This window comes from Mobula hypostoma, chromosome 28 (assembly GCF_963921235.1).
Source record: "Mobula hypostoma chromosome 28, sMobHyp1.1, whole genome shotgun sequence".
Taxonomy (NCBI): Eukaryota; Metazoa; Chordata; class Chondrichthyes; order Myliobatiformes; family Myliobatidae; genus Mobula; species Mobula hypostoma.
Window position 1 is genome coordinate 35312271 of NC_086124.1, and position 72089 is coordinate 35384359.

Here is a 72089-nt window from a genome sequence, read left to right on the forward strand (position 1 = left end):
ACAGACACACATCATCACCCAATCCCGGACAGACACACGTCATCCCCCAATCCCGGAAGGACACACGTCATCACCCAATCCGGCACAGACAGACGTCATCCCCCAATCCCGGAAGGACACACGTCATCACCCAATCCAAGACAGGCTCATGTCATTACCCAATCCCAAATCCACATCATCTCCCAATCCCGGACAGACACACGTCATCCACCAATCCTGTACAGACAGACGTCATCCCCCAATCCTGGAAGGACACACATCATCACCCAATCCCGGACAGAACACACTCTATCCCTTTTCCTGGACAGGCACACGTCATCACCCAATTTTATGCAAACACACGTCATTTCCCAATCCTGTTCAGACACACGTCATCTCCCAATCCCGGTCAGACACATGTCATCCCCCAATCTGGGACATACACCACGTAATCCCCCAATCCGGAACAGGCTGACGTCATCACCCAATCCCGGTCAGGCACACGTCATCACCCAATCCGAAATCCACGTCATCCCCCAATCCGAGACAGGCTCATGTCATCACCCAATCCCAAATCCACGTCATCCCCCAATCCGAGACAGGCTCATGTCATCACCCAATCCCAAATCCACGTCATCCCCCAATCTGAGACAGGCTCATGTCATTACCCAATCCCAAATCCACGTCATCCCTCAATCCGGGACATACACACATAATCCCCCAATCCGGGACAGACAGACGTCATCACCCAATCCTGGAGAGGCACACGCCATAACCCGATCCGGGACAGACACACGTTATTAACCAATCCCGGACAGACACATATCATCACCAAATCCGGGACGGACACACGTCATCCCCCAATCTTAGAGAGACACACGTCATCACCCAATCCGGGACAGGGACACGTCATCACCCAATCCCAGTCGGACACACGTCATCAACCAATTCCGGACAGGTACATGTCATCACACGTCGACACCCAATCCCGGACAGACAGACGTCATCACCCAATCCCGGACAGACACACGTCATCACCCAATCCCGGACAGACAGACGTCATCACCCAATCCCGGACAGACACATGTCAACACCCAATCCCGGACAGACAGACGTCATCACCCAATCCCGGACAGACAGACGTCATCACCCAATCCCGGACAGACACACGTCATCCCCCAGTCCCAAATCCACTTCATCACCCAATCCCAGACAAACACACGTCATCTCCCAATCCAGAACAGACACACATCATCCCCCAGTCCGGAACAGACACACGTCATCACCCAATCCCGGACAGGCACACGTCATCTCCCAATCCCGGACAGGCACACATCATCTCCCAATCCCGGACAGGCACACATCATCTCCCAATCCCAGACAGACACACGTCATCACCCAATCCGGGACAGGGACACGTCATCACCCAATCCCAGTCGGACACACGTCATCAACCAATTCCGGACAGGTACATGTCATCACACGTCAACACCCAATCCCGGACAGACAGACGTCATCACCCAATCCCGGACAGACACACGTCATCACCCAATCCCGGACAGACAGACGTCATCACCCAATCCCGGACACACACATGTCAACACCCAATCCCAGACAGACAGACGTCATCACCCAATCCCGGACAGACAGACGTCATCACCCAATCCCGGACAGACACACGTCATCCCCCAGTCCCAAATCCACTTCATCACCCAATCCCAGACAAACACATGTCATCTCCCAATCCCACTCAGACACACGTCATCCCCCAATCTGGGACATACACATGTCATCCCCTAATCCGGGACATACACACGTCATCCCCCAATCCCGGACATACACACGTCATCCCCCAATCCGGGACAGAGACACGTCATCCCCCAGTCCGGAACAGACACACGTTATCACCCAATCCCGGACAGGCACACGTCATCTCCCAATCCCGAACCGGGACACGTCATCGCCCAATCCCAGTCAGACACACGTCATCACCCAATCCCGGACAGGCACATGTCAGTCATCCCCCAATCCCGGACAGACACGTCATCACCCAATCCCGGACAGGCACACATCATCACCCAATCCCGGACAGACACACGTCGTCACCCAATCCGGGACACACACACGTCATCACCCAATCTGGGACAGACACACGTCATCACCCGATCCCGGACAGACTCACATCATCGCCCAATCTAGGACAGACACACATCAAAACCCAGTCCCAGACAGGCACACGTCAACTCCTAATCCCGGACAGACGCACGTCATCACCCGATCCCGGGCAGACACACGTCATCACCCAATCCCGGACAGACTCACATCAAAACCCAGTCCCAGACAGGCACACGTCATTACCAATCCTGGACAGACAGACGTCATTCCCAATCCTGGACAGACAGACGTCATCACCCAATCCTGGAGAGGCACACGCCATAACCCGATCCGGGACAGACACACGTCATCTCCCAATCCCGGTCAGACACACATTATCCCCCAATCTGGGACATACACCACATAATCCCCCAATCCGGAACAGGCTGACGTCATCACCCAATCCTGGTCAGGCACACGTCATCACCCAATCCCAAATCCACGTCATCCCCCAATCCGAGACAGGCTCATGTCATCACCCAATCCCAAATCCACGTCATCCCCCAATCCGAGACAGGCTCATGTCATCACCCAATCCCAAATCCACGTCATCCCCCAATCTGAGACAGGCTCATGTCATTACCCAATCCCAAATCCACGTCATCCCTCAATCCGGGACATACACACATAATCCCCCAATCCGGGACAGGCTCACGTCATCACCCAATCCCAAATACACATCATCACCCAATCCCAGACACACGTGATCACCCAATCCCAAACCGGGACATGTCATCAACCAATCCGGAACAGACACACGTCATCAACCTGTCCTCAATAGACATACGTCATCACCCAATCCCGAACAGACACGTGTGATCACCCAATCGCAGACAGGCACAGGTCATCAGCCAATCCCGGACAGAGACACGACATCCACCAATCCTGTACAAACACAAGTCATCCCCCAATCCCGGACAGACACACGTCATCCCCCAATCCCGGACAGACACACGTCATCACCCAGTCCCGGACAGACACACGTCATCCCCCAGTCCCGGACAGACACACGTCATCACACAATCCCGGACAGACAGACGTCATCCCCCAATTCCGGACTGGCAGAAGACGTCATCCCCCAATCCCGGACAGACACACGTCATTCCCAATCCTGGACAGACAGACGTCATCACCCAATCCTGGAGAGGCACACGCCATAACCCGATCCGGGACAGACACACGTTATTAACCAATCCCAGACAGACACATATCATCACCAAATCCGGGACGGACACACGTCATCCCCCAATCTTGGAGAGACACACGTCATCACCCAATCCGGGACAGGGACACGTCATCACCCAATCCCAGTCGGACACACGTCATCAACCAATTCCGGACAAACACACGTCATCTCCCAATCCAGAACAGACACACATCATCCCCCAGTACGGAACAAACACACGTCATCACCCAATCCCGGACAGGCACACGTCATCTCCCAATCCCGGACAGGCACACATCATCTCCCAATCCCGGACAGACAGACGTCATCACCCAATCCCGGACAGACACATGTCAACACCCAATCCCGGACAGACACACGTCATCAACCAATTCCGGACAGGTACATGTCATCACACGTCAACACCCAATCCCGGACAGACAAACGTCATCACCCAATCCCGGACAGACACATGTCAACACCCAATCCCGGACAGACAGACGTCATCACCTAATCCCAGACAGACAGACGTCATCACCCAATCCCGGACAGACACACGTCATCCCCCAGTCCCAAATCCACTTCATCACCCAATCCCAGACAAACACACGTCATCTCCCAATCCAGAACAGACACACATCATCCCCCAGTCCGGAACAGACACACGTCATCACCCAATCCTGGACAGGCACACGTCATCTCCCAATCCCGGACAGGCACACATCATCTCCCAATCCCGGAAAGGCACACATCATCTCCCAATCCCAGACAGACACACGTCATCATCCAATCCCGGACAGACACACGTCATCCCCCAATCTTGGAGAGACACACGTCATCACCAAATCCGGGACAGCGACTCGTCATCACCCAATCCCAGTCGGACACACGTCATCCCCCAATTACGGACTGGCAGAAGACGTCATCCCCCAATCTGGGACATACACACATCATCTCCCAATCCCGGACAGGCACACATCATCTCCCAATCCCAGACAGACACACGTCATCACCCAATCCGGGACAGGGACACGTCATCACCCAATCCCAGTCGGACACACGTCATCAACCAATTCCGGACAGGTACATGTCATCACACGTCAACACCCAATCCCGGACAGACAGACGTCATCACCCAATTCCGGACAGACACACGTCATCACCCAATCCCGGACAGACAGACGTCATCACCCAATCCCGGACACACACATGTCAACACCCAATCCCGGACAGACAGACGTCATCACCCAATCCCGGACAGACACACGTCATCCCCCAGTCCCAAATCCACTTCATCACCCAATCCCAGACAAACACATGTCATCTCCCAATCCCACTCAGACACACGTCATCCCCCAATCTGGGACATACACATGTCATCCCCTAATCCGGGACATACACACGTCATCCCCCAATCCCGGACATACACACGTCATCCCCCAATCCGGGACAGAGACACGTCATCCCCCAGTCCGGAACAGACACACGTTATCACCCAATCCCGGACAGGCACACGTCATCTCCCAATCCCGGACAGGCACACGTCATCTCCCAATCCCGGACAGGCACACATCATCTCCCAATCCCGGACAGACACACGTCATCACCCAATCCCGGACAGACACACGTCATCACCCAATCCCGGACAGACACATGTCAACACCCAATCCCGGACAGACAGACGTCATCACCCAATCCCGGACAGACAAACGTCATCACCCAATCCCGGACAGACACACATCATCCCCCAGTCCCAAATCCACTTCATCACCCAATCCCAGACAAACACACGTCATCTCCCAATCCAGAACAGACACACATCATCCCCCAGTCCGGAACAGACACACGTCATCACCCAATCCCGGACAGGCACACGTCATCTCCCAATAACGGACAGACACACGTCATCCCCCAGTCCCAAATCCACTTCATCACCCAATCCCAGACAAACACACGTCATCAACCAATCCAGAACAGACACACATAATCACCCAATCCCAAATCCATGTCATTACGCAATCCCGAACAGACACACATCATCACCCAATCCCGGACAGACACACGTCATCCCCCAATCCCAGAAGGACACACGTCATCACCCAATCCGGCACAGACAGACGTCATCCCCCAATCCCGGAAGGACACACGTCATCACCCAATCCAAGACAGGCTCATGTCATTACCCAATCCCAAATCCACATCATCTCCCAATCTCGGACAGACACACGTCATCCACCAATCCTGTACAGACAGACGTCATCCCCCAATCCTGGAAGGACACACATCATCACCCAATCCCGGACAGAACACACTCTATCCCTTTTCCTGGACAGGCACACGTCATCACCCAATTTTATGCAAACACACGTCATTTCCCAATCCTGTTCAGACACACGTCATCTCCCAATCCCGGTCAGACACATGTCATCCCCCAATCTGGGACATACACCACATAATCCCCCAATCCGGAACAGGCTGACGTCATCACCCAATCCCGGTCAGGCACACGTCATCACCCAATCCGAAATCCACGTCATCCCCCAATCCGAGACAGGCTCATGTCATCACCCAATCCCAAATCCACGTCATCCCCCAATCCGAGACAGGCTCATGTCATCACCCAATCCCAAATCCACGTCATCCCCCAATCTGAGACAGGCTCATGTCATTACCCAATACCAAATCCACGTCATCCCTCAATCCGGGACATACACACATAATCCCCCAATCCGGGACAGACAGACGTCATCACCCAATCCCAAATCCACATCATCACAATCCAGACACATGTGATCACCCAATCCCAAACCGGGACATGTCATCAACCAATCCGGAACAGACACACGTCATCAACCTGTCCTGAATAGACATACGTCATCACCCAATCCCGAACAGACACGTGTGATCACCCAATTGCAGACAGGCACAGGTCATCAGCCAATCCCGGACAGAGACACGACATCCACCAATCCTGTACAAACACAAGTCATCCCCCAATCCCGGACAGAACACACTCTATCCCTTTTTCTGGACAGTCACACGTCATCACCCAATCCCAGTCGGACACACGTCATCAACCAATTCCGGACAAACACACGTCATCTCCCAATCCAGAACAGACACACATCATCCCCCAGTCCGGAACAGACACACGTCATCACCCAATCCCGGACAGGCACACGTCATCTCCCAATCCCGGACAGGCACACATCATCTCCCAATCCCGGACAGGCACACATCATCTCCCAATCCCGGACAGGCACACGTCATCACCCAATCCGGGACAGGGACACGTCATCACCCAATCCCAGTCGGACACACGTCATCAACCAATTCCGGACAGGTACATGTCATCACACGTCAACACCCAATCCCGGACAGACAGACGTCATCACCCAATCCCGGACAGACACACGTCATCACCCAATCCCGGACAGACACACGTCATCACCCAATCCCAGACAAACACATGTCATCTCCCAATCCCGCTCAGACACACGTCATCCCCCAATCTGGGACATACACATGTCATCCCCTAATCCGGGACATACACACGTCATCCCCCAATCCCGGACATACACACGTCATCCCCCAATCCGGGACAGACACACGTCATCCCCCAGTCCGGAACAGACACACGTTATCACCCAATCCCGGACAGGCACACGTCATCTCCCAATCCCGGACAGGCACACGTCATCTCCCAATCCCGGACAGGCACACATCATCTCCCAATCCCGGACAGACACACGTCATCACCCAATCCCGGACAGACACATGATCATCACCCAATCCCAAATCCACGTAATTCCCCAATTCCGGACAAACACACGTCATTTCCCAATCCCAGTCAGACACACGTCATCCCCCAATCCGGGACAGACACATGTCATCACCCAATCCCAAATCCACGTCATCACGCAATCCCGGACAGACACACGTCATCACCCAATCCCGAACCGGGACACGTCATCAACCAATCCAGAACAGACACACATCATCACCCAATCCCAAATCCATGTCATTACGCAATCCCGAACAGACACACATCATCACCCAATCCCGGACAGACACACGTCATCCCCCAATCCCGGAAGGACACACGTCATCACCCAATCCAAGACAGGCTCATGTCATTACCCAATCCCAAATCCACATCATCTCCCAATCCCGGACAGACACACGTCATCCACCAATCCTGTACAGACAGACGTCATCCCCCAATCCTGGAAGGACACACATCATCACCCAATCCCGGACAGAACACACTCTATCCCTTTTCCTGGACAGGCACACGTCATCACCCAATTTTATGCAAACACACGTCATTTCCCAATCCTGGTCAGACACACGTCATCTCCCAATCCCGGTCAGACACATGTCATCCCCCAATCTGGGACATACACCACGTAATCCCCCAATCCGGAACAGGCTGACGTCATCACCCAATCCCGGTCAGGCACACGTCATCACCCAATCCCAAATCCACGTCATCCCCCAATCCGAGACAGGCTCATGTCATCACCCAATCCCAAATCCACGTCATCCCCCAATCCGAGACAGGCTCATGTTATCACCCAATCCCAAATCCACGTCATCCCCCAATCTGAGACAGGCTCATGTCATTACCCAATCTCAAATCCACGTCATCCCTCAATCCGGGACATACACACATAATCCCCCAATCCGGGACAGGCTCACGTCATCACCCAATCCCAAATCCACATCATCACCCAATCCCAGACACACGTGAGCACCCAATCCCAAACTGGGACATGTCATCAATCAATCCGGAACAGACACACGTCATCAACCTGTCCTGAATAGACATACGTCATCACCCAATCCCGAACAGACACGGGTGATCACCCAATCGCAGACAGGCACAGGACATCAGCCAATCCCGGAGAGAGACACGACATCCACCAATCCTGTACAAACACAAGTCATCCCCCAATCCCGGACAGAACACAAACTATCCCTTTTTCTGGACAGGCACACGTCATCACCCAATCCCAAATCCACGTAATTCCCCAATCCCGGACAAACACACGTCATCCCCCAATCCCGGACAGACACACGTCATCACCCAATCCGGGACAGTGACACGTCATCACCCAATCGCAGTCAGACACACGTCATCACCCAATCCCGGACAGGCACATGTCAGTCATCCCCCAATCCCGGACAGACACGTCATCACCCAATCCCGGACAAGCACACATCATCACCCAATCCCGGACAGACACACGTCGTCACCTAATCCGGGACACACACACGTCATCACCCAATCTGGGACAGACACACGTCATCACCCGATCCCGGACAGACTCACATCATCGCCCAATCTAGGACAGACACACATCAAAACCCAGTCCCAGACAGGCACACGTCAACTCCTAATCCCGGACAGACGCACGTCATCACCCGATCCCGGGCAGACACACGTCATCACCCAATCCCGGACAGACTCACATCAAAACCCAGTCCCAGACAGGCACACGTCATTCCCAATCCTGGACAGACAGACGTCATTCCCAATCCTGGACAGACAGACGTCATCACCCAATCCTGGAGAGGCACACGCCATAACCCGATCCGGGACAGACACACCTCATCTCCCAATCCCGGTCAGACACATGTCATCCCCCAATCTGGGACATACACCACGTAATCACCCAATCCGGAACAGGCTGACGTCATCACCCAATCCCGGTCAGGCACACGTCATCACCCAATCCCAAATCCACGTTATCCCCCAATCCGAGACAGGCTCATGTCATCACCCAATCCCAAATCCACGTCATCCCCCAATCTGAGACAGGTTCATGTCATTACCCAATCCCAAATCCACGTCATCCCCCAATCTGAGACAGGCTCATGTCATTACCCAATCCCAAATCCACGTCATCCCTCAATCCGGGACATACACACATAATCCCCCAATCCGGGACAGGCTCATGTCATCACCCAATCCCAAATCCACATCATCACCCAATCCCAGACACATGTGATCACCCAATCCCAAACCGGGACATGTCATCAACCAATCCGGAACAGACACACGTCATCAACCTGTCCTGAATAGACATACGTCATCACCCAATCCCGAACAGACACGTGTGATCACCCAATTGCAGACAGGCACAGGTCATCAGCCAATCCCGGACAGAGACACGACATCCACCAATCCTGTACAAACACAAGTCATCCCCCAATCCCGGACAGAACACACTCTATCCCTTTTTCTGGACAGTCACACGTCATCACCCAATCCCAGTCGGACACACGTCATCAACCAATTCCGGACAAACACACGTCATCTCCCAATCCAGAACAGACACACATCATCCCCCAGTCCGGAACAGACACACGTCATCACCCAATCCCGGACAGGCACACGTCATCTCCCAATCCCGGACAGGCACACATCATCTCCCAATCCCGGACAGGCACACATCATCTCCCAATCCCAGACAGACACACGTCATCACCCAATCCGGGACAGGGACACGTCATCACCCAATCCCAGTCGGACACACGTCATCAACCAATTCCGGACAGGTACATGTCATCACACGTCAACACCCAATCCCGGACAGACAGACGTCATCACCCAATCCCGGACAGACACACGTCATCACCCAATTCCGGACAGACACACGTCATCACCCAATCCCGGACAGACACATGTCAACACCCAATCCCGGACAGACAGACGTCATCACCCAATCCCGGACAGACAAACGTCATCACCCAATCCCGGACAGACACACATCATCCCCCAGTCCCAAATCCACTTCATCACCCAATCCCAGACAAACACACGTCATCTCCCAATCCAGAACAGACACACATCATCCCCCAGTCCGGAACAGACACACGTCATCACCCAATCCCGGACAGGCACACGTCATCCCCCAATCCCGGACAGACACACGTCATCACCCAATCCCGGACAGACAGACGTCATCACCCAATCCCGGACAGACACATGTCAACACCCAATCCCGGACAGACAGACGTCATCACCCAATCCCGGACAGACACACGTCATCCCCCAGTCCCAAATCCACTTCATCACCCAATCCCAGACAAACACATGTCATCTCCCAATCCCGCTCAGACACACGTCATCTCCCAATCTGGGACATACACATGTCATCCCCTAATCCGGGACATACACACGTCATCCCCCAATCCCGGACATACACACGTCATCCCCCAATCCGGGACAGACACACGTCATCCCCCAGTCCGGAACAGACACACGTTATCACCCAATCCCGGACAGGCACACGTCATCTCCCAATCCCGGACAGGCACACGTCATCTCCCAATCCCGGACAGGCACACATCATCTCCCAATCCCGGACAGACACACATCATCACCCAATCCCAAATCCATGTCATTACGCAATCCCGAACAGACACACATCATCACCCAATCCCGGACAGACACACGTCATCCCCCAATCCCGGAAGGACACACGTCATCACCCAATCCGGCACAGACAGACGTCATCCCCCAATCACCCAATCCAAGACAGGCTCATGTCATTACCCAATCCCAAATCCACATCATCTCCCAATCCCGGACAGACACACGTCATCCACCAATCCTGTACAGACAGACGTCATCCCCCAATCCTGGAAGGACACACATCATCACCCAATCCCGGACAGAACACACTCTATCCCTTTTCCTGGACAGGCACACGTCATCACCCAATTTTATGCAAACACACGTCATTTCCCAATCCTGGTCAGACACACGTCATCTCCCAATCCCGGTCAGACACATGTCATCCCCCAATCTGGGACATACACCACGTAATCCCCCAATCCGGAACAGGCTGACGTCATCACCCAATCCCGGTCAGGCACACGTCATCACCCAATCCCAAATCCACGTCATCCCCCAATCCGAGACAGGCTCATGTCATCACCCAATCCCAAATCCACGTCATCCCCCAATCTGAGACAGGCTCATGTCATTACCCAATCTCAAATCCACGTCATCCCTCAATCCGGGACATACACACATAATCCCCCAATCCGGGACAGGCTCACGTCATCACCCAATTCCAAATCCACATCATCACCCAATCCCAGACACACATGATCACCCAATCCCAAACTGGGACATGTCATCAATCAATCCGGAACAGACACACGTCATCAACCTGTCCTGAATAGACATACGTCATCACCCAATCCCGAACAGACACGGGTGATCACCCAATCGCAGACAGGCACAGGTCATCAGCCAATCCCGGACAGAGACACAACATCCACCAATCCTGTACAAACACAAGTCATCCCCCAATCCCGGACAGACACACGTCATCCCCCAATCCCGGACAGACACACGTCATCACCCAGTCCCGGACAGATACACGTCATCCCCCAGTCCCGGACAGACACACGTCATCACACAATCCCGGACAGACAGACGTCATCCCCCAATTCCGGACTGGCAGAAGACGTCATCCCCCAATCCCGGACAGACACACGTCATTCCCAATCCTGGACAGACAGACGTCATTCCCAATCCTGGACAGACAGACGTCATCACCCAATCCTGGAGAGGCACACGCCATAACCCGATCCGGGACAGACACACGTTATCACCCAATCCCGGACAGACACATATCATCACCAAATCCGGGACGGACACACGTCATCCCCCAATCTTGGAGAGACACACGTCATCACCCAATCCGGGACAGGGACACGTCATCACCCAATCCCAGTCGGACACACGTCATCAACCAATTCCGGACAAACACACGTCATCTCCCAATCCAGAACAGACACACATCATCCCCCAGTCCGGAACAGACACACGTCATCACCCAATCCCGGACAGGCACACGTCATCTCCCAATCCCGGACAGGCACACATCATCTCCCAATCCCGGACAGGCACACATCATCTCCCAATCCCAGACAGACACACGTCATCACCCAATCCGGGACAGGGACACGTCATGACCAATCCCAGTCGGACACACGTCATCAACCAATTCCGGACAGGTACATGTCATCACACGTCAACACCCAATCCCGGACAGACAGACGTCATCACCCAATCCCGGACAGACACACGTCATCACCCAATCCCGGACAGACAGACGTCATCACCCAATCCCGGACATACACATGTCAACACCCAATCCCGGACAGACAGACGTCATCACCCAATCCCGGACAGACAGACGTCATCACCCAATCCCGGACAGACACACGTCATCCCCCAGTCCCAAATCCACTTCATCACCCAATCCCAGACAAACACACGTCATCTCCCAATCCCGCTCAGACACACGTCATCACACAATCCCGGACAGACAGACGTCATCCCCCAATTCTGGACTGGCAGAAGACGTCATCCCCCAATCCCGGACAGACACACGTCAGTCCCAATCCTGGACAGACAGACGTCATTCCAAATCCTGGACAGACAGACGTCATCACCCAATCCCGGACAGACACACGTCGTCACCCAATTCCGGACAGACACACGTCATCACCCAATCCCGGACAGACAGACGTCATCACCCAATCCCGGACAGACAAACGTCATCACCCAATCCCGGACAGACACACATCATCCCCCAGTCCCAAATCCACTTCATCACCCAATCCCAGACAAACACACGTCATCTCCCAATCCAGAACAGACACACATCATCCCCCAGTCCGGAACAGACACACGTCATCACCCAATCCCGGACAGGCACACGTCATCTCCCAATAACGGACAGACACACGTCATCACCCAATCCCGGACAGACAGACGTCATCACCCAATCCCAGACAGACACATGTCAACACCCAATCCCGGACAGACAGACGTCATCACCCAATCCCGGACAGACACACGTCATCCCCCAGTCCCAAATCCACTTCATCACCCAATCCCAGACAAACACACGTCATCACCCAATCCCGAACCGGGACACGTCATCAACCAATCCAGAACAGACACACATAATCACCCAATCCCAAATCCATGTCATTACGCAATCCCGAACAGACACACATCATCACCCAATCCCGGACAGACACACGTCATCCCCCAATCCCGGAAGGACACACGTCATCACCCAATCCGGCACAGACAGACGTCATCCCCCAATCCCGGAAGGACACACGTCATCACCCAATCCAAGACAGGCTCATGTCATTACCCAATCCCAAATCCACATCATCTCCCAATCTCGGACAGACACACGTCATCCACCAATCCTGTACAGACAGACGTCATCCCCCAATCCTGGAAGGACACACATCATCACCCAATCCCGGACAGAACACACTCTATCCCTTTTCCTGGACAGGCACACGTCATCACCCAATTTTATGCAAACACACGTCATTTCCCAATCCTGGTCAGACACACCTCATCTCCCAATCCCGGTCAGACACATGTCATCCCCCAATCTGGGACATACACCACGTAATCACCCAATCCGGAACAGGCTGACGTCATCACCCAATCCCGGTCAGGCACACGTCATCACCCAATCCCAAATCCACGTTATCCCCCAATCCGAGACAGGCTCATGTCATCACCCAATCCCAAATCCACGTCATCCCCCAATCTGAGACAGGCTCATGTCATTACCCAATCCCAAATCCACGTCATCCCCCAATCTGAGACAGGCTCATGTCATTACCCAATCCCAAATCCACGTCATCCCTCAATCCGGGACATACACACATAATCCCCCAATCCGGGACAGGCTCATGTCATCACCCAATCCCAAATCCACATCATCACCCAATCCCAGACACATGTGATCACCCAATCCCAAACCGGGACATGTCATCAACCAATCCGGAACAGACACACGTCATCAACCTGTCCTGAATAGACATACGTCATCACCCAATCCCGAACAGACACGTGTGATCACCCAATTGCAGACAGGCACAGGTCATCAGCCAATCCCGGACAGAGACACGACATCCACTAATCCTGTACAAACACAAGTCATCCCCCAATCCCGGACAGAACACACTCTATCCCTTTTTCTGGACAGTCACACGTCATCACCCAATCCCAGTCGGACACACGTCATCAACCAATTCCGGACAAACACACGTCATCTCCCAATCCAGAACAGACACACATCATCCCCCAGTCCGGAACAGACACACGTCATCACCCAATCCCGGACAGGCACACGTCATCTCCCAATCCCGGACAGGCACACATCATCTCCCAATCCCGGACAGGCACACATCATCTCCCAATCCCGGACAGGCACACGTCATCACCCAATCCGGGACAGGGACACGTCATCACCCAATCCCAGTCGGACACACGTCATCAACCAATTCCGGACAGGTACATGTCATCACACGTCAACACCCAATCCCGGACAGACAGACGTCATCACCCAATCCCGGACAGACACACGTCATCACCCAATTCCGGACAGACACACGTCATCACCCAATCCCGGAGAGACACATGTCAACACCCAATCCCGGACAGACAGACGTCATCACCCAATCCCGGACAGACAAACGTCATCACCCAATCCCGGACAGACACACATCATCCCCCAGTCCCAAATCCACTTCATCACCCAATCCCAGACAAACACACGTCATCTCCCAATCCAGAACAGACACACATCATCCCCCAGTCCGGAACAGACACACGTCATCACCCAATCCCGGACAGACAGACGTCATCACCCAATCCCAGACAGACACATGTCAACACCCAATCCCGGACAGACAGACGTCATCACCCAATCCCGGACAGACACACGTCATCCCCCAGTCCCAAATCCACTTCATCACCCAATCCCAGACAAACACACGTCATCACCCAATCCCGAACCGGGACACGTCATCAACCAATCCAGAACAGACACACATAATCACCCAATCCCAAATCCATGTCATTACGCAATCCCGAACAGACACACATCATCACCCAATCCCGGACAGACACACGTCATCCCCCAATCCCGGAAGGACACACGTCATCACCCAATCCGGCACAGACAGACGTCATCCCCCAATCCCGGAAGGACACACGTCATCACCCAATCCAAGACAGGCTCATGTCATTACCCAATCCCAAATCCACATCATCTCCCAATCTCGGACAGACACACGTCATCCACCAATCCTGTACAGACAGACGTCATCCCCCAATCCTGGAAGGACACACATCATCACCCAATCCCGGACAGAACACACTCTATCCCTTTTCCTGGACAGGCACACGTCATCACCCAATTTTATGCAAACACACGTCATTTCCCAATCCTGGTCAGACACACCTCATCTCCCAATCCCGGTCAGACACATGTCATCCCCCAATCTGGGACATACACCACGTAATCACCCAATCCGGAACAGGCTGACGTCATCACCCAATCCCGGTCAGGCACACGTCATCACCCAATCCCAAATCCACGTTATCCCCCAATCCGAGACAGGCTCATGTCATCACCCAATCCCAAATCCACGTCATCCCCCAATCTGAGACAGGCTCATGTCATTACCCAATCCCAAATCCACGTCATCCCCCAATCTGAGACAGGCTCATGTCATTACCCAATCCCAAATCCACGTCATCCCTCAATCCGGGACATACACACATAATCCCCCAATCCGGGACAGGCTCATGTCATCACCCAATCCCAAATCCACATCATCACCCAATCCCAGACACATGTGATCACCCAATCCCAAACCGGGACATGTCATCAACCAATCCGGAACAGACACACGTCATCAACCTGTCCTGAATAGACATACGTCATCACCCAATCCCGAACAGACACGTGTGATCACCCAATTGCAGACAGGCACAGGTCATCAGCCAATCCCGGACAGAGACACGACATCCACTAATCCTGTACAAACACAAGTCATCCCCCAATCCCGGACAGAACACACTCTATCCCTTTTTCTGGACAGTCACACGTCATCACCCAATCCCAGTCGGACACACGTCATCAACCAATTCCGGACAAACACACGTCATCTCCCAATCCAGAACAGACACACATCATCCCCCAGTCCGGAACAGACACACGTCATCACCCAATCCCGGACAGGCACACGTCATCTCCCAATCCCGGACAGGCACACATCATCTCCCAATCCCGGACAGGCACACATCATCAGCACACATCATCTCCCAATCCCGGACAGGCACACGTCATCACCCAATCCGGGACAGGGACACGTCATCACCCAATCCCAGTCGGACACACGTCATCAACCAATTCCGGACAGGTACATGTCATCACACGTCAACACCCAATCCCGGACAGACAGACGTCATCACCCAATCCCGGACAGACACACGTCATCACCCAATTCCGGACAGACACACGTCATCACCCAATCCCGGACAGACACATGTCAACACCCAATCCCGGACAGACAGACGTCATCACCCAATCCCGGACAGACAAACGTCATCACCCAATCCCGGACAGACACACATCATCCCCCAGTCCCAAATCCACTTCATCACCCAATCCCAGACAAACACACGTCATCTCCCAATCCAGAACAGACACACATCATCCCCCAGTCCGGAACAGACACACGTCATCACCCAATCCCGGACAGGCACACGTCATCTCCCAATAACGGACAGACACACGTCATCACCCAATCCCGGACAGACAGACGTCATCACCCAATCCCAGACAGACACATGTCAACACCCAATCCCGGACAGACAGACGTCATCACCCAATCCCGGACAGACACACGTCATCCCCCAGTCCCAAATCCACTTCATCACCCAATCCCAGACAAACACATGTCATCTCCCAATCCCGCTCAGACACACGTCATCTCCCAATCTGGGACATACACATGTCATCCCCTAATCCGGGACATACACACGTCATCCCCCAATCCCGGACATACACACGTCATCCCCAAATCCGGGACAGACACACGTCATCCCCCAGTCCGGAACAGACACACGTTATCACCCAATCCCGGACAGGCACACGTCATCTCCCAATCCCGGACAGGCACACGTCATCTCCCAATCCCGGACAGGCACACATCATCTCCCAATCCCGGACAGACACACGTCATCACCCAATCCCAAATCCACGTAATTCCCCAATACCGGACAAACACACGTCATTTCCCAATCCCAGTCAGACACACGTCATCCCCCAATCCGGGACAGACACATGTCATCACCCAATCCCAAATCCACGTCATCACGCAATCCCGGACAGACACACGTCATCACCCAATCCCGAACCGGGACACGTCATCAACCAATCCAGAACAGACACACATCATCACCCAATCCCAAATCCATGTCATTACGCAATCCCGAACAGACACACATCATCACCCAATCCCGGACAGACAGACGTCATCCCCCAATCCCGGAAGGACACACGTCATCACCCAATCCAAGACAGGCTCATGTCATTACCCAATCCCAAATCCACATCATCTCCCAATCCCGGACAGACACACGTCATCCACCAATCCTGTACAGACAGACGTCATCCCCCAATCCTGGAAGGACACACATCATCACCCAATCCCGGACAGAACACACTCTATCCCTTTTCCTGGACAGGCACACGTCATCACCCAATTTTATGCAAACACACGTCATTTCCCAATCCTGGTCAGACACACGTCATCTCCCAATCCCGGTCAGACACATGTCATCCCCCAATCTGGGACATACACCATGTAATCCCCCAATCCGGAACAGGCTGACGTCATCACCCAATCCCGGTCAGGCACACGTCATCACCCAATCCCAAATCCACGTCATCCCCCAATCCGAGACAGGCTCATGTCATCACCCAATCCCAAATCCACATCATCCCCCAATCCGAGACAGGCTCATGTCATCCCCCAATCCCAAATCCACGTCATCCCTCAATCCGGGACATACACACATAATCCCCCAATCCGGGACAGGCTCACGTCATCACCCAATCCCAAATCCACATCATCACCCAATCCCAGACACACGTGATCACCCAATCCCAAACCGGGACATGTCATCAACCAATCCGGAACAGACACACGTCATCAACCTGTCCTGAATAGACATACGTCATCACCCAATCCCGAACAGACATGTGTGATCACCCAATCGCAGACAGGCACAGGACATCAGCCAATCCCGGAGAGAGACACGACATCCACCAATCCTGTACAAACACAAGTCATCCCCCAATCCCGGACAGAACACAAACTATCCCTTTTTCTGGACAGGCACACGTCATCACCCAATCCCAAATCCACGTAATTCCCCAATCCCGGACAAACACACGTCATCCCCCAATCCGGGATAGACACACGTCATCACCCAATCCCGAACCGGGACACGTCATCACCCAATCGCAGTCAGACACACGTCATCACCCAATCCCGGACAGGCACATGTCAGTCATCCCCCAATCCCGGACAGACACGTCATCACCCAATCCCGGACAAGCACACATCATCACCCAATCCCGGACAGACACACGTCGTCACCTAATCCGGGACACACACACGTCATCACCCAATCTGGGACAGACACACGTCATCACCCGATCCCGGACAGACTCACATCATCGCCCAATCTAGGACAGACACACATCAAAACCCAGTCCCAGACAGGCACACGTCAACTCCTAATCCCGGACAGACGCACGTCATCACCCGATCCCGGGCAGACGCACGTCATCACCCGATCCCGGACAGACTCACATCAAAACCCAGTCCCAGACAGGCACACGTGATTCCCAATCCTGGACAGACAGACGTCATTCCCAATCCTGGACAGACAGACGTCATCACCCAATCCTGGAGAGGCACACGCCATAACCCGATCCGGGACAGACACACGTCATCTCCCAATCCCAGTCAGACACACGTCATCCCCCAATCTGGGACATACACCACGTAATCCCCCAATCCGGAACAGGCTGACGTCATCACCCAATCCCGGTCAGGCACACGTCATCACCCAATCCCAAATCCACGTCATCCCCCAATCCGAGACAGGCTCATGTCATCACCCAATCCCAAATCCACGTCATCCCCCAATCCGAGACAGGCTCATGTCATCACCCAATCCCAAATCCACGTCATCCCCCAATCTGAGACAGGCTCATGTCATTACCCAATCCCAAATCCACGTCATCCCTCAATCCGGGACATACACACATAATCCTCCAATCCGGGACAGGCTCACGTCATCACCCAATCCCAGACACATGTGATCACCCAATCCCAAACCGGGACATGTCATCAACCAATCCGGAACAGACACACGTCATCAACCTGTCCTGAATAGACATACGTCATCACCCAATCCCGAACAGACACGTGTGATCACCCAATCGCAGACAGGCACAGGTCATCAGCCAATCCCGGACAGAGACACGACATCCACCAATCCTGTACAAACACAAATCATCCCCCAATCCCGGACAGACAGACGTCATCACCCAATCCCGGACAGACACACGTCATCACCCAATCCCGGACAGACAGACGTCATCACCCAATCCCGGACTGATAGACGTCATCACCCAATCCCGGACAGACACACGTCATCCCCCAATCCCGGACAGACACACGTCATCACCCAGTCCCGGACAGACACACGTCATCCCCCAATCCCGGACAGACACACGTCATCACCCAGTCCCGGACAGACACACGTCATCACACAATCCCGGACAGACACACGTCATCTCCCAATTCCGGACTGGCAGAAGACGTCATCCCCCAATCCCGGACAGACACACGTCATTCCCAATCCTGGACAGACAGCCGTCATTCCCAATCCTGGACAGACAGACGTCATCACCCAATCCTGGAGAGGCACACGCCATAACCCGATCCGGGACAGACACACGTTATCACCCAATCCCGGACAGACACATATCATTACCAAATCCGGGACGGACACACGTCATCCCCCAATCTTGGAGAGACACACGTCATCACCCAATCCGGGACAGGGACACGTCATCACCCAATCCCAGTCGGACACACGTCATCAACCAATTCTGGACAGGTACATGTCATCACACGTCATCACCCAATCCCGGACAGACACACGTCATCACCCAATCCCGGACAGACACACGTCATCACCCAATCCCGGACAGACAGACGTCATCACCCAATCCCGGACAGACACACGTCATCCCCCAGTCCCAAATCCACTTCATCACCCAATCCCAGACAAACACACGTCATCTCCCAATCCCGCTCAGACACACGTCATCCCCCAATCTGGGACATACACACGTCATCCCCCAATCCGGGACATACACACGTCATCCCCCAATCCCGGACATACACACGTCATCCCCCAATCCGGGACAGGCTCAAGTCATCACCCAATCCCAAATCCACTTCATCACCCAATCCCAGACAAACACACGTCATCTCCCAATCCAGAACAGACACACATCATCTCCCAATCCCAGACAGACACACGTCATCATCCAATCCCGGACAGACACACGTCATCCCCCAATCTGGGACATACACACGTCATCCCCCAATCCGGGACAGGCTCACGTCATCACCCAATCCCAAATCCACATCATCACCCAATCCCAAATCCACATCATCACCCAATCCCAGACACATGTGATCACCCAATCCCAAACCGGGACATGTCATCAACCAATCCGGAACAGACACACGTCATCAACCTGTCCTGAATAGACATACGTCATCACCCAATCCCGAACAGACACGTGTGATCACCCAATCGCAGACAGGCACAGGTCATCAGCCAATCCCGGACAGAGACACGACATCCACCAATCCTGTACAAACACAAATCATCCCCCAATCCCGGACAGACAGACGTCATCACCCAATCCCGGACAGACAGACGTCATCACCCAATCCCGGACAGACAGACGTCATCACCCAATCCCGGACAGACACACGTCATCACCCAATCCCGGACAGACAAACGTCATCACCCAATCCCGGACTGACAGACGTCATCACCCAATCCCGGACAGACACACGTCATCCCCCAATCCCGGACAGACACACGTCATCACCCAGTCCCGGACAGACACACGTCATCCCCCAATCCCGGACAGACACACGTCATCACCCAGTCCCGGACAGACACACGTCATCACACAATCCCGGACAGACAGACGTCATCTCCCAATTCCGGACTGGCAGAAGACGTCATCCCCCAATCCCGGACAGACACACGTCATTCCCAATCCTGGACAGACAGCCGTCATTCCCAATCCTGGACAGACAGACGTCATCACCCAATCCTGGAGAGGCACACGCCATAACCCGATCCGGGACAGACACACGTTATCACCCAATCCCGGACAGACACATATCATTACCAAATCCGGGACGGACACACGTCATCCCCCAATCTTGGAGAGACACACGTTATCACCCAATCCGGGACAGGGACACGTCATCACCCAATCCCAGTCGGACACACGTCATCAACCAATTCTGGACAGGTACATGTCATCACACGTCATCACCCAATCCCGGACAGACACACGTCATCACCCAATCCCGGACAGACACACGTCATCACCCAATCCCGGACAGACAGACGTCATCACCCAATCCCGGACAGACACACGTCATCCCCCAGTCCCAAATCCACTTCATCACCCAATCCCAGACAAACACACGTCATCTCCCAATCCCGCTCAGACACACGTCATCCCCCAATCTGGGACATACACACGTCATCCCCCAATCCGGGACATACACACGTCATCCCCCAATCCCGGACATACACACGTCATCCCCCAATCCGGGACAGGCTCAAGTCATCACCCAATCCCAAATCCACTTCATCACCCAATCCCAGACAAACACACGTCATCTCCCAATCCAGAACAGACACACATCATCCCCCAGTCCGGAACAGACACACGTCATCACCCAATCCCGGACAGGCACACGTCATCTCCCAATCCCGGACAGACACACGTCATCAACCAATTCCGGACAGGTACATGTCATCACACGTCAACACCCAATCCCGGACAGACACACGTCATCACCCAATCCCGGACAGACAGACGTCATCACCCAATCCCGGACAGACACACGTCATCCCCCAGTCCCAAATCCACTTCATCACCCAATCCCAGACAAACACACGTCATCTCCCAATCCCGCTCAGACACACGTCATCCCCCAATCTGGGACATACACACGTCATCCCCCAATCCGGGACATACACACGTCATCCCCCAATCCCGGACATACACACGTCATCCCCCAATCCGGGACAGGCTCAAGTCATCACCCAATCCCAAATCCACTTCATCACCCAATCCCAGACAAACACACGTCATCTCCCAATCCAGAACAGACACACATCATCTCCCAATCCCAGACAGACACACGTCATCATCCAATCCCGGACAGACACACGTCATCCCCCAATCTGGGACATACACACGTCATCCCCCAATCCGGGACAGGCTCACGTCATCACCCAATCCCAAATCCACATCATCACCCAATCCCAAACCGGGACATGTCATCAACCAATCCGGAACAGACACACGTCATCAACCTGTCCTGAATAGACATACGTCATCACCCAATCCCGAACAGACACGTGTGATCACCCAATCGCAGACAGGCACAGGTCATCAGCCAATCCCGGACAGAGACACGACATCCACCAATCCTGTACAAACACAAGTCATCCCCCAATCCCGGACAGAACACACTCTATCCCTTTTTCTGGACAGTCACACGTCATCACCCAATCCCAGTCGGACACACGTCATCAACCAATTCCGGACAAACACACGTCATCTCCCAATCCAGAACAGACACACATCATCCCCCAGTCCGGAACAGACACACGTCATCACCCAATCCCGGACAGGCACACGTCATCTCCCAATCCCGGACAGGCACACATCATCTCCCAATCCCGGACAGACGTCATCACCCAATCCCGGACAGACACACGTCATCACCCAATCCCGGACAGACAGACGTCATCACCCAATCCCGGACTGACAGACGTCATCACCCAATCCCGGACAGACACACGTCATCCCCCAATCCCGGACAGACACACGTCATCACCCAGTCCCGGACAGACACACGTCATCCCCCAATCCCGGACAGACACACGTCATCACCCAGTCCCGGACAGACACACGTCATCACACAATCCCGGACAGACAGACGTCATCTCCCAATTCCGGACTGGCAGAAGACGTCATCCCCCAATCCCGGACAGACACACGTCATTCCCAATCCTGGACAGACAGCCGTCATTCCCAATCCTGGACAGACAGACGTCATCACCCAATCCTGGAGAGGCACACGCCATAACCCGATCCGGGACAGACACACGTTATCACCCAATCCCGGACAGACACATATCATTACCAAATACGGGACGGACACACGTCATCCCCCAATCTTGGAGAGACACACGTCATCACCCAATCCGGGACAGGGACACGTCATCACCCAATCCCAGTCGGACACACGTCATCAACCAATTCTGGACAGGTACATGTCATCACACGTCATCACCCAATCCCAGACAGACACACGTCATCAACCAATTCCGGACAGGTACATGTCATCACACGTCAACACCCAATCCCGGACAGACACACGTCATCACCCAATCCCGGACAGACAGACGTCATCACCCAATCCCGGACAGACACACGTCATCCCCCAGTCCCAAATCCACTTCATCACCCAATCCCAGACAAACACACGTCATCTCCCAATCCCGCTCAGACACACGTCATCCCCCAATCCGGGACATACACACGTCATCCCCCAATCCGGGACATACACACGTCATCCCCCAATCCCGGACATACACACGTCATCCCCCAATCCGGGACAGGCTCAAGTCATCACCCAATCCCAAATCCACTTCATCACCCAATCCCAGACAAACACACGTCATCTCCCAATCCAGAACAGACACACATCATCCCCCAGTCCGGAACAGACACACGTCATCACCCAATCCCGGACAGGCACACGTCATCTCCCAATCCCGGACAGACACACGTCATCAACCAATTCCGGACAGGTACATGTCATCACACGTCAACACCCAATCCCGGACAGACACACGTCATCACCCAATCCCGGACAGACACACGTCATCACCCAATCCCGGACAGACAGACGTCATCACCCAATCCCGGACAGACACACGTTATCCCCCAGTCCCAAATCCACTTCATCACCCAATCCCAGACAAACACACGTCATCCCCCAATCTGGGACATACACACGTCATCCCCCAATCCCGGACATACACACGTCATCCCCCAATCCGGGACAGGCTCAAGTCATCACCCAATCCCAAATCCACTTCATCACCCAATCCCAGACAAACACACGTCATCTCCCAATCCAGAACAGACACACATCATCTCCCAATCCCAGACAGACACACGTCATCATCCAATCCCGGACAGACACACGTCATCCCCCAATCTGGGACATACACACGTCATCCCCCAATCCGGGACAGGCTCACGTCATCACCCAATCCCAAATCCACATCATCACCCAATCCCAGACACATGTGATCACCCAATCCCAAACCGGGACATGTCATCAACCAATCCGGAACAGACACACGTCATCAACCTGTCCTGAATAGACATACGTCATCACCCAATCCCGAACAGACTCGTGTGATCACCCAATCGCAGACAGGCACAGGTCATCAGCCAATCCCGGACAGAGACACGACATCCACCAATCCTGTACAAACACAAATCATCCCCCAATCCCGGACAGACAGACGTCATCACCCAATCCCGGACAGACAGACGTCATCACCCAGTCCCGGACAGACACACGTCATCCCCCAGTCCCGGACAGACACACGTCATCACACAATCCGGGACATACACACGTCATCCCCCAATCCCGGACATACACACGTCATCCCCCAATCCGGGACAGGCTCAAGTCATCACCCAATCCCAAATCCACTTCATCACCCAATCCCAGACAAACACACGTCATCTCCCAATCCAGAACAGACACACATCATCCCCCAGTCCGGAACAGACACACGTCATCACCCAATCCCGGACAGGCACACGTCATCTCCCAATCCCGGACAGGCACACATCATCTCCCAATCCCGGACAGGCACACATCATCTGCCAATCCCAAACAGACACACGTCATCATCCAATCCCGGACAGACACACGTCATCCCCCAATCTGGGACAGACACACGTCATCACCCGATCACGGACAGACTCACATCATCGCCCAATCTAGGACAGACACACATCAAAACCCAGTCCCAGACAGGCACACGTCAACTCCTAATCCCGGACAGACGCACGTCATCACCCGATCCCGGGCAGACACACGTCATCACCCAATCCTGGACAGACTCACATCAAAACCCAGTCCCAGACAGGCACACGTCAACTCCTAATCCCGGACAGGCAGACATCAAACTGCAATCCCGGACAGACCGAAACCATTTCCTAATCTTGGACACACATCGTTCCCGAATCCCGGACATACACACAGAATGTTTCTGAATTCTGGACAGACACACTCTATTCCTAAATCTTGGAATTCCAAACAGACCACAATCCGTTGAATTCCAGATGAACAGTCACACACTGTCCCTAATCCTGGACAGCCACGCACTGTCCCGGAATCCGAGGCAGACACACACTGTCCGCGAATCCCGACAGACACACACTGACGCTGATTCACGGACAGACACACGTTTGCAGAGAAACTCAAGACTTCCTTTTTGTTATTTTAAAAACTTTAATGGATTTCCGGTGTAGGATGAATTTCAGAAACTTCAGAGAAAATCAGCCACACAAAAATGAGTGGGTAGGAAGCACCGTAAACGGAGTCTGACTAACTAAACAAGCTAACCTTCTTATATAACACATACATATATAAATTTATATTAAATATACAGACAACCACCTCATAAACTTCACAGTCTCCCGGCCATGACCCAAGTGCTGATCGGCTCTGTCCCTGACATCTCCAGTGTTGGTGCTGAGCTCAGAGGGGCAAGGTCCGTGGAAGAGATCGTATGGAGGGACAGCTGACGTCAAGGGAGCATCAAAGACCTGTGGAGTGAATCTCCCTCCCCACCACCCCATCACACACTCCCTGGGTCAGACACTGACTCCCAGGGCCAGGCATAGAGTGAAGCTCCCTCCATACTGTCCCATCACAGCCTCCCGGAGTCATATACAGGGCTAGGCTCCCTCCACACCTCCACACTCTCTCAGGGTCACAGAGTGAGGCTGCCTCCACACCGTTCCATCACACACGATCCTCCCCCACATCTCCCGGGGTTGAAGAGTCTACGGTGACACTGGGCCACCAGCCCGCCCTGGGTGTCTGTCTTGCACCCCATCCCCCCCACCCTCAGAGGGGCGCCTTGAGGTGGCAGTGCTGGTGTCGCCTGAGGTTGTCGAGCCGGTTGTAGGTGCGGGCACACACGTTGCAGGCGTAGGGCTTGGTGCCGGTGTGGATGGTCTGGTGCGCCCGAAGGGCGGAGGGATGGGCAAAGCTCCTGCGACACACGTCACACTGGAAGGGCTTGACCCTGGACGAGCTTGGGGCTGGGGCCAGGGCGGGCGGCCTGGGCTTCTCCCCCTCCCCCTCCATCACCCCTCCTCCCTCGCCGTGGGCCCGCTGCACGTGAGCCTGCAGCGCCGATGGGTCGTCGAAGAGCTCACTGCAGACCTGGCACCGGCAGGGACCCCCGCCCCAGGCCGGCAGGCGCCGCAGGACGTAGAGCGGGCGCGGCCCGTCGGGAGCGGGGCGCAGAGGCGACGGGCCCTCCTCCTCTGCCTTCCCCGCCTCCTCCGCCCGCTCGTCCTCCCGGCTGTGGCCCAGCTGATGCTCCGTCAGTGAGGAGGAGTCGGCAAAGGCCTGGTCGCAGGCATCGCAGCGGAAGGGCCGCTCCCAGGCGTGAAGGAGGCGGTGCCGCGCCAGCGAGGCCTCGTCCGGCAGCCGCTGGCCGCACTCTGCGCACTCCCCACCCTCCTCCTCTCTCTTCGCCCCCCTCCAGCTCCCCGTCAGCTGGAAGGCCTCAGCCTGCAGCAGGTCCTCGGCCTCAGCCTTGATGGGGGGGGGAGGGGAAGGAGGCGGCGGTGGGGGAGGAGGGGGGGAAGAGGCAGAGGTGTTAGGCCAGCGGAGGGCAGGGGCCGGGGTGGCCCTCCTCAGGCCGTGCTCCGCCGCCCGGTGGGCCCTCAGAGAGGCCGAGGAGGGGAAGCCCTGGCCGCAGGCCGTGCAGCGGAAGGGCTTCTCCCCCAGGTGCACTCTCTGGTGACGGCGGAGGTTGTCCAGACGGTTGTAGGAACGGGGGCAGACCTGGCAGCGGAAGGAGCGCTCCCGGGGGTGAGTGCGAGGGCGAGGGCCCCTTCGCGGGGCCTGCGCCTGCCCCCCTTGTCGCCCCACGGGAGCGGGGCCCGGGCAGCGGTGCTTCCGCAGGGAGACGGCCTGGCTGAAGCCTTTGCCACACGCTGGGCAGCGGAAGGGCTTGTCGAGGGGAGGTGGGGGGATGAGAAGCGGCGTTGCCGTCTCCTCCATCTCCGGCCCTCCTGCTCCTCTCCCACGGACCTCCAGGGCCGGGCTGCCGAAGATCTCGACACAGGGGTCCCGCTGGGAGGAGTGGGCCTGCGGAGAGGCCCCATGCTCAGAGACCGGGCTACCGTGACGCTGATCAGGCTCCTCCAGCCTGGACAAGACCCCCCCACTGATCAGGCCGTGCTCCGCCGCCCGGTGGGCCCTCAGAGAGGCCGAGGAGGGGAAGCCCTGGCCGCAGGCCGTGCAGCGGAAGGGCTTCTCCCCCAGGTGCACTCTCTGGTGACGGCGGAGGTTGTCCAGGCGGTTGTAGGATCGAGGGCAGACCTGGCAGCGGTACGGCTTCTGACCGGTGTGGACGGCCTGGTGGGCGCGCCAGGCTGAGGCCTTGGTGAAGATCCGCCCGCACAGCGAGCAGCCGAAGGGGCGGGCCGCCGTGTCGGTGTGGGCCCGTCGCCGGTGGAGAGACAGGTGAGTCGGACTGGCGAAGCTCTCACCACACACGTCACAGACCAAAGCGGGCGGTGCGCGCTGTGGATTCACCATGGCTCCGAGCCCCGGGGCCGTCTCCCCGTGGGTCATTTGGTGTGCCTGGAGACTAGGCAGGTCGGGAAAAGCCTCTCTGCACGCCCCACACTCGAAGATCATGTCCGAGTGTGTCAGTCGGTGTGTCTGCAGGCACGAGTGATCAGGAAAAGTCTCCCCACAGGCGTCACACTCAAAGATCATGTCTGAATGAGACAGGCGGTGTGCCTGGAGGCTGGAGAGATCGGGGAATGTCTCCCCGCACGCCTCACACTCAAAGCCCATGTCTGCATGAGTCAGACGATGCGTCTGGAGACCAGACAGATCGGGAAATGTCTCCCCGCACGCTTCGCACTCAAAGATCATGTCTGAATGGGTCAGACGGTGCACCTGTAGACTAGACAGGTCAGGGAAGGTCTCGCCACAGGCATCACATTCAAAGATCATGTCTGAGTGGGTCAGACGATGTGTCTGGAGGCCGGACAGATCAGGGAAGGTCTCGCCACAAGCTTCACACTCAAAGACCATGTCTGAGTGGGTGAGACGGTGAGTCTGTAGACTAGACGGGTCAGGGAAGGTCTCAGCACAGGCGTCACACTCAAAAATCATGTCCGAATGTGTTAGACGATGTGTCTGTAGGCTAGACAAGTTGGGGAATGTCTCCCCGCACGCCTCACACTCAATTGTTGCATCTGAGTGGGTCAGACGGTGCGCCTGGAGGCTGGACAGGTCAGGGAAGTCCTCACCACAGGTGTCACACTCAAACATCATGTCTGAGTGTGTCAGACGGTGAGTCTGGAGACCAGATAGGTCGGGAAATGTCTCCCCGCACGCCTCGCACTCAAAGATCATGTCTGAGTGGGTCAGACGGTGAGCCTGGAGACTGGACGGGTCAGAGAAGGTCTCGCCACAGGCATCACACTCGAAAATCATGTCTGAATGAGTTAGACGATGCGTCCGGAGACCAGACAGATCGGGGAAGGTCTCCCCGCACACCTCGCACTCGAAGACCATGTCCGAATGAGTTAGACGATGTGTCCGGAGACCAGAAAGATCGGGGAACGTCTCCCCACACGCCTCACACTCAAAGATCATGTCTGAGTGGGTCAGACGGTGCGTCTGCAGGTAGGACAGGTCAGGGAATGCCTCCCCGCACGCCTCACATTGGAAACGGGCCCCTCCCAATGCCAATGCTGCCTCCTGCCCCTTCCCACCCCCTTCCCCCCTCTCCCCACCCTCCTCTCCCCTCTCCCCGGCCCCCGCCTCCTCATCCCCCACCAGGGGCGGGTGAGCCCGCTGGTGTCGGCGGAGGTTGTCCAGACGGTTGTAGGAGCTGCCGCAGGTGGGGCAGCGGAAAGGCTTGCGGCCGGTGTGGATAGACTGGTGGGCACGCAGGGATGCAGGGACGCCGAACGCCTTGGCACAGACAGGGCAGCGGAAGGGCTTCTCGCCAGTGTGCGCAGCCTGGTGCGCCAGGAAGGTGGAAAAGAGGTTAAATCCTCGTCGGCACAGAGGGCACGAGAGAGGCCGCCTCCCCCCCCTGCCCCTACCCCTTCCCCTACCCCGGCCCCGGCCTCTGCCCCGACCACAGTCACCGCAGCGCTGCTGCTGGGAGGGAGAGGGAGGAGCAGGAGGTCCCGGTGCGTTGCGGCCTCCCCTCCGGCCACGGCCCGCTGGCCCGTCACCCAGGTGAGCCCGCTGGTGCCGACGCAGATTGTCCAGCCGGTTGTAGGAGCGGCCACACGTCTGGCAGGCGAAGGGTTTCTGCCCGCTGTGGATGGAGCGGTGGGCAAGCAGCTTGGCTGGCTGGGCGAAGCGACGGTCACAGACGTCACACCTGAGAGAGAAGGAGCAGTCGGTGAGGGAGGCAGAGGGCATGAGGAAGGTACGGGGGCAGGAGGAATTCAGGGGGAGAGAAGAGGGAGAGGGGAGGAGGGAAGGAGAAAAATGGGGATGCGGAAGAGGGAGAGGGGAAGGGGAGGGAGAGAGGGAGGGAGCGGGAGGGGGAGGGAGGGAGGGTGGAGGGGGAGGGAGAGGGGAGGGGAGGGGGAGGGAGGGAGGGTGGAGGGGGGAGGGGGAGGGAGAGAGGGAGGGAGACTGAGTGCACAGAATAACCAGGATTCAAATCTCTCCCTCGAACCTCCCCTACTTGCCCGTCCCACCACCTGTCACTCATTCCTGGACTGCCAACTAATGGAGGCAGCCTCCCTCAGCCCAGCTTCTCTCCTCAGGTGAGGGGGCCGACACCATGCAGAGTGCTGCAGACGTGGTCTTACGCAGTGAAGCCGGAACACAATCTCCCTGTTCTTCCACTGCAAACCAGGTAAACACACCGACCGACTTCCTCACTGCTGGTTGGACCTCGAAACCTCTGAACCACACTCACTTTGCAATAAACTCGTAGATTAAGAACAACACAGCACAGGTACCTCCCATTTGGCCTGACTCAACCCTGCCCAGCCACTCCCATTCGCCTACGTTCATCTACGGAGACGAGGTGGTGAAGGAGACGCAGAGAGAGACGCTGGCGGCGTCTGTGAAGATTCCCCCCGTTTAGCATTGCAGGGGGACCAGAAAATGTTCTGCGACAGCGCAGAGCACGGAGGGGGAAAGGAACAGAGGAGAGACGAAGAGAGGAGGAGTTTGGGACGTCACGTTGCAGTTGTATAACACGGTGAGGCTGTATCTGTGGTATAGAGTATCAGAAACTCGAGGTAGGCAGCATCTGACTGCCTGGAGTTCTGGCCACCCCGTTGTAAGAAGGATGTCAAGGCTTTGGAGAGAGAGGGTGCATGAAACTCACCATCACGCTGCCTGGATTGGAGGCGATATGCCCAAGAGGTTGCACAATCCTGGGAAATGAGGTCCATGTAAATAACGTGCACTGCCTTTCCCACCAGCCTCCTTTATCATCCCCTCAAAAGAATAGCAGGAACAATTGCCCCTCACAAAGTCCGACTAACTGCTCCAAAGCAGGCCATGCAGAAATCCTTTCTCTCAGAAAGATGGGGCTCCTCAGCCGTGGCTGGCATCTCACCAAGGGGATTTCAAACCTCTGCTGCCTTGTGGCTATATCCACTCATTGGGAAGGCTTTGGGGGTAAACCCAAGGAAAACCTGGAGCTGGAATCCCTACATTGAGTTCAATGCCGACTGGCAACACCACAACACTGCTGGGACCAAACGGTATGGATCTCTGCCAGTCCAACAGCACAGAGGGGGAGCCACATTCACTGGCAACATCTTGCTCTCCCGACCGCGATGCTCAGGCTTGGGTAACCACACGATATAACATCCATGGCTGACCCATATCAACAGATAGGTAAACGTTGCTTGAAAAGACCTGTGGTCATTTTTAAAACATCAAGCACACTACTGCTGCATGAAACAGCAGATTTCACAGCATATATCACTGATAATAAACAGGACTCTGATTCTGACCCCGGCACTTGAGAAGGAATGTACCCATCCGGGTGTTTAAATACACACGGAATCTCCTGCCTATCCCCTCTCTGATCTCAATCCCACACACGGAATCTCCTGCCTATCCCCTCTCTGATCTCAATCCCACACACGGAATCTCCTGCCTATCCCCTCTCTGATCTCAATCCCACACACGGAATCTCCTGCCTATCCCCTCTCTGATCTCAATCCCACACACGGAATCTCCTGCCTATCCCTTAAATCTGCTATCAAAGCCACACGTGGACCTCCTGACTGTCCCTTAATTGAACAATCGATACCACACGTCACAAGGCATAGCAGCAGAATCAGGCCATTCAGCCCATCGAGTCTGCTCCGCCATTTAGTCATGGCTGATTCTTTTTTTCTATCTCCTCCTCAACCCCAGTTCCCGGCCTTCTCCCCATAACAGTTGATACAATGTCCAATCAAGATCCTATCAATCTCTGCCTTAAGTACATCCAACGACTCTCCTCCTGCATGTGGTAAGAAATTTCTCCACATCTCTGTTTTGAATGGACACCCCCTATATCCTGAGGCTGTGCCCTCTTGTCCTAGACTCCCCCACCATGGGAAGCATCCTTTCCACATCTACTCTGTCTAGGTCTTTCAACATTCAAAAAGGTTCAGTGAGATTCCCCCCCTCATCCTTCGGAATTCCAGTCAGACCCAAAGCCATCAAACATTCCTCATATGATAACCCTTTCATTCCTGGAATCATCCTTGTAAAACCTCCCCCGGACCCTCTCCAATGCCAGCACATCTTTTCTAAGATGAGGGGCCCAAAACTGTTCACAATACTCAAGGTGAGGCCTCACCAGTGTCTTATAAAGCCTCAGCATCACATCCTTGCTCTTGTATTCTAGACCTCTTGAAATGAATGCTAACATGGCATTTGCCTTCCTCACCACCAACTCGACCTGCAAATTAACATCAGGGTGTTTTGCACAAGGACTCCCAAGTCTCTCTGCATCCCAGATTTTTGGATTTTCTCCACTTTAGAAGAGTCTGCACATTAATTTCTACTACCAAAGTGCATGACCATGCATTTTCCAACATTGTATTTCATTTGCAATTTCTTGCCCATTCTCCTAATCTGCCTAATCCTTCCTGTTTCCTCAACACTATCTGCCCCTCCACCAATCTTCGTATCATCTGCAAACTTGGCAACAAAGCCGTCTATTCCATCATCTAAATCATTCATATGCAGCATAAAAAGAAATGGTCCCAACACCAACCCCTGCAGAACACCACTAGTCACTGGCCAACCAGAAAAGGTTCCTTTTTTTCCCACTCGCTGCCTCCTACTAATCAGCCAATGTTCTAACAATGTCAGTAACTTTCCTGTAATACCATGGGCTCTTAACTTGGTAAGTAGCCTCATGTGTGGCACCTTGTCAAAGGCCTTCTGAAAGTCCAAATATACAACGTCCACTGCATTCCCTTTATCTATCCTACTTGTAATCTCCTCAAAGAATTCCATCTGGTCCATCAGGCAGGATTTTCCCTGAAGGAAACCATGCTGACTTTGTCCTATTTTGTCCTGTATCACCAAGTATTCCATAACGTCATCCTTAACAATTGACTCCAACATCTTCCCAACCACTGAGGTCAGGCTAACTGGTCCATAATTTCCTTTCTGCTGCCTTCCTCCTTTCTTAAAGAGTGGAGAAACATTTGCAATTTTCCAGTCCTCTGGCACCATGCCAGAGTCCAATGATTTTTGAAAAATCATTTCTAATGCCACCCCACAATTTCTAACACTACGTCTTTCAGAACCCTAGGGTGCAGTTCATCTGGTCCGGGTGACTTATGTACCTTTAGGTCTTTCAGTTTTTTGAGCACCTTCTCCCTTGTAACAGTAACTGCACCCACTTCTCTTCCTTCACACACTACAACATCAGGCATACTGCTAATATCTTCCACAGTGAAAACTGATGCAAAATACTCATTTAGTTCATCTGCCATCTCCTTGGCCCCCGTTATTATTTCTCCTGCCTCATTTTCTAGCAGTCCTATATCCACTCTCATTTCTCTGTTATTTTTTACATATTTGAAAAAGCTTTGATATTATTTGCTAGCTTGCTTTCATATTTCATTTTTTCCCTTCTGATGACTCTTTTACTTGCTCTCTATAGGTTTTTAAAAACTTCCTAATCCTCGATCTTCCCACTAATTTTGCTTTGTTGTATGCCCTTTCTTTTGCTTTTACAATAGCTTTGACTTCCTTTGTCAGCCATGGTTGTACTATTTTACCGTTTGAGTATTTCTTCATTTCTGTAATACACATGTCCTGCACCTTCCTCATTTTTCCCGGAAACACACACCATTGCTGCTTTGCTGTCATCCCTGCCAGCAGCTGCTTCCAATCCTCTCTCACACCACTGTAATTGCCTTTACTCCAGTGGTTTCCAACCACCGGGCTGCAAAGCATGTGCTACTGGGTTGCGAGGAAATGATATGACCTGGCGATATGAGTCAGCTGCACCTTCCCTCATTCCCTGTCGCCCACTGTTGAGCTTGAACGCACACGAGGTCATTACCCGTGTATCATCCATGTCAGTGCGGGGAGAAGATCAACTCCTCGAGCTTGCAAATGACGGTGGGCTGTAAAGTATGTTTGACATAACATCTCTGCCGGCATTCTGGTTCAAAATCAAGGCTGAATATCCTGAGATAGCCATTAAAGCACTGAAAACGTTGCTTCCATTTCCAACATATCTCTGCAATGAATGCAACAAAAACTAAATTGCGGAATAGACTGGACATAAGGAACCCCCTTCGAGTATCGCTGTCTCCCATCACCCCTCGATAGGACCGTCTTGTTGCAGGGAAACAAGCCCAGGGCTCCCACTGATTCAGCGATATTGGTGTGTTGCAATGATTTTATATGTTCATACGAGGAAAATATGTTGCTGTGTGTTTAATATCCAAACGTTACTTAAAATGTTATGATGCTATTGACTTATAAGTGACTTATATAACCATATAACAATTACAGCACAGAAACAGGCCATCTCTGCCCTTCTAGTCCGTGCCGAACGCTACTCTCACCTAGTCCCACCGACCTGCACTCAGCCCACAACCCTCCATTCCTTTCCTGTCCATATACCTATCCAATTTTTCTTTAAATGATAATATCGAACCTGCCTCTACCACTTCTACTGGAAGTTCGTTCAACACTTACTTCAAGCTCCCCTGTCCTCCCCTGAAAATTGACTTACCCCTATATTCATGCGAGGAAAATATGCGCTGTGTGTTTAATATTAAATTCATTAGATAAACCCTTTTAGAACGAAATTGAGTGTATTAGCTGCTTATCACCGATATTCCCCCCCCAAACAGAATCGCCAAAAACGATATGTAGAAAAAAATCGGCATGTATACACATGTGCACTGGTGCCCGCGCAAGGCTTCATGGTCATGGTAGTTTTTCCTGGGGTAAACACAACGTATTTGACTGCTACACTTGTCTGTTGGCAACCCTAGACACACCCCCCCTCCAGCCCCGCAAGAATATTGTCAATATTAAACCGGTCCGCAGTGCAAAAAAGGTTGGGGACCCCTGCTTTACTCCACTGAAATACTGTACTGCTACGTCAGACTTTACTTTCTCCCAACCAAATTTCAAGTTGAACTCAATCATATTGTGATCACTGGTTCCTGAGGGTTCTTTTACCTTAAACTCCCCAATCACCTCTGGTTCATTCCATAACACCCAATCCAGTATAGCTGATCCCCAAGGAGGCTCAACGACAAACTGCTCTAAAAAGCCTTCTCTTGTGCATTCAACAAACTCACTCTCTTGAGATCCATTACCAACCTGATTTTCCCAATCGACCTGCATGTTAAAATCTCCCATGACTATCATAACATTGCCCTTTTGACTCACCTTTTCCATTTTCTGTTGTAACCTGTGGTCCACTGTTGGGAGGCCTGTATATAACTGCCATCAGGGTCCTTTTACCTTTATCTCAACCCACAAGGATTCAACATCTTCCAATCCTATATCACATCTTTCTACTGATTTGATGCCAGTCTCTACCAGAAGAGTCACACCAACCCCTCTTCCTACCTTCCTATCCCTCCGATACAAAGTGTAATCTTACACATTCAGCTCCCAACTACAACCATCCTCCAGCCACGATGCAGTGATGGCCACAACAATCATACCTGGCCATCTGTAATAGTGCAACAAGATCATCCACCTTGTATCTCCTGTCCATCCCTCTAACTCTGATTTCAATACCACACAAGGAAACTCCTGCCTGACCCTCTAACTCTCCTATCAATACCACACTCCTCCTTTGCCAACCAATGCAGAGCTTCCAGACCCTCTCCAAATGTACTCATTACACTGCTGTGAGGCTCGGTGACCTATAATTCCTTGGATTATCCCATATTCCCTTCTTGAAGTTCAGTGTCCAAAGTAAATTTATTATCAAAGTACATATACGTCACCACATACACCCCAGAGAATAATTTTCCTGTGGGTATACTCAGCAATTCTATAGAATAGTAACTATAAAAGATCAACCAGAGTGCAGAAGACAGCAAACTGTGCAAATGCAAATATAAGTAAATAATGAGAACAAGATAGAATCCTTAAAGTGAGATCATTTCAATCTCGTGAGTGTAGTTGTCCCCTTTTGTTCAAGATCCTGATGGTTGAGGGGTAGTAACTGTTCTTGAACCTGGTGGTGCGAGTCCTGAGAAAAGAAGATGGCCTGGGTGGTGGGGATCACTACTTTTTGTAGGATATTCCATTCGAGGGCGTTGGTGTTTCCATACCAGGCTGTGATGCACTCTCCACATTCTCGACTAGGCACGACATTTGGAAAAGATTAAGTGGTTATAGACCACACAAGGGCAAAAGGAACCTGTCCTTGGAACTGTGCTTTGATGAAGGGCCTGTTTCCCTGCTGTACAACACGAAGACCTGAGCATACTCATACTCGCGCACAAGATAATATGCTCATATTTGACTTGATTTTGACCCTTGAACATTGAGGTACCACTGTGTGACAATACTTGCTCGCTAGGGCCCTACCATGTATCCTAATCCTATCTGTGGGTCAGAAGCACAAACCAAGATCACAATGCACACTTCTCATCTCCATACACCATGGTCAGACCCACACCGAAGGCATTGTGAACAGTTTCCATCTCCGTATCCCCCTGGGTCAGACCCACACTGGGAGCACCATGCACAGTACCCGTCTCCGTATCCCTGTGTCAGACCCACACTGGGAGCACCATGCACAGTTCCTGTCTCCGTATCCCTGGGTCAGACCCATACCGGGAACACCGTGCACAGTTCTCATCTCCATATCTCCCTAGGTCAGACCCACACTGGGAGCACCATGCACAGTCCCCGTCTCTGTATCCCTGGGTCAGACCTACGGTATGTAGGGAGTACTGTACACAATTCTCCTTGTAAATGTTGACTCCCCTCTTGTCCTTTCAATTAGTTTTTATGTTTTGCAGTTACAAAACAAAACATTGGTGGCAAGGTATTTTTAAAACAAACCTGAGACGGCTAACAATGTATTGAAGCACAGTGAGAACTGGTCGACGTTTTTTAAAAAGCACAGCACTTCTTTTTGGAGCAGTACATTTGCTTCGCAAATGGAAAGACAATCGAGTTTTAAGAAAGGCAGAAAATGGAAGAATTCACGGGTTCATAATCATGAAAAAGAGTAGGTATGCCTGGCTACATTAGAATGATGATGTGTTTGATTATACAAAAGATAACTGGAATATGTATTCTGAACGGCCTGAAAAGTATTTTAGAGCAAATGGAATAGCCAATGAGAAATAAGTACTAGTTTAGCTGAGTACATTGGATTTAAAAGCACAGTTTGCTTCGGAGTTCGACTGCTCCAACCAAACCAGCTGAAATGAGCTTTGCTGAAGTTGTGAAAGTAATGCAGGAACATTGAAAATGGAAAACAGTTGATTGCAAAATGCTTTAGCTTTCATAAGCAGAATCAAAAGGAAGGAGAGTCCATTTCTGTCTACATGGCTGAACTGAAGAGATTGTCTGAGCATTGTCAGTTTGGAATGGGCTTATTGATTCACTGACAGATCGAGTGATCTACAAGAAAGCATTCAAAAATGGCTTCTAACTAAAGCACAACTCACATTTAAGAGAGCAGTTGAAATAACTGTATCAATGGAAACAGCAGACAGAGATGCAATTAAGTTACAGTCAGGAATAAAAGGGAGCGTGAACAAAATTGCAATGTCTAAACAGAAACCAGCCTGGGCTGAACAAATTGTGTTAACGTCGTGGCAGGAGCTCACATTCACCAGACCAACATGGGATTAAGAGTGAAACTTTCAGAAAATGCAACAAAGTACAAAGAGAATGCCAGGCCGACAAAAATAAATGGACTGCACAGGGAAGAGAAAAAGATAAAAAGTCAAGTTGCAGTTTCAGAAAGAGTCTAATCTGCACGCGACAACAGACAAGCAATATGCCATACACCAGAAGCGAACAGCAAATTAATTAAAATGGAATTGGACACTGGCTCAGCTGTTTCAGTCATTCCACAAATGTGTTTGAACAGCATTTCAAAGATACTAAACTGAAGCCTGCAGATATCCAAGTAAGAACTTATCCTGAAGAAAAGAACTCCTGTGGGAATAACATCCATTACAGTGAAATACAAGAACCAAAAAGCCACATCGGCCTGTATGTGGTAAAAACAGGAGTGGCCACGACTGGCTGAGACAGCTACAACTTGACTGGGGATCCATCCACCTACATCCCCTGCAATAGAGTCAAGTGAAAGCAAACTAAGAAAGGTCCTGGATGATGCCACAGCAGTGTTCAAGGACGGCTTTGGAAAACTCAAAGATATCAAAGGTAAAGTAGGTGAAATGAAAATGCCATGCCCAAGTTTTAGATAGAAGTGCAGATCATTATACCATCTGTGATTAAAGTAGCCAGTGAGCTAGATTGCATGGAGGCTGCAGGAATTCTTTCCAAGGTTGAGAAAAGCCCATTGGCAATGTTAGTGTTTCCAGTAGCCAAGAAGAATGGATCAGTAGTGACTTTAAAGTCACCATCAAACCAATATTGAAATTAGATTAATACCCTCTGCCCGGGATAAAGGATATCTTTGCAAACTTTTCTGGAGGGAAACACTTCAACAAAGTGGTCAAAGTGAAAGTCTTGTCTAGTGGACTGAGATAGATCAGCATTTGGGGCAGATTGCCATGCACTGTTCAGATGTCAACACCTCGAGAAGATGCCAAGAGCAGCAGCTCTCCATCCCTGGGAACGGCCCGCAGTGCCCTGGCAGAGGATTCATGTGGGTTTTGCCCGACCATTCATGGGCACAGATTTCTTGTTAGTACTGGATGCAGCTACAAAGTGGTGAGAATATTTCCCAATAGCCTCCACTACAGCCTCACACACTGTTGATATGATTAGAAGCCTCTTCTCAAGGACTGGTGTTCCAAAACACTGAAGAGTCTGTGACAATGGACCACAGTTTGTTGTGGAACCGTTTCAATCGTTCCTGAAAGTGAATGGAATAAGACATATCACATCTGCGCTGTACCACCCAGCTACAAATGACTTGGCGGAAAGGTTTGCCCAGATAGCATATTCAACCACTAATTTCCTCCAGGCTTGACAAAATTTCAGAGACCCCGCCTCATTCATCTGGATCCTGGACATACTGTCAGATCGCCAGCAGGTGGTAAGAGTGGGCTCCCTCACCTCTGCTCCTCTGACTCTCAACACAGGAGCCCCTCAGGGCTGCGTACTGAGTCCCCTCCTTTACACCCTGTATACCCATGACTGTGTCGCCACCCACAGCTCCAATCTGCTAATTAAATTTGCCACCGACACTACATTGATTGGCAATAATGAGGCAACCTACAGGGAAGAAATCATCACCCTGTCAAGAAAACAACCTTTCCCTCAATGTCGGTAAAACAAAGGAGCTGGTTGTGGATTACGGGAGGAATGGAGACGGGCTAACCCCTATTGACATCAATGGATCTGGGGTTGAGAGGGTGAACAGCTTCAAGTTCCTCAGCATCCACATCACCAAGGATCTCACGTGGTCTGTACACACCAGCTGTGTAACGAGAAAAACAAAACAGTGCCTCTTTCACCTCAGATGGTTGAAGAAGTTTGGCATCAGTCCCCAAATCCTAAGTTCTTTCTACAGGGCACAATTGAGAGCATCCTGACTGGCTGCATCACTGCCTGGTATGGGAACTGTACCTCCCTCAATCGCAGGACTCTGCAGAGAGTGGTGCAGACAGCCCAGCACATCTGTAGATGTGAACTTCCCATGATTCAGGACATTCACAAAGACAGGTGTGTAAAAAGGGCCCAAAGGATCATTGGGGACCCGAGTCATCCCAACCTCAAACTGTTCCGGCTGCTACCATCCGGGAAACGGAATCGCAGCATAAAAGCCAGGACCAACAGGCTCAGGGACAGTTCCTTCCACCAGGCCATCAGACTGATTAATTCATGTAAAATACAACTGTATTTCTATGATACATTGTCTGTCCTGTTGTACATACTATTTATTATAAATTACTATCAATTGCACATTGCACATTTAGATGGAGATGTAACGAAAAGATTTTTACTCCTCATGTATGTGAAGGATGGAAGTAATAAAGTCAATTCACTTCAATAAAGAACGATGTCAGTAGATTACACTAACACTGGATCAGAAGCTTAGCAATTTCCACCTCGCACATCGCAATGTAGCGCTCTGCACGACCATCAACTCGCAGCTCTGCTGTTCCTGGATTGTCCCCTGCACTCACGCTTGCATCTCCTCAAACCCAGTCTCGGCATATACAGGACAAACCTAGGGCTCCTCAAAGAAGGAGATCTGTTGTATCGCTCCTGGACAAACAAGGGTAAGAATAGGATGCTCTGGCGGACGAACACATGGATGGGGAACTGGGGAACAGGGTTTCAGATTTCAGGATCATTGGGTCCTCTTCTGGGGCAGGTGGGACCTGTACAAGAGAGACGGGTTACACGTGAACTACAAGGGGACTAATATCCTTGCAGGGAGGTTTGTTGGTGCTATTGGGGAGGTTTTGAACTAGATTTGCAGGGGGATGGGAACCAGAGTGCCAGAGCAGATAGTGGAGCGGGGGTGAAAATAAATGATGTTAAAAGTTCATGCAAAGTCACAAATACAAGGGTTGTGAGTGGTAATCTTCTGAGGTGTGTCTATTTCAGTGCAAGGAGTATTGTGGGGAAGGCTGACGAGCTGAGGGTGTGGATTGACACATGGAATTACGACATTATAGCCATTAGTGAAACTTGGCTGCAGGAGGGGCAGGACTGGCAGCTTAATGTTCCAGGGTTCTGATGTTTCAGACATGATAGAGGTGTGAATGAAGGGTTGGGGAGGGGTGGAATTGCTAGTCAGGGAAAATGTTACAGCAGTGCTCAGGCAGAACAGATTAGAGGGCTTGTCTACTGAGTCCTTATGGGTGGAGCTGAGAAATGGGAAAGGTATGACCACAGTAATGGGGTTGTATTATAGACCACCCAATAATCAGCGAGAATTGGAGGAGCAAATCTGCAGAGAGATAGCAGACAACTGCAGGAAACATAAAGGTGTGATAGGGGATTTTAATTTTCCACATATTGATTGGGATTCCCATACTGTTAAAGGTCTAGATGGGTTAGAGTTTGTAAAATGTGTTCAGGAAAGTTTTCTAAATAAATATATAGAGGTACCAACTAGAGAGGATGCAATATTAGATCTCCTATTAGGAAACGAGTTAGGACAGGTGACGGAAGTGTGTGTAGGGGAGCACTTTGGTTCCAGTGATCATAACACCATTAGTTTCAACTTGATCATGGATAAAGATAGATCTGGTCCTCGGGTTGTGGTTCTAAACTGGAAAAAGGCCAAATTTGAAGAAATGAGAAAGGATCTAAAAAGTGTGGATTGGGACAGGTTGTTCTCTGGCAAGAATGTGATCGGTAAGTGGGAGGCCTTCAAAGGGGAAATTTTGAGAGTGCAGAGTTTGTATGTTCCCGTCAGGATTAAAGGCAAAGTGAATAAGGAACCTTGGTTCTCAAGGGATATTGGAACTCTGATAAAGAAGAAAAGCGATATGTATGACATGTATAGGAAACAGGGAACAAATAAGGTGCTTGAGGAGTATAAAAAGTGCAAAAAAACTTAAGAAAGAAATCAGGAGGCCTAAAAGACATGAGGTTGCTTTGGCAGTCATAGATAATCCAAAGAGATTCTAGAACATAGAACACACACCATAGAATAGTACAGCACAGTACAGGCCCTTCAGCCCACAATGTTGTGCCGACCCTCAAACCCTGCCTCCCATATAACCCCCCCCAACCTTAAATTCCTCCATATACCTGTCTAGTAGTCTCTTAAACTTCGCGAGTGTATCTGCCTCCACCACTGACTCAGGCAGTGCATTCCATGCACCAACCACTCTCTGAGTAAAAAACCTTCCTCTAATATCCCCCTTGAAATTCCCACCCCTTTCCTTAAAGCCATGTCCTCTTGTATTGAGCAGTGGTGTCCTGAGGAAGAGGCGCTGCCTATCCACTCTATCTATTCCTCTTAATATCTTCTACACCTCTATCATGTCTCCTCTCATCCTCCTTCTCTAGCTCCCTTAATCTCTGATCATAATCCATACTCTAAACCAGGCAGCATCCTGGTAGATCTCCTCTGTACCCTTTCTAATGCTTCCACATCCTTCCTACAGTGAGGTGACCAGAATTGGACACAGTACTCCAAGTGTGGCCTAACCAGAGTTTTATAGAGCTGCATCATTACATTGCAACTCTTAAACTCTATCCCTCGACTTATGAAAGCTAACAGCCCATAAGCTTTCTTAACTACCCTATCTACCTGTGAGGCAACTTTCAGGAATCTGTGGACATGTACCCCGAGATCCCTCTGCTCCTCCACACTACCAAGTATCCTGCCATTTACTTTGTACTCTGCCTTGGAGTTTGTCCTTCCGAAGTGTACCACCTCACACTTCTCCGGGTTGAACTCCATCTGCCACTTCTCAGCCCACTTCTGCATCCTATCAATGTCTCTCTGCAATCTTTGACAATCCTCTACACTATCTGCAACACCACCAACTTTTGTGTCGTCTGCAAACTTGCCAACCCACCCTTCTACCCCCACATTCAGTTCGTTAATGAAAATCACGAAAAGTAGAGGTCCCAGAACAGATCCTTGTGGAACACCACTAGTCACAACCCTCCAATTCGAATGTACTCCCTCCACCCCGACCCCCTGCCTTCTGCAGGCAAGCCAGTTCTGAATCCATCTGGCCAAACTTCCCTAGATCCCATGCTTTCCAACTTTCTGAATAAGCTTACCATGTGGAACCTTGTCAAATGCCTTACTAAAATCCATATAGATCACATCCACTGCACTACCCTCATCTATATGCCTGGTCACCTCCTCAAAGAACTCTATCAGACTTGTCAGACACGATCTGCCCTTCACAAGGCCATGCTGACTATCCCTGATCAGACCATGATTCTCTAAATGCCCATAAATCCTATCTCTAAGAATCTTTTCCAACAGCTTTCCCACCACAGACGTAAGGCTCACTGGTCTATAATTACCTGGACTATCCCTACTACCTTTTTAGAACAAGGGGACAACATTCGCCTCCCTCCAATCCTCCGGTACCATTCCCGTGGACAACGAGGACATAAAGATCCTAGCCAGAGGCTCAGCAATCTCTTCCCTCGCCTCGTGGAGCAGCCTGGGGAATATTCCGTCAGGCCCCGGGGACTTATCCGTCCTAATGTATTTTAACAACTCCAACACCTCCTCTCCCTTAATATCAACATGCTCCAGAACATCAACCTCACTCATATTGTCCTCACCATCATCAAGTTCCCTCTCATTGGTGAATACCGAAGAGAAGTATTCACTACCTTGCTCACTTCCACAACCTCCAGGCACATCTTCCCACCTTTATCTCTAATCAGTCCTACCTTCACTCCTGTCATCCTTTTGTTCTTCACATAATTGAAGAATGCCCTGGGGTTTTCCTTTACCCTACTCGCCAAGGCCTTCTCATGCCCCCTTCTTGCTCTCCTCAGCCCCTTCTTAAGCTCCTTTCTTGCTACCCTATATTCCTCAATAGACCCATCTGATCCTTGCTTCCTAAACCTCATGTACGCTGCCTTCTTCCACCTGACTAGATTTTCCACCTCACTTGTCATCCATGGTTCCTTCACCCTACCATTCTTTATCTTCCTCACCGGGACAAATTTATCCCTAACATTCTGCAAGAGATCCCTAAACATGTCCATTGGCTTGCCTGCAGAAGGCAGAGGGTCATGGTGGAGGGAGTACATTCAGATTGGAGGATTGTGACTAGTGGTGTCCCACAAGGATCTGTTCTGGGACCTCATACTTTTTGTGATTTTTATTAACGACCTGGATGTGGGGGTAGAAGGGTGGGTTGGCAAGTTTGCAGATGACACAAAGGTTGGTGGTGTTGTAGAGAGTGTAGAGGATTGTCAAAGATTGCAGAGAGACATTGATAGGATGTAGAAGTGGGCTGAGAAGTGGCAGATGGAGTTCAACCCGGAGAAGTGTGAGGTGGTACACTTTGGAAGGACAAACTCCAAGGCAGAGTACAAAGTAAATGGCAGGATACTTGGTAGTGTGGAGGAGCAGAGGGATCTCGGGGTACATGTCCACAGATCCCTGAAAGTTGCCTCACAGGTGGATAGGGTAGTTAAGAAAGCTTATGGGGTGTTAGCTTTCATAAATCGAGGGATAGAGTTTAAGAGTCGTGATGTAATGATGCAGCTCTATAAAACTCTGGTTAGGCCACACTTGGAGTACTGTGTCCAGTTCTGGTCACCTCACTATAGGAAGGATGTGGAAGCATTGGAAAGGGTACAGAGGAGATTTACCAGGATGCTGCCTGGTTTAGAAAGTATGCATTATGATCAGAGATTAAGGGAGCTAGGGCTTTACTCTTTGGAGAGAAGGAGGATGAGAGGAGACATGATAGAGGTGTACAAGATAATAAGAGGAATAGATAGAGTGGATAGCCAGCTCCTCTTCCCCAGGACACCACTGCTCAATACAAGAAGACGTGGCTTTAAGGTAAGGGCTGGGAAGTTCAAGGGGGATATTAGAGGAAGGTTTTTTACTCAGAGAGTGGTTGCTGCGTAGAATGCACTGCCTGAGACAGTGGTGGAGGCAGATACACTAGTGAAGTTTAAGAGACTACTAGACAGATATATGGAGGAATTTAAGGTGGGGGCTTATATGGGAGGCAGGGTTTGAGGGTCGGCACAACATTGTGGACTGAAGAGCCTGTAATGTGCTGTACTATTCTATGTTCTATATTACATTTCCCTGCAAAAACAACATCCCAATTCACACCCGCAAGTTCTAGCCTTATAGCCTCATTATTTGCCCTGTCCTCTCTGATTCTATCCTTTTCCATGATAATGCTAAAGGCCAGGGAGCAGTGGTCACTGTCCCCCAGATGCTCATCCACCGAGAGATCTGTGACCTGACCCGGTTCGTTACCTAGTACTAGATCTGGTATGGCATTCCCCCTGGTCGGCCTGTCCACATACTGTGACAGGAATCCATCCTGGACACACTTAACAAACTCTGCCCCATCTAAACCCTTGGAACTAATCAGGTGCCAATCAATATTAGGGAAGTTAAAGTCACCCATGATAACATCCCTGTTATTTTTGCACCTTTCCAAAATCTGCCTCCCAATCTGCTCCTCTGTATCTCTGCTGCTACCAGGGGGCCTATAGAATACCCCCAATAGAGTAACTGCTCCCTTCCTGTTCCTGACTTTCACCCATAGTGACTCAAAAGAGGATCCTGCTACATTACCCACACTTTCTGTAGCTGTAATAGTATCCCTAACCAGTAATGCCACCCCTCCTCCCCTTCCCCCCACCATCCCTTTTAAAGTGCTGAAATCCAGGAATATTGAGAATCCATTCCTGCCCTGGTGCCAGCCAAGTCTCTGTAATGGCCACTACATCATAATTCCATGTATGTATCCAAGCTTTAAGTTCATCACCTTTGTTCCTGATGCTTCTTGCATTGAAGTACACGCACTTTAGCCCTTCTACCTTACTACCTTTACACCCTTTATTCTGCTTCTCTTTCCTCTAAGCCTCTGTATATGTCAGATCTGGCTTTACTCCATGCACTTCTTTCACTGCTCTATCGCTCCGGGTCCCATCCCCCTTGCAAATTAGTTTAAACCCTCCCGAACCATGCTAGCAAACCTACCTGCAAGGATATTGCTCCCCCTCGAGTTCAGCTGCAACCCATCCAATCTGTTCAGGTCCCACCTTCCCCAGAAGAGATCCCAATGATCCAAAAATCTAAAACCCTGCTCCCTGCACCAACTCCTCAGCCATGCATTCAACTGCCATCTCCTCCAATTCTTACCATCACTGTCACGTAGCACTGGCAGCAATCCTGAGAACGCCACCCTTGAGGTCCTGTTCTTCAGCCTTCTACCTAGTTCCTGAAACTCACACTTCAGGACCTCATCCCTCTTCCTGCCTATGTCGTTGGTCACAACATGTATCACGACTTCTGGTTGCTTTCCCTCTCGTACCAGGATGTCGTGCACCCGGTCAGAGACATCCCAGACCCTGGCACCTGGGAGGCAACAAACCATGCGGGTGTCCTTCTCACGTCCACAAAATCTCCTGTCTGCTCCCCTGACTATAGAGTCTCCAATGACGACAGCTCTCCTCTTCTCCGTCCCACCCTTCTGCACCACAGGGTCAGACTCAGTGCCAGAGGCCCTGCCACCGTGGCTCACACCTGGTCAGTCGTCCCCTCCAACAGTATCCAAGAAGGTAAACCTATTATTCAGGGGAATGGCTACAGGGGTGCTCTGCACTACCTGTCTGCTCACCTTCACTTTCCCCCCTCTGACTGTCACCCAACGACCTGCTTCCAACAGCCTAGGTGTGACTACCTCCCTGTAGCTCTCATCTATGACTGCCTCATTCTCCCTTATGAGTGGAAGGTCATCCAGCTGCTGCTCCAGATTCCTTACACGGTCTTCCAGATCGTCCAGCCGTATACTCTTCTAGCAGATGTGACTCTGCGGGAGAGGGGCGTTCCCCCAAGACTGCCACATCTCACATGAGAGGCACATCACCGTCTCAGGAGGCATTGTAAAGACTAACTGGGAACAAGCTCGTCCTCTGCCTCGAGTCAAAGCCTCAAAGCTCCACTCCTTCACTGGCCCACTCACACAGGTATATTAACAGCAAAAGGATAGTAAGAGATAAAATTGGTCCTCTTGAAGATCAGAGTGGTAGGCTATGTATGGAACCAAAAGAAATGGGGGAGATCTTAAATGGGTTTTTTGCGTCTGTATTTACTAAGGAAACTGGCATAAAGTCTATGGAATTAAGGCAAACAAGTAGTGAGGTCATGGAACCTATACAGATTGAGGAGGAGGAGGTGTTTACTATCTTGAGGCAAATGAGAGTAGATAAATCCAGAGTAGATGACCTCGCATTTACCAACATTGTACTCCATCTGCCAGACCCTTTGCCCATTCACTTAAACTCACCTATATCTCTCTGCAGACCCTCGTATCCCCTGTACAAGTTGCTTTTCCACTCAATTTAGTATCATCCGCAAAATTAAGATACACTACAGTAGGTCCCCTCTTCCAGATCGTTAATGTATATCGTGAACAGTCGCGGGCCCAGCACCGACCCCTGCGGCACACCGATTGCCAACCAGAGTATCCCAACTCTCTGCTTTCTGTTGGTTAACCAATCCCCTATCCATGCTCATACATCACCCCAACTCTATGCATCCTTATCTAATGGATAAGTATTTTATTTGGCACCTTATCAAACGCCTTCTGGAAATCCAAGTAAATAACGTCCATCTGTTCCCCTCTATCCACTGTGCTCGTTATATCCTCAAAGATCTCCAGTAAGTTTGTCCAACAGGACCTGCCTTTGCTGAATCCACTTCTTTCCAGATGTCTCGCTATTTCTTCTTTAGTCATAGCTTCAAGCATTTTCCCAACCACAGATGTTAAACTAACTGGCCTATAGTTACCTGCCTTCTGCCTAAATCCTTTTTTGAACAGTGATGACATTCGTCATCTTCCAATCTGCCGACACCTACCCAGAGTCCAGAGAATTTTGGTAAATTATCACTAAAGCCTCTACTATAGCTTCTGCCATTTCTTTCAGTACCTCAGGATGCATTTCACCAGGACCAGGGGACTTGTCTATCTTCAGGCCCACAAGTTTGCTCAGCATTACCTCTTTAGTGATAGCTATTGTTCTGAGGTCGTCACCTCCCATCGCAGCCAGAACATCTCTCTTTGGCATGTTAGATGTGTCCTCCACCATGAAAACTGACACAAAGTAGTCATTCAAAGCCTCGGCCATTTCCTCATTACCCAATATCAATTCCCCCTTCTCATCCTCCAAGGGACCTACGCTCACTTTGGCCACCCTTTTCTGCTGTATATAAGAACTTTTACTATTTGTTTTTATATTTGGTTTGCACATCACACAAACCAATCTTCCGTCCGTGGACTCACTTTACACCGCACGCTGTCGGAGCAGTGCTGCCAGGATAATCAAGGACGCGACCCACCCAGCCAACACACTTTTCGTCCCTCTTCCCTCTGGGAGAAGGCTCAGGAGCTTGAAGACTCGTACGGCCAGATTTGAGAACAGCTTCTTTCCGACTGTGATAAGATGGCTGAACGGATCCTGACCCAGATCTGGGCCGTACCCTCCAAATATCCGGACCTGCATCTTGATTTTTTTACACTACCTTACTTTCCATATTTTTATTTATGATTTATAATTTAAATTTTTAATATTTACTATCAATTTGTAATCCAGGGAGCGGGAAGCGCAGAATCAAATATCACTGTGATGATTTTAAACGCAAACAACAGAAATTCTGCAGATGCTGGAAATTCAAGCAACACACATCAAAGTTGCTGGTGAACGCAGCAGGCCAAGCAGCATCTATAGGAAGAGGTGCAGTCGACGTTTCAGGCCGAGACCCTTCGTCAGGACTGCTGCGTTCACCAGCAACTTTGATGTGTGTTGCTTGAATTTCCAGCATCTGCAGAATTCCTGTTGTTTGATTCACCCAACCTATGTGCAAGTCCCCCACAATAACTGCTGTTCCATTCTTACGTGCCTCTATTTATTTCTCGGTTTATTGCCTGCGCCACTGTAACGTTGTTATTTGGTGGCCAACAGACAACTCCCACCAGTCATTTTTTTCCCCTTACTATTCCTAATCTCTACCCAGATGGATTCAACATTCTGCTCCTTAGATCTTACACTGTCTCACTATCACCCTGATCTTAACCTTAATAAGAGCGCTACCCCACCTCGCTTACCTTCCTCCCTATCCTTCTGTGTTACCTGATATCTTTGGATATTTAATTCCCAATCCTCTCCACCCTGCAACCACGTCTCTGTAATGGCCACTAAATCATACGTCTTTGCCACAAGGCCATAAATTCCATTATCTACATCACTGACAAACAATGTGAAAAGTAGTGGGCCCAATACCGACCCCTGAGGAACACCGCTAGTCACTGGCAGCCAACCAGAACGGCCCCCTTTATTCCCACGTACTGTCTTCTTTCTGCCATTCCTCTATCCACGCCAGTAATGGCCACTAAATCACACCCCTTGGTACTGATTGGTGCCCCAAGTTCACTGGCCTTGTTTCGAACACGATGGGCGTTCAGATAAAGTGTCCTTGCAGTCATTCAGCTTTTAAAATCTTGTGAACTTTTTCAACTCACATGCTGGTGATGGTAAACCCTGATTCCAATTCTGTTGCACTTGACTTTTCCTCACTCCACTCTTACTTTTCTCTTTTACTTTATCTTCATCCACACTTTTCTTTTTTACTTTATCCATACTTCTCCAATCTGTTGAACCCATCCCCCTACTATTTAGTTTAAAGCCCTATCCACAGCCCCAGTTATGCAATTTGCTACGATCCAGGTCCCATCACAGTTCAGGTGAATCCCGTCCCAATGTTCCCCAGTACTAGTGCCAATTTCCCATGAATTCAAACCCACTTCTCCCACAACAATTTTTGAGCCATGCATTTAACTCTCTAACCTTCTTGACCCTGTGCCAATTTGCACGTGGCTCAGGTAGTAATCGCCATTTTGGTTCAGCTTTTTAATTTAGTCTCCAGCTGCTCAAATTCCCTCAGTAGAACCCCTTTTCCTCAGTCTACTTGTGTCGTTGGTCCCCACATGGACCATGACAACTGGATCTTTCCCCTCCCACTGCAGGTCAGATAAGAGGTCCCAAACCCTGGCACCAGGAGCACCATGAACAGTTCCCATCTCCGTATCCCCGGTTCAGACCCACACCGGGAGCACCGTGAACAGTTCCTGTCTCCGTATCCCTGGGTCAGACCCACACCGGGAGCACCGTGAACAGTTCCTGTCTCCGTATCCCTGGGTCAGACCCACACCGGGAGCACCGTGCACCATTCCCGTCTCTGTATCCCTGGGACAGACCCACACCGGGAGTACCGTGCACAGTTCCCCTCTCCGTATCCCTGGGTCAGACCCACACCGGGAGCACCGTGCACTATTCCCGTCTCCGTATCCCCGGGTCAGACCCGCACCGGGAGCACCGTGCACCATTCCCGTCTGCGAATCCCTGGGTCAGAACTGTGCTCCTTTCCATGTCCCTGCTCTGCGAGTCCCCTCACCTGAATGGTTTCTCTCCCGTGTGGGACCTCTGGTGATCCAGCAGTTTGGCAGCCTGGGCAAAGGATTTCCCACAGTCCTGGCATCGGAATGGTTTACGTCCGGGACGTGGACAAGCGTGGGACAGGAAGTCCGAGATCCGCGGGAACACCTCGCGGCAGCCAGAACACCGGCAGGCACCCCCGGCCTCCAGCCCTTCGTCTTCCCCCAGCAGATCTTGCTTCCGGAAGGACTCGGTGCCAACCCCATCGTGCGGCTCCTGGGCATCATGCGCCCGGCTCAGGTGGCTCTCTAGCTCCCGCCGTCCCGGGAAGACCCGCTGACACTCCGCGCAGACGGCGGGCTTCTCCTCCTCAGCTTCCTCGTCCACTGGCGGCTCCGGCGACGGACGCTGCCCGTTCTCAGGATAGACTGCAGCCTCGCGGGGGTCCTCCGGCTCCAGGGGTGTCTGTTCCTGCTTCCTGCAGCAGCGAGAGCAGGGGTAAGAGAGGCAGAGTGAGGGGGGGCAGCAAGAGCAGGGGTAAGACAGGCGGGGGGGCAGGGAGAGGATAATGGGGAAAGGCAGGGTGGAGGGGAAGACAGGGATGAGAGAGTGGGGTGAGGGGGAAGACAGGGATGAGAGAGTGGGGGGGAAAGTCAGGGGGAGAAAGAGAGTGGGGAGGGGGAGAGAGAGAGTGGGGAGGGGGGAGAGAGAGGGGAGGATAATGGGGAAAAACAGGGAGAGAGAGAGTGGGGTGAGAGTGTGGGGGGAGTGAGTGTGGGGAGAGAGAGAGTCTGGGGAGAGAGAGTAGGGGAAGAAATAACAAGGGGAGAGGGGGAGAGAGAGTTGGTGGGGAGAGATGGGGGTAGAGATTTGGAGGGGGAAAGAGAGTTTGGGGAGCGACAGAGTAAGTTAGTGGAGGTAGAGAGAGAGACAGAAAGTAAAGGTGAGAGGGGTAAAGAGAGAGAGGCCCAGGTGAGGAGGTCACTACTGTCTTTAATGAATCCTCAAGCACTGCAGTGAGCATAATTCAGGTATGAGGGATCATGTGATCACAGAGCAGAAGTCACCCTTTGTATGTTGTGGATTAGAGCTCGCGGATCAGAGAGTGCACATCGTAAGATAGTAGATTGCGGATCGCAGATCACAGATCCAGGATCTCAGATCAGTGCAGAAAGGACGTGAGGTTTTCGAGAGGGGGCAGAAGACGTTCACCAGGATGCTGCCTGGATTAGAGGGCATGAGCTACATGGAGAGGGTGGACAAACTGGGGTTGCTTTCCGTTCAGTGTCGGATGCTGAGGGAGGTTTATAAGATTGAGAGGCACAGATAGAGTAGACAGACAGTATCTGTTCCCCCAGGGTGAGATGTCTAATACCAGAGGGCATGTGTTTAAACTGAGAGAGGGCAAGTTCAATGAAGGCATGAGGGCAATTTTTTTTTTTAAACACTAACAGGGGTGGGGGCCTGGGATGAGCTGCCGGGAGTGGTGTGGAGGCAGATACGGTACAGTTGTATGTGCAGGGAACGGAGGGAGATGGACATTGTGTATGGGGAACGGAGGGAGATGGACATTTTGTATGGGGACTGGAGGGAGATGGACATTGTACGGGGAACAGAAGGAGATAGACATTGTGTATGGGGAATGGAGGGAGATGGACATTGTGTATGGGGAACGGAGGGAGATGGACATTTTGTGCGGGGAATGGAGGGAGATGGACATTGTGTACAGGGAACGGAGGGAGATGGACATTGTGTATGGGGAACGGAGGGAGATGGACATTGTGTATGGGGAATGGAGGGAGATGGACATTTTGTGCGGGGAACGGAGGGAGATGGACATTGTGTATGGGGAACGGAGGGAGATGGACATTGTGTATGGGGAATGGAGGGAGATGGATATTGTGTATGGGGAATGGAGGGAGATGGACATTGTGTATGGGGAATGGAGGGAGATGGATATTGTGTACGGGGAATGGAGGGAGATGGACAGTGTACAATGAACAGATGCAGATGAACATTGTTTAGGCAGAAGGGATTTAATTTAAATATGCATTCTGTGGGCCAAGTGCCCAGTACTGTTCTGTGTTCTTGTTTTGTAGAACAGTGTGACCCTGGGGAGTGTTGTAGAACAGAGGGACCCAGGGGTACGGGGACATGGTTCCCTGAAAGTGGAGTCACAGGTAGACAGGGACCCTGGGGAGTGTTGTAGAACAGTGTGACCCTGGGGTACAGGGACATGGTTCCCTGAAAGTGAAGTCACAGGTAGACAGGGACCCTGGGGAGTGTTGTAGAACAGTGTGACCCTGGGGTACAGGGAGATGGTTCCCTGAAAGTGGAATCACAGGTAGACAGGGCAGTGAAGAAGATGTTTGCCACGCTGCCCTTCATCAGTCAGGGCACTGAGTACAGGAGTTGGGATGTTATGATGCAGTTGTTCAAGACATTGGTGAGGCCGCACTTGGAGTATTGTGTTCAGCTCTGGTCACCCTGCTGCAGGAAAGGTGCAATTGAGCTGGAGAGAGTGCAGAGGAGATTTACGAGGATGTTGCTGGGACTCGAGGGACTGAGTTATGGAGAGAGGTTGGACAGGTTGGGACTTTATTCCTTGGAGTGTAGGAGACTGAGGGGTGACCTTACAGAGGTGTATAAAACCACGAGGGGCACAGATAGGGTGAATGTGCACAGACTTTTTGCCCAGGATTGGGGAATCATGACAGGGGAGAGAGATTTTAATAGGGACCAGAGAGGCAACTTTTTCCAGCCAGAGGGGGGTCTGTCTATGGAATGGGCTGCCAGAGGAAGTGGTTGAGGCTGGAACATTGACAGCATTTAAAAGGCACTTGGACAGGTACATGATGGGAAAGGTTTTGGGGGATACAGGGAAAGCGAGGGTGGATATGACTGGTCAGGATCAGTGAAATGGGAGCTGGACAGAAACAATCTGGCGCTGGAGTCTTATCCATCAACAAGCGTGTCCCATTCTCCCCCCTCCCCCTCCAACCACCCCTGTGGGACTCCCGCCCCAACTTCCCGGCTCCCCACTCAGAGCTGGCGAGAGACTGGCAGGCTGCCCAGCCCGAAGAGAGGGACGCCCTTCCCGTGGCCCGTACCTCACTGTGGGTGCTGCTCCAATACCCCTTCAAATGGGCAAGAAACAATGCCTTTAATTGGCCAGGAGGAACTATTCCCTTCAGTTGTCAAGTCTGGGGGCGTGGGAGGGAGTTCAATCTCTTTAATTTCCATCAAATGGTCCGAGGTGAAATGCCTTTAATGGTTGGAGGTCGTGGGATCCATTCAATAGCGCCGGGGTGGGGGTGGGGGTGGGATCAATCCCTTTAACTGCCCGGGCCAGAGCGATTCCTCTCACTGTGGGGCCCAGTCCCTTTAACTGCAGCAGGGACGATCCCAAGCGTTGCCGACTTCCATTTAAAGGATGGGGGAGGCGACCGCAACCCCTTTAATTTTCAAGAGTGGTTACCGATCCCTTTAATTTGCAACCAGGCCCCAATCTCTTTAAACCACAAGACGGTGGGGGTTGCAACGCCTTTGACGGCCTGATCGACGTGACCTTTTGCATCGGGAGGTTTGCAACCCGGGACAAAGGACCCTCGGCCCTTCGACCCCCTGCACCCTCCCCCCCCCCACCCACCCACCGATCCCCGGGCTTGCGGCGGCCCGGCTTCACTTACACCCGCGGGGGCCGCTCGCTGCCTCCCGTCTCCATCTCCAGCTGATGCATCCGCCGCCTTTGCTTGCAATGTGGCCGATGCACGCCTTTTTCCCGGGCGGAGGGCCGGCGTCGTGCAGCGGCAGGGGTGGGGAAGGGAAGGACGGGGTCGGGACGGAAAGAGAGGAAAAAAAACCCTCCTAAATTCCTGGGATTTTCCGCCGGGGCTCGCTTGCGCTGCCTCTCCCAGGGTGCAGCGGGCGACGCCGCGCAGGCGCTCCGGCACCCGCCCGCTCCGCCCGAGGCGCTTTCATGGGCGCAGGGCATGCCGGACCGTGGCTTCCGCCATTGGGCCGCCCCATCTGTCCTCCCGTTTGGTCCCGCAATGGAAGGTCGGTGGGTGCCGGGGGTGGAAGAAATGGAGGGCTTTGTATGAGGGAAGGATTAGTTAGATCTTGGCACAACATTCAGGTGACGTACCTACCTTCAGATCTTTCAGCTTCCCAAGCACCACCTCCATAGCAATAGTAACTACACTTACTTCAGTCCCCGACAGTCGATTTTCCTGCATACTGCTCGTGTCTTCTATAATGAAGACTGGTACAAAATACTTATTAAGTTCGTCTGCCATTTCTTTGTCTCCCATTACTACCTCTCCGGCTTAATTGTCCAACGGTTCTGTATTCGCTATTCCTGACGAAGGGTCTCGGCCTGAAACGTCAACTGTACCTCTTCCTAGAGATGCTGCCTGGCCTGCTGCGTTCACCAGCAACTTTGATGTGTGTTGCTTGAATTTCCAGCATCTGCAGAATTCCTGTTGTTTGCTGTATTCGCTATTGCCTCTTTAAAAAAACTTTTGGTATATTTTTAATATTATTGGCTAGCTTACCTTTATATTTCACTTTTCTCTCCTCATGGATTTGTGAAAGGAAAATCATGTCTGACGAATCTCATAGAATTTTTTGAGGATGTAACTAGTAGAGTGGATAGGGGACAACCAGTGGATGTGGTATATTTGGATTTTCAAAAGGCTTTTGACAAGGTCCCACACAGGAGATTAGTGTGCAAACTTAAAGCACACGGTATTGGGGGTAAGGTATTGATGTGGATGGAGAATTGGTTGGCAGACAGGAAGCAAAGAGTGGGAATAAATGGGACCTTTTCAGAATGGCAGGCAGTGACTAGTGGGGTACCACAAAGCTCAGTGCTGGGACCCCAGTTGTTTACAATATATATTAATGACTTGTGAGGGAATTAAATGCAACATCTCCAAGTTTGCGGATGACACGAAGCTGGGCGGCAGTGTTAGCTGTGAGGAGGATGCTAAGAGGATGCAGGGTGACTTGGATAGGTTAGGTGAGTGGGCAAATTCATGGCAGATGCAATTTAATGTGGATACATGTGAGGTTATCCACTTTGGTGGCAAGAACAGGAAAACAGATTATTATCTGAATGGTGGCTGATTAGGAAAAGGGGAGGTGCAACGAGACCTGGGTGTCATTATACACCAGTCATTGAAAGTGGGCATGCAGTTACAGCAGGCGGTGAAAAAGGCGAATGGTATGCTGGCATTCATAGCGAGAGGATTCAAGTACAGGAGCAGGGAGGTACTACTGCAGTTGTACAAGGCCTTGGTGAGACCACACCTGGAGTATTGTGTGCAGTTTTGGTCCCCTAATCTGAGGAAAGACATCCTTGCCATAGAGGGAGTACAAAGAAGGTTCACCAGATTGATTCCTGGGATGTGAGGACTTTCATATGATGAAAGACTGGATCGACTAGGCTTATACTCGCTGGAATTTAGAAGATTGAGGGGGGATCTTATTGAAACGTATAAAATTCTAAAGGGATTGGACAGGCTAGATGCAGGAAGATTGTTCCCGATGTTGGGGAAGTCCAGAACGAGGGGTCACAGTTTGAGGATAAAGGGGAAGCCTTTTAGGACCGAGATTAGGAAAAACTTCTTCACACAGAGAGTGGTGAATCTGTGGAATTCTCTGCCACAGGAAACAGTTGAGGCCAGACTTTCCTAATGTACCTGCATGCTGAAATCCCCTGTGACTATCACAATATTGCCCTTATTACATTCCGTAAGACCTAGGAGTAGAATTGGGCCATTTGGCCCATCGAGTCTGGCCCACCATTCAATCATGGCTGATCCTTTTTTTCCCTCCTCAGCCCCACTCAGCAGCCTTCTCTTCATATCCTTTCATGCCACATCCATTCAAGAACCTATCAATCTCTGCCTTAAATACATCCAATGACCTGGCCTCCACAGCTGCCTCTGGTAATAAATTCCACAAATTCACCACCCTCTGGCTAGAGAAATTTCTCCAGATCTCTGTTTTAAATGGACACCCCTCTATCCTGAGGCTGTGCCCTCTTGTCCTAGACTCTCCCACCATGGGAAACATCCTTTTCACATCTACTCTGTCTTGGCCTTTCAACATTCAAAAGATATCAAAAAGATCCCCCCTCATGCTTTTAAATTCCAGAGAGTACAGATCCAGAGCTATCAAACGTTCCTCGTATGATAACCCTTTCATTCCTGGAATCATCCTTGTGAACGATCTCTGAACCCTCTCCAATGTCAGCACATCTTTTCTTAGATCAAAACTGTTCACAATATTCAAGGTGAGGCCTCACCAGTGCCTTATAAAGCCTCAGCATCACATCCCTGCTCCTGTATTCCAGATCTCTTGAAATGAATGCTAACATGGCATTTGCCTTCCTCACCACCGACTCAACCTGCAAGTTAACCTGCAGGGAGTTCTGCACAAGGACTCCCAAGTCCCTCTGCATCCCAGATTCTCCAATTTTTTTCCCATTTAGAAAATAGTCAGCACATTTATTTCTACTACCAAAGTGCATGACCATTTACTTTCCAACATTGCATTTTATTTGCTACTTTATTTCCCATTCTTATAATCTGTCTAAGTCCTTCTGCAGCCTACCTGTTTCCTCAACACTACCTGCCCCTCCACCAATCTTCATATCATCTGCAGACTTGGCAAGAAATCTGTCTTTTCCATCATCTAAATCATTGATATACAGCATAAAAAGAAGTGGTCCAAAACACCACTAGTCACTGACAGCCAACCAGTAAAGGTTCCGTTTATTCCCACTCGCTGCCTCCTACCAATCAGCCAGTGCTCTAACAATGTCAGTAACTTTCCTGTAATACCATGGGCTCTTAACTTGGTAAGTAGCCTCAGGTGTGGCACCTTGTCAAAGGCCTTCTGAAAGTCCAAATATACAACATCCACCGCATCCCCTTTATCTATCCTACTTGTAATCTCCTCAAAGAATTCCAACAGGTTTGTCTGGCAGGATTTTCCCTGAAGGAAACCATGCTGACTTTGTACAATCTTGTCCTGTGTCACCAAGTACTCCATAACCTCATCCTTAGCAATTGACTCTAACATCTTCCCAACCACTGAGGTCAGGCTAACTGGTTTATAATTTCCTTTCTGCTGCCTTCCTGCTTTCTTAAAGAGTGGGGTGACATTTGTAATTTTCCAATCATCTGGCGCCATGCCAGAGTCCAGTGATTTTTTTTTCAAAGATCATTTCTAATGCCACCACAATCTCTTTCGGAACATGAGGGTGCAGTTTGTCTGTCTCGGGTGACTTGTGAACCCTCAGATCTTTCAGTTTTTTGAGCACCTTCTCCCTGGTAATATTAACTGCACTCACTTCTCTTCCCTCACACACTACAACATCTGTCACACTGCTCGTGTTTTCCACAGTGAAGACTGATGCAAAATACTCGTTTAGTTCATCTGCCATCTCCTTGGCCCCCGTTATTATTTCTCCAGCCTCGTTTGCTTGCAGTCTTATATCCACTCTCATCTCTCTTTTATTTTTCACATACTTGAAAAAGCTTTTACTATCCACTTTGATATTATTTTCTAGCTTGCTTTCATATTTCATCTTTTCCCTCCTTATGATTCTTTTAGTTGCCTCTGTGGGGTTTTATAATCTTCCCAATCCTCCGTCTTCCCACTAATTTTTGCTTTGTTGTATGCCCTCTCTTTTGCTTTTACAATAGCTTTGACTTCCCTTGTCAGCCACAGTTGTACTATTTTACCATTTGAGCAGTTTTGGAATACACATGTCCTGTATCTTCCTCATTTTTCCCAGAAACTCACACCATTGCTGCTCTGCTGACATCCCTGCCAGCATCTTCTTCCAATTTACTTTGGCCAACTCCTCTCTCACACCACTGTAATTTCCCTCACTCCACTGAAATACTGCTGCATCAGAATTTACTTTCTCCCTAACAAATTTGAAGTTGAACTCAATCATATTGTGATCACCGGTTCCTAAGGGTTCTTTAACCTTAAACTCCCCAATCACCTCTGGTCATTACATAACACCCAATCCAGTATAGCTGATCCCCTAGCAGTTTGTCAACGACAAACTGCTCTAAAAATCCATCTCGTAGACATCCAACAAACTCACTCTCTTGTGATCCATTACCAACCTGATTTTCCCAATCGTTAAAATCTCCCATGACTATCATAACATTGCCCTTTTGACTCACCTTTTCCATTTCCTGTTGTAACCTGTGGTCCACATCCCAGCCACTGTTGGGAGCCTGTATATAACTGCCATCAGGGTCCTTTTACCTTTAACTCAACCCACAAGGATTCAACATCTTCCAATCCTATATCACATCTTTCTACCGACTTGATGCCAGTCTCTACCAGTAGAGCCACACCAACCCCTCTTCCTACCTTCCTATCCCTCCGATATAATGTGCAACCTTGGACATTCAGCTCCCAACTACAACCATCCTTCAGCCACGATTCAGTGATGGTCACAACATCATACCTGACAATCTGCAATAGTGCAACAAGATCATCCACTTTATTTCTGATACTACGCACATTTAGATACAACACCTTGAGTACCGTATTTGCTGTCCTTTCTGACTCTGCATCCCCAACGCACTGGTTCTCACCCGACTGGTTGCAATTTTGTCCCATCACCTGCCTGCCCATCCTGACAGTCTGACTGCACACCATCTTTGCTTTTTTACCATCCGTCCTGTCCTGAGACCCTTCACTCCAGTTCCCACCCCGCCCCCCATCAAATCAGTTTAAACCCTCCCCTACAGCTCTGACAAACCTGCCCACAAGGATATTGGTCCCCTCGGGTTCAGATGCAACCCGTCACTTTTGAACAGGTCATGCCTCCCCCAGAAGAGATTCCAATGATCCAAGAACCTGAACCAGTTTCTCAGCCACACATTAATCTGCCAAATTATCCTGCTTCTACCCTCACTGGCACACGGCACAGGCAGCCATCGGAAGATTACTACCTAGCTCAGTGATGGCCACAACATCACACCTGACAATCTGTAATATTCTCTCTTCCGGACCTCCTCCCTTTTCCCACCTTTATCACTGGTATTAATATGGACCACAGCAATACCACCCTCCCCCTTAAGAACGCTGTGGATCCGATCCGATCCGAGACATCCATGACCTTGGCACTTGGGAGTAAACATACCATCCGGGTGCCTCTTCCGTGTCCACAGAATCTGCTGTCTGCCCCTCTCTGTATGGAACCCACTCCACTTCTCCCCCCTTCCCTCCCGAGCCACAGAGCCAGAGGCCTGGTCGCTGCAGTTTCCCTTCACCCCCACAACAGTATCCAAAGCGATGTAGGGGGCACGGCCACAGGGGTACGGCTCACTGGCTGCCATCCAGGTACCTGTCTCCGACAACTTAGGAGTGAACTGCCTCCCTATTTCTGAGGCCCTCTGCTGCTTGGGGTCAAGCAGGGCTGCGACATCCTGGCCGTCTACGTGATACGCAAGCCCAGGCGTTACGATATGGAGAGGAGGCGGGCTCCCTCTCAACTCAGCTGCTGAACTCAAAGTAACGTCAGAGATCAATACAGCTTGGCACCAGTGGTGTCACAGCAGTTGCCAGTCAGTGCTGAACTCAGCGTGGGACTGCCTTGGGGACTCCAGCTCCAGAATTTTCCTCGAGGTTTACTTCCGAAGCCTTTCCCATGAGTGGCCACAGCCGCAAGGCAGTGGAGATTTCAGATCCGAGTTTTCCTTCCCCTGCCAATCATGGCTGGTGAGCTCTGTCTGCCCAAAGTGACGAGTTTTAAAACACGTAACCCAAATTTGCCCCTTCTCCAGTCAGTAGAAACCGTTCTACTGGGCCTAGTAGCTGAATCACACATAGAGGCCGGGAGCCGACCATAGATATAGGAGCAGAATTAGGCCATTTGGCCCATCGAGTCTGTTCCACCATTTCATCAAGGCTGATCCATTTTCCATCTCAGCCCCAGTCTCCTGCCTTCTCCCTGTATCTGTTCATGCCCTGACTAATCAAGAATCTGCTTTAAATATCCCCAATAACATCCTCCACAGCCACCGGTGGCAACGGATTCCACAGCTGACTGGGTTGTGAGAGGCTATTTGAGCGCATGTCAATGGGAGCAGCTTATCTGCTCTGCCCCTCCCCGCTGGCTATGACCACGTCAAGGAACCGCACCTCTCTGAAGCTCCTGTCTGTTAACCCCCCTCATTCTCCCGGATGAGCTGCAGGTTCAGTTTATGATCTGTAAGGACCTGCAGCTCAGTGCACAGTTTCAGGTTTTGATCTGTAAGGACCTGCTGCTCAGTGCACAGTTTCAGTTTATGATCTGTAAGGATCTGCAGCTCAGTGCACAGTTTCAGTTTATGATCTGTAAGGACCTGCAGCTCAGTGCACAGTTTCAGATTTTGATCTGTAAGGACCTGCTGCTCAGTGCACAGTTTCAGTTTATGAGCTGTAAGGACCTGCTGCTCAGTGCACAGTTTCAGATTTTGATCTGTAAGGACCTGCTGCTCAGTGCACAGTTTCAGTTTATGAGCTGTAAGGACCTGCTGCTCAGTGCACAGTTTCAGATTTTGATCTGTAAGGACCTGCTGCTCAGTGCACAGTTTCAGTTTATGAGCTGTAAGGACCTGCTGCTCAGTGCACAGTTTCAGTTCATGATCTGTAAGGACCTGCAGCTCAGTGCACAGTTTCAGTTTATGATCTGTAAGGACCTGCAGCTCAGTGCACAGTTTCAGTTTATGATCTGTAAGGACCTGCAGCTCAGTGCACAGTTTCAGTTTATGATCTGTAAGGACCTGCTGCTCAGTGCACAGTTTCAGTTTATGATCTGTAAGGACCTGCTGCTCAGTGCACAGTTTCAGTTTATGATCTGTAAGGACCTGCTGCTCAGTGCACAGTTTCAGTTTATGATTTGTAAGGACCTGCAGCTCAGTGCACAGTTTCAGATTTTGATCTGTAAGGACCTGCTGCTCAGTGCACAGTTTCAGTTTATGATCTGTAAGGATCTGCAGCTCAGTGCACAGTTTCAGTTTATGATCTGTAAGGACCTGCAGCTCAGTTCACAGTTTCAGGTTTTGATCTGTAAGGACCTGCTGCTCAGTGCACAGTTTCAGATTTTGATCTGTAAGGACCTGCAGCTCAGTGCACAGTTTCAGATTTTGATCTGTAAGGACCTGCTGCTCAGTGCACAGTTTCAGTTTATGATCTGTAAGGACCTGCTGCTCAGTGCACAGTTTCAGTTTATGATCTGTAAGGATCTGCAGCTCAGTGCACAGTTTCAGTTTATGATCTGTAAGGACCTGCAGCTCAGTGCACAGTTTCAGATTTTGATCTGTAAGGACCTGCAGCTCAGTGCACAGTTTCAGTTTATGATCTGTAAGGACCTGCAGCTCAGTGCACAGTTTCAGTTTATGATCTGTAAGGACCTGCAGCTCAGTGCACAGTTTCAGATTATGATCTGCAAGGACCTGCAGCTCAATGCACAGTTTCAGATTTTGATCTGTAAGGACCTGCAGCTCAGTGCACAGTTTCAGTTTATGATCTGTAAGGACCTGCAGCTAAGTGCACAGTTTCAGTTTATGATCTGTAAGGACCTGCAGCTCAGTGCACAGTTTCAGTTTATGATCTGTAAGGACCTGCAGCTCAGTGCACAGTTTCAGATTTTGATCTGTAAGGACCTGCTGCTCAGTGCACAGTTTCAGATTATGATCTGCAAGGACCTGCAGCTCAATGCACAGTTTCAGATTTTGATCTGTAAGGACCTGCAGCTCAGTGCACATTGTGCTGATGTAGTTATCTGGGAAACTGGCAACAATATTCCCACTAACTTCTTTCACAGCTGCTCTGAGCAGGAAATTTTTACACGGTCTGAAAACTGCATGGCACTTCAAATGTATTTCATGTAATATATGAACTATGAATATTTAGAATGAAGACTAAACTACATCTTGAATGAAGCGTAGAACAAAATACAAAGAAAATGATGCGCTGTACAGCCCTGAGTTCATTCTCACTGCACTGCACAACCCTGAATAAACTCTCACTGCACTGTACAACCCCGAATAAATTCTCACTGCACTGTACAATCCTGAATTCATTCTCACTGTGCTGTACAATCCTGAATTCATTCTCACTGCACTGTACAATCCTGAATTCATTCTCACTGTGCTGTACAATCCTGAATTCATTCTCACTGCACTGTACAATCCTGAATTCATTCTGACTGCACTCTACAGCCCAGATTCATTCTCACTGCACTGTACAATCCTGAATTCATTCTCACTGCACTGCACAACCCTGGATTCATTCTCACTGCACTGTACAATCCTGAATTCATTCTCACTGCACTGCACAACCCTGGATTCATTCTCACTGCACTGTACAATCCTGAATTCATTCTCACTGCACTGTAAAACCCTGGATTCATTCTCACTGCACTGTACAACCCTGAATAAATTCTCACTGCACTATAAAACCCTGAATTCATTCTCACTGCACTGCAAACCCTGGATTCATTCTCACTGCACTGTACAATCCTGAATTCATTCTCACACATGTATGCACGCACACACAGACATACATATACACTGTCACACATACATACATACACACACTCACAATACACATGCAAAAGTTTGGATACCCCGGTCAAATTTCTGTTACTGTGAATAGTTAAGTGAGTAGAAGACGAACCTATCTCTAAAAGTCATAAAGCTAAAGGTGAAACATTCTTTTCAACGTTTTAAGCAAGATTAGTGTATTATTTTTGTTTTGTACAACTTTAGAGTGAAAAGGAGCACCATGCAAAAGTTTGGGTACCCCAAGAGATTTGAGCTCTCAGATAACTTTTACCAAGGACCTTAATTAGCTTGTTCAGGCTATGGCTTGTTCACAGTCATCGTTAGGAAAGGCCAGGTGATACAAATTTCAAAACTTTATAAATACTCTGACTCCTCAAACCTTGTCTCAACAATCAGCAGCCATGGGCTCCTCTAAACAGCTGCCTAGCCCTCTGAAAACTAAAATAAGTGATGCCCACAAAGCAGGAGAAGGTTATAAGAAGGTAGCAAAGCGTTTTCAGGTAGCCATTTCCTCAGTTCGTAATGTAATTCAGAAATGGTAGTTAACAGGAGGTCAAGTTGAGGTTTGGAAGACCAAGAAAACTTTCTGAGAGAACTGCTCGTAGGATTGCTAGAAAGACAAATCAAAACCCCCGTTTGACTGCAAAAGACCTTCAGGAAGATTTAGCAGACTCTGGAGTGGTGGTGCACTGTTCTACTGTGCAGCGACACCTGCAAAAATATGACCTTCATGGAAGAGTCATCAGAAGAAAACCTTTCCTGCATCCTCACCACAAAATTCAGCGTCAGAAGTTTGCAAAGGAACATCTAAACAAGCCTGATGCATTTTGGAAACAAGTCCTGTGGACTGATGAAGTTAAAATAGGATTTTTTGGCTGCAATGAGCAAAGGTATGTTTGGAGAAAAAAGGGTGCAGAATTTCATGAAAAGAACACCTCTCCAACTGTTAAGTATGGGGGTGCTTACACACACACACACACACACAGATAACTTCATGGCCTAAGGTAGAAGGAGTCAATTTTAGAAAACCTAGCACATTTATTTTTCAACATGGTCCCCTCCCACATTTACACACTTAGTCCAGCGGTCGTGGAGCATACGGATCCCTTCTTTGTGGAAGTGATACACAGCAGGGGTGATTGATGAGTTCATGGCCTAAGGTAGAAGGAGATGAGTTATTAACTTTTTCCCCCATTTCACGTACATCTGCTCTCACTCCATCCTCCCGCCACCCCACTAGGAATAGGGTTCCCCTGGTCCTCACCTACCACCCCACCAGCCTCCGGGTCCAACATATTATTCTCCGTAACTTCCGCCACCTCCAACAGGATCCCACCACTAAGCACATCTTTCCCTCCCCCCCGTCTCTCTGCATTCCGCAGGGATCGCTCCCTACACAACTCCCTTGTCCATTCGTCCCCCCCATTCCTCCCCACTGATCTCCCTCCTGGCACTTATCCGTGTAAGCGGAACAAGTGCTACACATGCCCTTACACTTCCTCCCTTACCACCATTCAGGGCCCCAAACGGTCCTTCCAGGTGAGGCAACACTTCACCTGTGAATCGACTGGGGTGATATACTGCGTCCGGTGCTCTCGATGTGGCCTTCTATATATTGGCGAGACCCGACGCAGACTGGAAGACTGCTTTGCTGAACATCTACGCTCTGTCCGCCAGAGAAAGCAGGATCTCCCAGTGGCCACACATTTTAATTCCACATCCCATTCCCATTTGACATGTCTATCCACGGCCTCCTCTACTGTAAAGATGAAGCCACACTCAGGTTGGAGGAACAACACCTTATATTCTGTCTGGGTAGCCTCCAACCTGATGGCATGAACATCGACTTCTCTAACTTCCGCTAAGGCCCCACCTCCCCCTCGTACCCCATCTGTTACTCATTTTTATACACACATTCTTTCTCTCACTCTCCTTTTTCTCCCTCTGTCCCTCTGACTATACCCCTTGCCCAACCTCTAGGTCACCCCCACCCACCCTGTCTTTCTTCCCGGACCTCCTGTCCCATGATCCTCTCATATCCCTTTTGCCTATCACCTGTCCAGCTCTTGGCTCTATCCCTCCCCCTCCTGTCTTCTCCTATCATTTTGGATCTCCCCCTCCCCCTCCAACTTTCAAATCCCTTACTCACTCTTCCTTCAGTTCGTCCTGACGAAGGGTCTCGGCCTGAAACGTCGACTGCACCTCTTCCTAGAGATGCTGCCTGGCCTGCTGCGTTCACCAGCAACTTTGATGTGTGTTGCTTGAAATTCCAGCATCTGCAGAATTCCTGTTGTTTGAGTTATTAACTTCAAACTTTCTGCATAACATTCAAAGAGTTGATCTGCATGTACATGTAACGAGAGCTGTATTACTCATCCCCTTCTACCTTAGGCCACAAACTTATCAATCACCCACCTGTGGACACTTTCTGGGGGTCCAAGATCCATGTGAACACACGTTCACACACACTCACACACACATATACACACTCACAGATTCCCACACGCATACACACACACACACACACAGACATATATGTTGTTCGTCCATCATTGACGTCGATGAGGACCTCAACACCATTATGATGGTGTGGAGACAAGCGCGTGATTTGGATTTAAGTGAGGGAGAGTTGCGTAATGTCAGCCTCACTCTCTCTTCCCAATTCCCATCTGGATCCAGTGACAAGACAGAGTCGAGACGGCTGGACATGGGACTAGGCGCAGTGAATGACCAGGACGTCTTCTGTGTCTTGTCCTGCTCTACACGTTCCACGACGCTTGCAGAGACCGTCTTCTTGACCGTTGGACCTTCCATTGGTCTCGTCCACTCAGTCGCCGGAGTCTGTCTTCACATGCTGGGATAGACATCTCCCTATCTCACCGAGGGTTTGAGACCCATCGGCTACCCTCACCTGGTTTAGCCGGTTTGTCGAAGCCGTTGCCCGGGGTGTGGCCGCTGTCGCATGCAAACAGCTACGAGGAGCCACAGGTGAGAGCTGAGTGCCAGGTGGGGACCAAAGGTGGACTAACTGCCTTGAAAAGGACGCGACATGTTCCCCCACCAGAGGTGCTACCCCTCCCTGACACCCCTACACCCCACACATATATATACACACACGTACACACATACTCAAACACACATACACACACAAATACATATACATATACATGTATATACATATACACATACACCTACATACACATATATCTACACGCACATACACACATGGACGCTCACACACACAGACATACACACTCACACACATATAAACACATACACACATGTATGCACAGACACATACATACACATTGTACTCACACAATCACTCAAATACACTTACATACACACAAACATAAACACACATACACATAAACAATCACACATACACACACTTAAATACATGTACACACGCACACACACATATACACACTGAAACATGCATACACACGTACACTCACACACACCTAGACACAGAATCACACACATACTCAAATACACTTACACGCACAAACATAAACACACACACACATATAAATATACACACACAAGCACATAAACAGACACAAATACTCACACACACACACACACACACACACACACTCACATACACAGACACATACAAACTCACACATAGACACACACACACACACAAACAAACACATTCATACACACAGATTTACACACACATATACAAACACATATTCCCACACACATACACAGACACACACACTTATACACAAATACACACAGAGACACACCGACACATACATATACGCAAGGCTCAGTGCTGGGACCCCAGTTGTTTACAATATATATTAATGACTTAGATGAGGGAATTAAATGCAGCATCTCCAAGTTTGCGGATGACACAAAGCTGGGTGGCAGTGTTAGCTGTGAGGAGGATGCTAAGAGGATGCAGGGTGACTTGGATAGGTTGGGTGAGTGGGCAAACTCATGGCAGATGCAAATTAATGTGGATAAATGTGAGGTTATCCACTTTGGTGGCAAAAACAGGAAAACAGATTATTATCTGAATGGTGGCTGATTAGGAAAAGGGGAGGTGCAGTTTTGGTCCCCTAATCTGAGGAAAGATATTCTTGCCATAGAGGGAGTACAAAGAAGGTTCACCAGATTGATTCCTGGGATGGCAGGACTTTCATATCATGAAAGACTGGATGAACTAGGCTTATACTCGTTGGAATTTAGAAGATTGAGGGGGGTTCTGATTGAAACGTATAAAATCCTAAAGGGATTGGACAGGCTAGATGCAGGAAGATTGTTCCCGATGTTGGGGAAGTCCAGAATGAGGGGTCACAGTTTGAGGATAAAGGGGGAAGCCTTTTAGGACCGAGATTAGGAAAAACTTCTTCACACAGAGAGTGGTGAATCTGTGGAATTCCACAGGAAACAGTTGAGGCCAGTTCATTGGCTATATTTAAGAGGGAGTTAGATATGGCCCTTGTGGCTACGGGGGTCAGGGGGTATGGAGGGAAGGCTGGTACAGGGTTCTGAGTTGGATGATCAGTCATGATCATACTGAATGGCGGTGCAGGCTCGAAGGGCCAAATGGCCTACTCCTGCACCTATTTTCTATGTTTCTATGTTTCTATATACACAAACAAACACACTAACGCACACACATACACAAACATACATATGCACACACCTACACACTTGCACATACCAACACATATAATATGCACACACATATACATACACATATATACACACACAGATACACACACACGTACATACACCTACACAAATACAAACACAGATACACACGCACACATACACAAACACACACACACACACACAAGTACAGACACACCCCTACACACACAAATACACAGGCACACATACACACACAAAGAATACACACTCACTCATACTCACACACACTTACACACAGACATACATGCACAGACACATGCTCATATACACACATACACTTACAGAGACATACACACATACATAAACACACACACATATATACACACATAGACACACACATGGACACACATACAGACACACACATATACACACACACACTCACACACATACAAACTCACACACAGGCACACACGCATATACATAGACACATACACACATATATATACAACTCACACACAAACATAGACACTCACACTCACACAGACACACACACACACTCACACACATATAGACACACACTCACTCACACAGACACACACACACACACTCACACACATATAGACACACACTCACTCACACAGACACACACACACTCACTCACACAGACACACACACACACTCACACACACACACTCACACACATATAGACACACACACATATGTAGGTACGAAGGGTCTGAAGCAAAGCAGACAGGGTCAGTGAGGCAGCAGCAGGTGGAACCGATGGGTCTGTCTGGACAGTCAGCTTTATGGATCTTTCCTTTTTTCCTTACATGTCCATCAGTTCCTTCCCTTCCCATCTTTCCGTGGTCTTCTACCCTCTCCTATCAGATTCCCCCTTCCACCAACCAACTTCCCAGCTCTTTACTTCGCCCCTCCTCCTCGCAGGTTCACCTCTCACCAGCCACCTTGTACATCTCCCTCCCAACTTTCTGACTCCTTCCTTTGCCCCTTCCCTTTCCAGTCCTGCTGAAGGATCTCAGCCCGAAACATCGACTGCTTATCCATGTCCATGGATGCTGCCTGGTCTGCAGAGTTCCTCCAGCAGTTTTTTGTGTGTTGCTAGTTTTTTGGTAAATTGGTTTATTATTGAGAGAGGCATTGAGGTGCAGGGAAAACCTTTGCAGACTTAACAGCAAAACTAATGCCAAATCGAAACAAACAAAACAATTGCAGCTTGTGCTTGCATGAGGCACCCTCAACTCCAAGGAAATGATTGTTGCAAAGAGTCGAATCCTTCATTCAGTCCTTTATTAGCAATTAGCAAACATGCACTCTCGAAACCATCTTGAGTGGTCAGCAACAATATGACCTCCGTCCGCCGGTCCTGAGCTATAAACTGCCATGAAGTAAGCACAAATGCGTAACTTATTCCCTTTGCTTTTACCACCATAATAAACACAACACAGAATACAAAGCAGACAGAGAACAGACAGGGGGCTCCTGCCCTGTCCACACGGATCACACACAGACCATTAAGGTACAACTAGGTCAAACAATAACAGGATGCAGAATGAAGTGTTACAGTTACACAGAAATTGCTGTACAGGCAGACAATAAGGTCCAAGATCACAAAGTGATAGATTCTCCTGTCTTCTCCCTATAACCTTTGACACCCTGACTAATCAAGAACCTATCAACCTCCACTTTAACCATAGCCAATGACTTGTCCTCTACAGCTGTCTGTGGCAATGAATTCCACAGGTTCATCACTGTCTGGTTAAAGAAATTCCTCCTCATCTCTGTTCTAAATGGACATCCCGCTATTCTGTTAATGTGCCCTCTGGTCCTCGACTCCCTCACTATAGGAAATATCCTCTCCACATCCACTCAAAGTTCAAAGGAAAATTTGTTATCAGAGCACATACAACCCTGAGATTCTTTTCCTGCAGGCATACTTAGCCAACCCATAGAACAGTAACTATAAACTAAACAAACTCTGCAAATGCAGATATAAGTAAATAGCAATAAATAATGAGCATGAAATAACAAGATAACACAATCCTTGAATGAGTTTAGTTATGAGTTTCACTACTTGATTCACACTCCACTACACTTTATATCAAGCTTCAAATTCCTTGGTGTCCACATTTCCGAGGATCTCACCTGGTCCCTGAACTGCTCCATCCTGATCAAAAAGGCACAACAGCACCTTTATTTCCTGCGGAGCATGAAGAAAGCTCACCTCTGTCCCAGGATACTGACGGACTTTTACCGCTGTACCATTGAGAGCATACCCACCAACTGCATCTCAGTGTGGTATGGCAATTGTCCCGTATCGGACCGCAAAGCACTCCAGCGTGTGGTGAAAACTGCCCAGCAGATTATTGGCACCCAGTTGCCCAACATTGAGAACATCTACCATAAACGCTGCCTGGGCAGGGCGAAAAGCATTATCAGGGATGCATCTCACCCTCACCATGGACTTTTTACTCTCCTCCCATCCGGTAGGTGCTACAGGAGCCTCCGCTCCCGCACCAGCAGGCACAGGAAGAGCTTCTTCCCTGAGGCTGTGACCCTGCTGAACCTCACATCACAGCGCTAAGCAGTATTGCACCCATATTGTACTGTCTCAGTACTTTTATATTTGTGTGCTGTAGCACTTACTTTTTATTCGCAGTTATTTTGTAAATAACACTATTCTTTGCATTTCTGGTCAGATGCTAAATGCATTTCATTGGCTTTGTATCTGTACTCGGCACAATGGCAATAAAGTTGAATCTAATCTAATCCCCTTTTGTTCAAGAGCCTGATGGTTGAAGGGTAGTAACCTGCTGGGTTGAATCATAGATATAAAGTGAGTAGAGCAGGGGGCTAAGCTCACATCCCTGTGGTGCTCCTGAGCTGATGGAGATTGTGAAACTGTTTTTGTCAATCCAAACTAACTGGGGTCTACAAATGAGGAAATCCAGGATCCAATTGCACAAGGGGGTATTGAGGCCCAGGTCTTGGAGTTTACTGATTACCTTTGAGGGGACGATGGTGTTAAATGCCGAGCTGGAATCGATAAGGAGCATCCTGATGTTTGCATCTCTGCTGTCCTGATGTTGCAGGGTTGTGTGAAGAGCCAATGAGATGGCATCTGCTCTGGACCTGTTGCTTCGGTAGGCAAATTGGTCCAGATCCAAGTCACATTCAGACAGGAGCTGATATGTTTCATCACCAACCTCTCAAAACATTTCCTCACTGAGGATGCAAGTGTCACAGGGTGATAGTCACTCAGACAGGTTGCCAAGTTCTTCCTGGGCACTGGCATGGATGAAGCCTGCTTCAAGCTGATGGGTACCTCACACTGCCGGGGCGAGAGGTTGAAGATACCCGTGAACACACCAACCAGTTGGTCAGCACAGGACCTCAGAACGGGGCCAGGTACTCTGTCCAGACTGGATGCCTTCTTTGGATTCACTCTCTTGCTGGTACTCCGCATATTATCTTTGGATTCTGAGACCAAAGGATCATCGGGAGACAAGGGGGTGTGCGATGGTTCCTCCCTGTTCTAGTGATCAAAGTGAGCATCGAAGGCATTGGACTCATCTAGAAGTGAAGCTCTGCTGTCCCCTATGTCACAAGATTTATCTTTGTAGGAGGTTATGGCATTCAAATCCTGACACAGCCATCGAGCATCCCTCGTTGATTCCAGTCTCGTCCGGAATCTCCACTTTTCCCATGAGTTGGCTCTCCAGCGATCACACCTGCGCCTCTTGTAGCATTCTTGATCTCCAGACTTGAATACCTCTGACTGGCTCTCAGCAGATTCCGGGTTTCATTGTTCATCCGGGGCTTCTGATTGGGGAAACCCCTGAATGATTTTGTTGGGACTAGGCCTATCGAGGCCTTTCAATATTCAATAGGTTTCAATGAGTTCCCCCTCATTCTTCTAAACTTCAGCGAGTAAAACCCCTGATACAATAACCCTTTTATTCCCTGAATCACTCTGTGGGACCTCCTCTGATCATAACCAACACGCACAAAATGCTCGAGGAACTCAGCAGGTCAGGCACCATCTATGGTCGATGTTTTGGACTGAGGACTGAGAAGGAAGGGGGAAGATACCAGAATAACAATGGTGGGGGGAGGGGGAGGGGAAGGCGATGGGCTGGAAGGTGATAGGTAATGTCAGGCGGATGGGAAAGGTCAAGGACTGGAGAAGAAGGATAGAGACTGATGGAGACGAGTGGAGAAAGGGA

The 72089-nt window shown here is 50.5% G+C and overlaps 2 protein-coding genes across 2 annotated transcripts; both read right to left on the reverse strand.

Annotated features, from left to right (window-relative positions):
• Positions 1-25831: 25831 nt before the first annotated feature.
• LOC134339119 (zinc finger protein 729-like) lies at positions 25832-29628 on the reverse strand. Its single transcript, XM_063035450.1, has one exon. The coding sequence runs from the start codon at positions 29516-29518 to the stop codon at positions 26735-26737; it is 2784 nt and encodes a 927-aa protein (XP_062891520.1). The 5' UTR covers positions 29519-29628; the 3' UTR covers positions 25832-26734.
• Positions 29530-54629, reverse strand: LOC134338988 (zinc finger protein 664-like). Its single transcript, XM_063035210.1, has 4 exons — positions 54325-54629; positions 50655-51113; positions 29681-30260; positions 29530-29601 (listed from the first exon to the last, which is right to left on the reverse strand). The coding sequence occupies exons 1-4, from the start codon at positions 54627-54629 to the stop codon at positions 29530-29532; spliced, it is 1416 nt and encodes a 471-aa protein (XP_062891280.1).
• Positions 54630-72089: the final 17460 nt, after the last annotated feature.

Bases quoted from the DNA above. Each gene is read 5' to 3' on its own strand.
- LOC134339119 (XM_063035450.1), bottom strand. From the start codon at position 29,518: ATGATCTTTGAGTGTGAGGCGTGTGGGGAGACGTTCCCCGATCTTTCT.
- LOC134338988 (XM_063035210.1), bottom strand. From the start codon at position 54,629: ATGCCCTGCGCCCATGAAAGCGCCTCGGGCGGAGCGGGCGGGTGCCGG. The intron at 30,261-50,654 runs GTGAGGGGACTC...CTTCTCTCTCAG, and splicing joins ACGGGAGAGAAACCATTCAG to GTGTGACGTCTGTGACCGTC. The intron at 29,602-29,680 runs GCCGGGGAGAGG...TGGCATTGGGAG, and splicing joins TGGGGGATGAGGAGGCGGGG to GGGCCCGTTTCCAATGTGAG.